Raw genomic sequence first — 72,089 nt, 5'->3', positions numbered from 1 at the left:
CTTTAAAATAGTCATTTTTTAAAAGTTGCTCATCTGCAGAGCTTCCTTGGAAATTATGCCAAATAAGACCCAGAGGTGGGAAGAGGAGGAGGGCTAGAGGTAAAGTGGTGGTTTTCCCGCAGGAAATCCATCTTGCAGCTTGTAGTGAAACTGACTTCAAAGGCACGTTAATGAGATTACAGTTTGCTAAGCATCCTGACACCCATCATTTACCATTTCTAAACAAGATGGCAGTTATCAGGCAGCTTCATCTTACAACACCAAAACTGCTTAGGTCCATCTCTCAATGCTGATATTGCAAATTATCTAAATATAGAAAAATGAAAAGTTTCAAAAAGTCATTATATTAGTCTGCTATGATTAGCAGCATAAAACTCCTTCTCATTCTGGTAAAAGCCATGCAAATGTTTTCACTGCATTCATTACAGATGAAATCATCAGGAAAATACCCTCCCTCAAATTGTACCTGCCATGTGTTTCAACAAATCTTTAATAGAATACCATGTGAAAGTCTCTGAGTTATGTAGCTTGAGAGCTATAAAGACAAACAGGCTAGGGCACAACAAGTTATGGCTCTAGACGTAAGAGAATTGATTAAATGGTTTGGAATGGTAGATAGAGGAATAGTCATACAGTCAAGGTAGGAAAATCATGTCTTTGTTCTTTCTCCATTTTTTAATGGACCTCTATCTTTAACTCTCAGATATTTTGTCTAACTTCACAAAGCCCTAGTGATTGCGTTGTCCAGAACCCTCCACTTCAGAGTGACATCTAAGCCCCAAATCATCAAGCTCCAAAAAGTCCTCCTTAGACTGCTTCTCCCTCCATAGTTGACCAGTCTCTCACAATCACTAGAAGTGCCAGCTACTTTATCTCTTCTTACAGAATACTTAAGTCTATCTAAACATGATTAGCTGATCTGCAGAGCAGTTTCCACTTGGGCTGGTGAGAACAATGTTGACTTTTTAAATCTTGGGGTTAGTAGCAAGTCTGGCTGAGTTGGTTCTCAGGGTGTAGGGTAGTGAGTTGAGAAATCTCAGAAAGGTATCCCTTTAACTTCTGAAATCTCTTAGTTATATTAAGATAATAACAGTTACACTTCTGATAAATGGTCAATTCTGTTAAGTCATGTCTTGCCCCATGCTTCCAGATATTGTATCCCATAAATATTTGTCGAATGAATGAATAAATAAATAAATAAATAAATAAATAAATAAATAAATAAATAAATGTGTGAATGAATGAATGAATACCATGAGCAATTTGACTACCTCTAAGAGGTGTGGTCATAGAACTGGTTATTCTCTCATGCATTCTAGGTTGTTTTTAAAGGAGAATACTATATTTACTATGGGAAATTCATATTAGAGATAAAGCTAAATGACTGAATGTCATTGGATATCATGATTATTTTTTAAAATCAACAAATATTTGGTAAGAATTTACTATATGCAGCCACTTCCCGGGTATTGGTCAACTATGGAGGGAGGAACAGTCTAGGAGGACTTTTTGGATCTTGATGATATTTGGCTTAGATGTCGCTGAAGCAGTGCTGAAGAAGATAGATCAGGGCCTGACTTCTGGAGCTCAGAATCTTATGGAGGAAAATAGACAATAAACAAAAACTTGAGCAAGAAAGTTTCTATTTCTATTTTAAGATGCTATCCAGAAAACAGTGAGCTATAACTAGGTATAGTATACTGTGAAAAATGTGTTCCCTACTTTATTTAAAGTTACGAAAGGAAGGTATAGACAAATGCAAAGGCCAGAGGGAATAAAGAGTTTATCTTAATTACGAAGGGGAAAGGATGCTTTAAAGGAGTGATTGGCCAACTTTTGTCCTAAGAGGCTTGGTGTTAATAGTTTAGTCTTTGTGGGCCAAGTGTTCTCTGTTGCAACTACTCTACTTTGCTATTATAGCACAAAAGCAGCCACAGATGGTATATAAGTCAATAAATGTGGCTATATCATGATAAAATTTTAATTGAAAAAACAAATGATAGGGTGGATTTAGTTCACCAACTCTTGTTCTAGAGTACAGAGCAAAAGAAAAAGCATTAAGTGTTAAGATTGGTTACTGTGTAAGGTCCAGACCATATGGGGCCTTAAGGGATAGTAAGTAATTGGGATTTTATTTTTAGGGCAATGTAAGCCTATTAAGCAAAGGAGTGATTTGATTTGATTTAATTTTAATGTATTCTGGAGGTTATGTGGGGAAAGGATCATAAAATCCATCAATGTAGAAAAGAAGCAAAGAAGCTATTTGCAGTGCTCTGGACAAGAAATGGTGATGTTTGTCCTGGAGGGGGCAGCAGAGAGGCATTCTAAATGCATTGGTCCCTGTGTGTCTTCTGAATATGGGCGAAAGATGCCTGAGTAGCAAAATGGGCTCCACCTTTCTTTTGAACTAGTAATGATAGCACTATTATCAAGATGTAGAAGCCAGAGATGTCATCAAAAGTTGAGTTTCTGAAAGTTTTTGACAGTTCTGTGAGACATCCTGTATCACCTTGATGGAGAACACCTAAATAAATAATTACAAGTAAAAATGAACGACATTTTTAAAGAAGCAGGTGAAAGATTGAAGCAAATACCAAAACCTCTCTTAACTGATCATGATATATAGAGATGCCAGGCTGTGAAGCTACATATCAAATGCAACTCAGGACTTTGTTAAAGTGTCCACAACCATCAGTTTCTGTGTCAGAATAGATCTCCTTCTTCGGTGTAGGAAGTAGACATTTCCACCCTGTGTCTCTGTTTCTGCACTGTCAATAAGCAAATTGGCACAGCAGTAAAGGGGGTTTGATTGCAGATAAAAATAACTGGTGTGAGAGACACAGGATGTTACTTGTGACCAGCAAACAATGCTGCAAACATACTGCTATACCTGTTTCTCTGTTGGGTTTTGACCACATCCTAAAACACAGCTCAATGTGTCAATATTGCAGATTTAGTTTGCTTGCTTAACTACTAATCTTTCTTTGGCATAAGAAAAGAGTAACAATATTTTGTTGTTTTTTATTAAATTCAATTTAAACAGGATGCTCCTAGAAACACTGATTCAGCAATCTCAGAAATAGAAAATCAGTTAATAAACTATGAATTAGGAAACATGTTAAATAATGTTTCCCACTCCGTTCCATGTTAGTAGGTGAAGTTGAAAAAAGTATCTGTTGGTCAAATATATTTAAGAAACATATTTTTTCTGAAGCACACTCTTTGTTTAAATCAGTTTATGTATGGCAGAACATCTGAATGGTAATCACTAACACCACTAATAAAATGAAGCAATATGAATGTGTAGCTTTTGGTGCTTATGAACTTACTGAAAACACATCACAATAATAAACACACAAGCATACACACACACACACACACACACACACACACCCATAAACACTACATATAGATTACATATTTTAGCAAAATCTTCTAATGAGTTATCATCCCAATTTATAATTATAGAATCAGTATGGATTATGCTTTTCTGAAAGTAACAGAATCCCCAATTTTACCTAGTTAAACCATTTGGGCTTATTTTCTTAAAGAGTAAGAACCCCAGAGTTACGTTTATTGCTTCATTTAATAGCTCAGTAATGGCAGAACAAAATCAAAATTTCTCTTGACCCTTCCCCTTGTTTGCAAGAAGTCTGCTGCAGCTACAGGTATTCAAGAATCAGGACGAGGGAATCAGGATAGGTAAGATATTGCCATCTACATTTGCTCCTTTCAGTAAGAAAAACAAAGTATTTTTTTTTCAGCATCCCTATTACAAACATATCCTTGGGTTGTATTGTCTGGAATTAGGTTATATGACCATATATAACTACAGCAAACAGTGAGAGGGTAGGGAAGGCTCTAGAAAATCAGAGAATAGGATTCTAATAATTGGCTTGGACACTTTTTCAGTGGAGCCGGGTACATCATTGCTTCAAATAAATGTGACCATAGGGAGTAGCTGGATCTTGGGTAGGCAAATAATGGCCTCTGCTTTGAAGACCCCACACCAGGCAAGCTGAGTATACCTCATTTGTTATTTCTCAAATTGTACTGGACACTGGCAAGTACTATCCAGACCCCCTTTCAGGAATAAAAGACTGATTACCCAGTTGCTAAAAGATGGGTTGCTTAAAAATAGGTCTCAAGCTCCAGGGATTGCCTCAATGGAAGAGAATCACCTTACCAAGAACACACCCCTTTCCAGTGCCACCAGCATGGAAATTGGTCCCTCTCTTCTCTTTCACACTCTTCCCATCTTTTATTCCCTCTCCCCTCGCTCCTTGCTCTTCAGAGCTGTTTTACCCATGTTCAGCGCTGGGGGTCTCCCTCTGCCCAATCCGACTTTTCCTTTGCTTGTAAAAACTGTTGATCCCTATAGCACCCCTTTATCCAACCTCCTGCAGCCTGATATCCATCTCAGAGTCTCCTTCTGGAGAATCCACTGGCTTCAGAAATAGAATAGGAACTTAAATGTTCTCAAAACATGTTCCTCTATCTATTTTAGTTTTCAAGTTTATTTGGGATCTCAAAGTAAATTTTTTAAGAAATTAAAAGTTATTAAAGTTAAGATGGAATTTTTAGAGACTGGAAATTCCAGTGAAGTTCTGTGTCACTCAGCATTGGCAAGTGTGATAAATATTTGCCATCTGCACCAACTGTTCATTTCCTCAACTGAGTAAACAGTTGATTTTGTTTATAAAGATTTATTTTGGGAAGTAAATTTATTTTTCAGAATGCAAAATTAATTCCCACTCATTGTACAAAAAGAAATAAAAGTTTAAATAAGAAAATCACTAATAATCTGAATACCTGCTCATTATTAACCTTTGGGTAATGTCTGTCCAGACTTTTAGAAAGAGCTAACAGCTGTCTCTTTGGCTTTTCAGTTAGTCTTGGGAGAACCTGAGGATTTCACCAATATTCAATCCTATTTATAATGCTACTGGAAGGAATTTTTATGAATTTTACTAGAGCAGAGGCACATACAAAAAGAATCTGGCTAAAGAGCAGATATAGAAACAACTACCACACCTCATTGTGGAGACATAGTAATGAATAACTATTATTAATGAGATGCAGCTGCCCCCAGAGGATTGGGGCTAGTCACAAGCAGCTGGGAGAGCAGTGTGACCAGTGAAGAGACATGTAGGAGCCCTGAGTTGAGATGGTCTGCACATTTTCATTTTCGTTTCTTTTGATTGTGCATGCTCTATAATCAGCATGGTGGAGAAATGATATATTTCCCTCTAAGCATTGCTTGAGCTGTGTCCCATAAGTTTTGATCTTCTATTTTCACTTTCTTCTAGCTTAAAGTATTTTGCAATTTCCCTTGTGATTTCTTCTTTGTTATTTAGAAGTCTGCCATTGAACTTTAAAATATTCGGAGATTTTCCCAAAATCTTCCTGTTATTTATTTCTAATTTAATGTCATTATTATTTTTAAAAGACTATTATTTTAATTCCTTTAATTTTTAAAAACTTTCTTTATGGACTGCCTTGCAGTCTGTACTGATGATTATTCTATGTGCACCTGAAAATAATGAGTATTCTGCTGCTGCTATGTGGAGTACTATTTGAATGTCAAATAGGTCCTGGAATTTAATAGTTTTATTCAAGACTATTACATTTCTTACTGATTTTTCTCTCTATGCCTACTAACTACTGAGAATAAGACTTCCTAAATCGCCAATTATAACCACTGTATTTTCTATTTTTCTTTAAATTCTGTCAGTTTTTGTTTCATTTTTGGTGCTATAAATGTTATAGGCATGTATATTAGTAATTGTATCTTTCTGATGTATTCAGCTTTTTATAATTAGGAAATATTAACAAAATTTATTCTCAAGTGATATCTTTGTCTTGAAGTCTATTTCATCTCATATTAACATAGTCATTCCAACTCTTTTGTCACTGTATGCATGCATATCATTTTTGATGTTTTTACCCTTACCTATTTGGGTCTAATGAAGACAAATAGTGAGGTCTTGGTTGTTTATCCATTTTACCTCTGCCTTTTGATTAGGATATTCAGTCCATTTACATTCAACATAATTATTGATATGGTTGAGTCTGTATCTGCCCTTTTGCTATTTGTTTTCTGTATATTTAATTTCTCTTTTGTTCTTCTATTTCTCCATTTCTGTATTCTTTTGTTTTTAACAAGTACTTACTGAATGCTGTTTTCATTCCTCTGTTAGTATTTTGGCTAATTTTAAAGATGTTTTTTAAAGATAGATTAAAACATCTCTCTAACTTTCATGATTTGGTTAATGTTAATAGTAACTTAACTCCAGGGAAATATAGCAAATTTGTACCAGTAAAACTTCATTTCATCTTTCCATTTCTCTGTTTTTATTTTATGCAATAATAAGGTCATGGCAGAAGAATGTGGCAGAAGAGCACTATACCATTGGCAGAAGCCAGAAAGCAGAGAGAAAGAGAAAGAGGAGGGTAAGAGAGGAGAGGTATGGAGGGGCCACAGGAAAGGCAAACCGTTCCGGGGCACACCTTCAGTGATCTATCCTTTCCAGCCACATTCCAACTCCCTATAGTTAGTTCATTCAAACTAGAATGGACCAATTAGGTTACACTTGTTGTCATCTAATCATTTTACCTCCAAATATTCCTGCATTAACACAGAAACTTAGGACCTTTTAGGGGATGCCTCGTATCCAAACCATAGCATACACAGACAGAGTCTTTTCCCTTACGTAGTTTTTTGTGATCTCCATTTCTTCCAGTAGATCTGAGATACAATCTGATGGTGCTTTCATCAGTCTGAAGCTCTTTCCCTTGTTATTTCTTGTAACTAAAGTCTGCTAGCAATGAATTCTCTCACTTTTTGTTAATCTGGGAATGTTTTTATTTTGCCTTTTTTTTTTTTAGGTATATTTTCCCCATGGTATCAAAACCTTGTTTTACTGGGTTCTCTCTTTCAGCTTTTTGACTATGGCATTACTCTGGTTTATGACATGCATTGTTTGGGGTGAGAAGTCACCCATTGACCATATGTTTGCTTCCTTGTATACGATGAGCTGTTTTATTCTTGTCACTTTCATGATTTTCCCTTTTGTTTGGCTCTTAGATGTTTGAGTAGGGTATGCCTATGTTCTTCTTCCTTTGTGTGTATGTTCATTAAGTTCATTAGGTCTGGAACTATACCAAAATGCAAGTTTTCAGTGATTATATTTTGAAATTATTTTCTGCCCCTTTCTTCCCCTCTTCCATGACTCTCTAATAAACATGTGCTAGAATTTTTGAAATTGTGTCATAGTTCTTTGAGGTCACATTTTTTTCTTTTGAATCATTTTTGTCCCTATTCATTGAATTAGACAATTTCTATTGGTTTATCTTTTAAGTCACCAAATCTTCTACTATCTCAAATGTGCTGTTGAGTTTACTTTGTGAATCTTTATTTTTGTTCTTATTCCTTTCAACTCTCTTGGAATTTCCATTCAACTCTTTTCTATAGTTTCTATTTTTGTGTTGAGACTTTCATTAGTTAACTCATTGATTTCACATTGCTCAATTCTTTGGATATATTTTCTTTTAATTTTTTCAACATATTCATATAGCTGCTTTGGATTGTCTGCTAAATTCAATATTTGGGTTCCTCAGAGTTGGTTTCTGTTGGTTGCTAACTATCCCCACCTCATCCCCCCCCCCACACTATGATGGGTCATAGTCTTCTGTTTCTTTGCATGTCCACATAATGTGTATGTGAAAGCAAAAATTTGAGGGGAATATATTTTTATACCTCTGAATTCTATTTTATTTTTCTAAAGCTCAATTCTTGTTATTGTTTGTTTGCTTAGTAAGTTGCTTGGACTTAACTACATAATCTATGTTCCCCACAGTGTGAATCCAATGATTTTAAAAAACTCATTTAAAAAACTCAGTCCTGCTTCTTTAGTGCCATCCCTATGTCTGTATAATTTAGTGAGTGGCATCGCAATTACCTCTGACATCCCCAGCCACATCCTACTGAGCTGTATGTGGACTGAAGAACACATTCTCAGCCAGTTCTCAAGTCTACCTTAGTTTCCAATGAACCCTGTTGGATTCCTACCACAACAGGCATAGTTTAGCACACAGGTAAGGATGTGTGTGTGGAGAACTTATGTCAGCTCTACTTTGTCACTTACTTTTACATTCGTGTCTAGTGGTCCATTCCTCCCAAACCAGACTGGCACTTTGAACTTGCAAAATTGTAGTCCTTACCTATTATTGTGGATTAAAACTAATTTTAACCAGCAACATGTAGGTTTTCATAAGTTACCTCCATCAGACTTCAAATCAAATATACAAAGCAATGAAGGGTGAAGGAGAAAGAACAGAAGGATGGCTAGAGTAGGGCAGATCAGAAGGCCATGGACTCTGTATTCTTACTCCAAGCCATAGCAATTTTCAAAGAATAAACATTTATTTGAAGTTTTGCTTTGCTCAATGAGAGTTGTTTTAGACAAAACCTCTTCTCCTAAGCCAATCCCCAAATACCAAAGGCTGAATGTTTTCTCTGATAAGTGAATGCTAATCCATTATGGGGGTGGGGGCCATGGGACTAGTGGAGGAACTCTGGATTGGGCAAGGGGGAGGGAGCAGAGAGGAGAGGGGAGGGGGATAGGTAAGATGATGGAATGAGATGGACATCATTACCCTAAGTACATGTATGATTGCACAAATGGTATGAACCTACTTCATGTATAACCAGAGAAGTGAAAATTGTGCTCCATTTTTGTATAATGATTTGAAAAGCGATTCACTGTCATGTATAACTGATTAGAACAAATAAACAAAACAAGATAAAACCTCTTCTCCCCTAGTTTTATAATTATTTTCTACAAAGGGGAATTCTATGATCTTTTCATGCTACACTACCAGAATACCTCCTTCCTTTTGACTTTTAAAATAGTACATTTGTATAATTTTGAGAAAAGGCAAAATCAGCCAGGTGCCATGGCTCATACCTATTATACCAGCTATTGGATAGGTGGAGGCTAGAGGATTGCAAGTTTGAGGTCAGCCTGGGCAACTTAGTGAAAACTTGTCTCAAATAAAAAAGGGCTGTGGATAGATATCTATATCAGAAGATTTGGTGGTATTTCTTCAATATGATAGGATGGCTGGTTTTTTGTTGTTGTTTTTTTTTTACCTAACTATTCTCTCTGCAATCAAGAATCAACAAATGGGATGAACTCAAACTAAAAAGTTTCTTCTCAGCAAAAGAAACAATCTGTGAGGTGAATAGAGAGCCTACATCTTGGGAGAAAATCTTTACCTCTCACCATCATGTAGAGCACTAATCTCTAGGGTATATAAAGAACTCAAAAAGCTAAGCACCCAAAAAAACAAATAACCCAATCAATAAATGGGCCAAGGACCTGAACAGACACTTCTCAGAAGATGATATACAGTCAGTCAACAAATATATGAAAGAATGTTCATCATCACTAGCAATTAGAGAAATGCAAATCAAAACTATTCTAAGATTTCATTTTACTCCAGTCAGAATGACAGCTATTATGCATACAAACAACAATAAGTGTTGGTGAGGATGTGGGGAAAAAGGTACACTCATACACTGTTGGTGGGACTGCAAATTGGTGCAGCCAATATGGAAAGCAAAATGGAGATTCTTGGAAAATTGGGAATGGAACCACCATTTGACCCAGCTATCCCTCTCCTCGGTCTATACCCAAAGAACTTAAAAACACCATACTACAGAGACACAGCCACATCAATGTTTATAGCAGCACAATTCACAATTGCTAAACTGTGGAACCAACCTAGATGCCCTTCAATGGATTAATGGATTTTTTTTTAAATGTGGCATATATACACAATGGAATATTACTCATCAATAACAGAGAATAAAATCATGGCATTTGCAGGTAAATAGATGGAGTTAGAGCAGATAATGCTAAGTGAAGTTAGCCAATCCCAAAAAATCAAATACTGAATGTTTTCCTTGATATAAGGAGACTGATTCATAGTGGGATAGGGAGTAGGAGCATGGAAGGAATAGATGAACTCTAGATAGGGCAGAGGGGTTGGAGGAGAAGGGAGGGGGCATGGGGTTATAAATGATGGTGAAATGTGATGATCATTATTATCCAAAGTATATGTATGAAGACATGAATTGGTGTGAGTATACTTGGTATACAACCAGAGATATGAAAAATTGTGCTCTATGTGTGTAATAAGAATTGTAATGCATTCTGCTGTCATATATAAATAAAAAAATCTTTACCTAACTATAAACCTATACCTCCCCTCTATCTAAAGCCAAATTAGTATCATGCTCAATGTTGAAACACTAGAAACATTCACATTCAGTATTTCACAATTAAGGGTGATGTGAATTGAATGGAAGGTGTTTGTGGCTTTTTTTTTTTTTTTTGTAGGTACTCTTAATTATTTTGAGGAAGTTCCCATGTTTTCCTACTTTCCTCAGTTTTATTTATTTTTTTAAAGTCAGGATACATGTTGGTATTTTGCCAAATCCCTTTTCTGGCTCTATGAGATCATCATGTTTTTGTTTGTTTTCTTTTTGATTTTAAGTGTGTTAATCTGATAATTTGCATCATCTATTTTGGATTCTAAGCCATTTTTGTATTCCTGGAATAAACCCCACTTGGTCATGATATATTATTCCTTTAATATATTGCTGGATTACTTGTTAAAGTTTTGCTAGGAATTTTTTCTATTTTTATGAGAAACAATTTGCCTGTAGTTTTCTTCTCTTGTAATGCCAGGATCTGATTTTGTTATGAGGGTAATACTAACAACATCAATACCAAGTGCTTAATGAGCATTTCACATTTACCAGACTGTCCTAAGTAATTTGCATTTATTTTCGAATTTTTATTTTGACATGAGTTTTGACTTTATAAACAATTGCAAGAATAGTACAAAATATTCTTATATACGTTTAATTCAGTTGACTCAAATATTACCCATCAACCACATCCACCTATTATTTCCTCATTATCTCTCTGTCTCTGAGGTTTTTCATTTTAAAGATTCATATCTTTTTTTAAGCTCTGGGAAATTTTCATTTGTAGTTTACTATGTCTTTCTGTCCATCATTTTTATTACAATCTGCAGTTAAATTTTACCCTTGATTTTGTTCTTCTATGCAGACCAGTTAAACAGTATTTTGGACATCTTAGGTATTGCTTCAGGGTCAATAAAATCAACCTGATGAATTTAGTTTAAAAAATCTCAAAATAAATAACCTTTATTTACTCTGGAAGATGTCTATTTATAAAATTATGAAGTCCGTGTCTGGCAGGCAGGTAGTACCTATCTAAAATTAAGTTCATTCCCTGTGCCCCTTACTCATATGTTTATAACTTCATTCTCTGCGCTTGACCCCTCTTTGAGGTAAAGAAGGGTGACTTCTATTGACTATGTCATCAGCACTGTCTTTCCCTGAGGAACAGAGGAGGGCAGGACTGGGCTGGTTCCTTGCATGGCCACAGTATGGCAATGGCTATGATTTTTGATTACTTATTTCTTACTTAAAGCCATGCCTCCTGTCAGGCAGCCTCTTTATTTATTTATTTATTTATTTATTTTTTCTTTTTGTTCCTAATACTGGACATTGAAACCAGCACTGCTACATTCCCACTCCTTTTAATTTTTATTTTGAGACTGCGTGTCACTAAGTTTCTGAGTCTGGCCCTTGAACTTGAGATTGTCCTGCCTCAGACCCACAAGTATCAAGTATTTACAGGTGTGAGTTACCACACCTGGCGTCAGCCCCTTCTTATAGTTACGTATCTCCCTGGGTTCCAGTCACTGTTACTCCTCTGAAACTGTCAAGCCCGGGTGGTCATCAGCTCCCTCTGTGGTTAACCTGAAGTGCTTCACTCTCCCTTGTGCTCTGTCATGCTGCTTACACCTTTGTAAACAGCCCCTACATTTAATTCCTTCTACCACCTATTTGACCCTTTGCGTTGTTCCCAGCCAGGACCCGAAGTGGTGCATCAGTTCTCCATGGTGTTCCTAGTTCTAGCGGTTCTCCAGCTAGATTCTCTCTGATTTTGATCAAAATTTAATCAGCTACATGAATGAACAACTAGAAGTAGATTCACTCTGTGAGTTATTCTGAGACTTCTAATTGTTACCTGCCCTAGGGCATTTGAAGTATAAGGGCTCATTGCTTTTTAATCTTAAGAAAATAATTTCTAATGATGCAACTTAATTTTTAGGTGGTAAATTTGATATTGTTGTAGTATCTCTCCAATATGCCAGACCCTGCATGTAGGAGGAGGCCAGGAAGTAAGAGCTAGTTCAACAGGAAGAAAAACTTGTTTAATCTAGTGTTACAATACATACTTCACAACCGTAATCCTGCAAAAATCTTTACAAATAAAGGGAGGTTACTTTGAAGCAATATTTTTTTTGAAATGCTGCACTGTCTATATTCCTTTCCAGAAATTGAGTATTTAGCCAACTAAAGCTATGAGAAGTCTTACAGTAAATAAACTGATTTACTTTGTTTGAACCACTTATATTTCAGATAAGAGAAAAACTACCTAGGATACTTTAGCTTTATTGATAGTCCTTCCTCTAGGGCATTTCATAGAAATCTGCATAATGGGCCAAATTTTTGTTTTCCAGAAAACTTGGATGCTTATGCCTCTCATGTGTAGGAAAATAGACTATAGTTGCTATTAGAAATGTTCTGTACCGCTTCTGAATTTTTGTTATCTGTTCTTTTATTTTAATGTTTAATTTTCCAATAATTCTATTTCTGTAAGGCATAATAAATGTAGTAAAAATACCCAAGAATACTTTACCAAGTTCATGCATTTTCTATTGATTTTCAGTTGTTTTTTTCTTTTCCATCTGAATAATCATATTTTTCTGGAGGATCTTAGTCTAGACTCACTTGAAATGTGAATTATAAATACAGTCTAATCATATGCAATTGTATTCACTAATTTTGAATATTTTCACATTTTAAAACAGAATAATTGGAAGCACAGAGATTGCTCCCTTTCTTCTTCTCAAAAAGTTATTTGCTTACTTTGCAGTAGCTTCAGTATGATTAAAGAATGATTCATCAGGATGAAGAAAAATTACAGAGAGAAAAGTTCTGTTTCCATAAAATGAAGGTATTCTAAACAGCCTTTAAAATAAGGGAACATCTTTTATTCAATTATAGCAGTAGTATGTGTTATTGTAAACACTTTAAGCAACAAAAAAGTACAGTTATAAATACATTGTAATATGTACTCTTAACAGTTTGGAACACTTTGAGCCACATACAGAGAAAAACATAAATATACTACATTGATAAAGAATAATTATAAAAACGATAGATGGTCATAAAAAATGAGGTTTGAAAAACTGGGCGTCTTTCAACACTCTGTGACCCATTTTTTTGAGTGTGGAACTTTGAATGGCAGCTGCCTTGTTGATAGGTTTTTCATCTCCTTTTTGGCAACAAAAACTTCAATGTTGTTGACTTTAAAATTCTAATTTCTTGACAGGTACCCATTAAAACCTTCCCCTGCCAAATTTCCTTTATTTTCAACTGGTTCACATTTGTCAGAGCATTAGTCTAGCTATCTTTCAAACTTCATTTTAATAACCCATCTCATTAAAAAGTACTACAGTGGCCTCTAGTTTATTTATTATTTGAACATGGCTTATGAAACTATTATTCAAATCTCTGAGTGCACTCAATAATATATTCCACAACAAACATATATCCATAAGCCTTTTTATATTCTCCATGTGTGCATCCATCTATCTTTTAATGAAAAACTATCTATCTTTTCTCTGCCTTGGCAAATTTTAAACATCTGTGGAGCTATCTAATACTGAGGCACAGACTTTCTGTGTGACCTTAGACAGTCTTATTATATATCCTAATTACACATCTATGGAAAGTGGGCATATTGTAATGAAGATCACTTTTCAAAATTATAATAATAATTGACATCACAAAGTGGTTTGGATTTCTTAGACTAAATTTTACTATTTTGGAGACCTTGATTAACTTTTTAAAGCTAATAGGTAATTCCCTTATTGAGCTGAAGCAGGACACGCCCTTCCTTGGTCTCTGCCTGTCTATTCTGCTCTTGTCTTTGCAGATCCTTACAGACTTGTATATGTAAAATCACAAGCATTAGGCAGGGAAGCCTTGGGACAGTGGGCTTGGTCTGGGTCTCCAATGACTGGGCTGTTCTGAGAGATACACTTCCTGGGCCAGCCATAGAATTCTACCATTTTGTCTGTGTCACTCTTGGCTGAGTTTGACCTTCTCTACATTCAAGGCCAACTACTGAACACTGTTACTGTTTCTGGAATTGCACTTTATGAACCAGCCAAAATGTAAGCATCTTTCTCCATTCTCTGCAATGTTTGTGTGCTATCAAGGATGCTTACACCTGAATTTCTGGTCCTGACACCCTTTCTCTCTCCAGTGTTCTCTGCATGTTCCAGGTGATAAGTGATACCTTCTTCGCCCATGTTACAAATTCTTGCTTTGGTAATCTGTACAATCTCCTCTTGGGCTTCTACCCTCTTTTCCAGTTACCATCTTTTAGGATCAAAGCTCAACTCCTCAAGACCCCTACACAAATGGACCCTCTGCTTTTGAACTGATGTCCTAGTTATCCAAACCTGCCTGGATATTTGGAATTCAGCTCTTCAGCAGTCTCCATCTCCGTGTTCCTTCTAATTCTAGGATGGCAACTTCTGATTTTTGTTTTCCTCTGGTCCCTGCATGACTACTTTTCCCTTGAAGTCTTGATCTGTGGGCATTCAGGCCTGCTTCATTGAACCTGTTACCCTGCTAATAGATGGCTGCTGAACAAAGTTCTCTGGCTCCAATAAAAAGATTATTTAGTTTTCCTTTTTGCAGGATATAGCTTTTAAACACTAATATGCATCAATACAGGTGAAAATGATATAAATGATATAAAGTCTCTCTCTCTCTCTCTCTCTCTCTCTCTCTCTGTGTGTGTGTATATATATATATTGTACTAAGGATCAAACCCAGGAGCACTGTACTACTGAGCCACATCCCCAGCCCTTTTTGTCTTTTATTTTGAGACAAGGTCTCATTAGATTGCTTACAGCCTTGCTAGATTGCTAAGGCTGGCTTGGAACATGCGATCCTCCTACCTCAACCTCCTGAGCTGCTGGGATTATAAGTGTGTAGCACCGTGCCCAGCCAATATATTTGTTTTGTAAGCATTTGTTTTCTAAGAGTTTCTTAAAGTCCTATTATTTTTGAAAATGCTTTTTAAAGAAGATTAGATTAGAGAATCTCAGAGTCTCTTTCAGTTTTATAGACTGATTCTGTGATTCACAGGGAATATTCTTGAGAAAAGTGTAAGATCTGTTAGTGTTTAGCCAACTCCTCCAAAGACTGAAAAAGCACCACATATTCATTACCAGAATGTTGTTTTCTATAAAGGAGCAAAGAGAAAGCAGAAGACTTTGCTATTGGGTTTTTTTTTTTTTTTTTTTGGTATTAGTGTAAGATGTATACTATGTAATATTTTTCAGCCACTAAAAGAAATGAAATCCTGTTATTTATAGCAACATAGATGAAACTAGAGGGTATCATACTGAGTGAAATAAGCCAGGTACAGAAAGACTAATACCACATAATCTCACTCATTTATAGAGGCTAAAAAGTTTATTCTTTAGAAGAAAAGGTTAGGGTAGTGCTTACTACAGACCAGGAATTGGAAGAGGAAAGGGAAGAAAGAATAGAGGGAGGTTAGGTACCAAAATAGGTCTAGATAGGAAGAATTAATTTTAGTATTCTGTAGTCTATAACAAAGTTGGGTAACTATGTTCTATAACCATTTATGATATATTTTAAAGTAACTAAAAAAGAAGAGTCTAAACTTTCTCTACACATAGAAATTATATATGTTGGAGGAGATGGGAATGTTAATTACCCTAATTTGATAGCATATTACATACATATATTGAATTATGAATTATATTGTATCCCATGAACATATACAAATATTGCTTCAATTAAAATTTTATTAAAAGAGAGAATTATTAGAGAATAAAAATAAGAGATTGAAAAAAAGGCATTTGAAAGAAATCTGTCTGCTGGACATCATTACCAATGGCATACAAAAAATAATAAAATAAACAGGGGTGCTGGATAAAATGCATATTCCAGGGCTCTACTTTAAATATTCTGCTTCACTAGGGCCCAGAGTTTTAAACTATTGCCACATGACAGACTCATGCATTTTAAACTATTGTCCCATGACAGACTCATGCATACTAACATTTAAGAAATTGTAACATTGAGACTCAGAAATGGCAGTTGAGCTTGTTTAACAGGTGGCTCCAACTTAGAGAGACTTATGCTGGCTGATGTGAGACTGGCAGAAAATAAGTCTGGCACTTAGTCTTCCAGTGGGGTACTGTACAGTAGACATATGATGCATAATAAATACTCAAAGGTTTTAATTCTCTCCTCCATCATTGTCTCAAAGAAAACCCAACAAATAGCTGAGCACACCTGGGGCTGCTTACAATTCATCGCAGTTTTGCATTCTTTACTTTATTTTCATGTGAATTCCCTTGTGAGGAAATACCTGGATTCCAGAGATAAGAAAGAGTCCTCCTAGATTAACTCACACCTTGATTTAATTATTCATTTTAAAATTAGACTCAGGTATTGACAAAAATTCAAATACCAGAGTATAGAGGCCTGAGGGATTTTTTCTTCCCACGTTATTCAACAATTAAGTCTAGTGGTTTCAGATCTAAACTCTAGAAGCCTCCATCACCACATTTCCTGTTTGTAACTGAACAAAGTACACACAAAAGACTTTATGAAACAGAAGAGAAGAAAAATAACCTGAGACACTGATAAAGATAAGTTTTAGTGTCATGCTGCTTCTAACATAACTGATCAACATTACTTAGAAAAAAAAAGTTTGTGGGGAGCATTTTTAATCCATCCATTTGCTTTATGGCTACATCAGGCATTCTCTGAAAAAAGAAGCATGTTAGGTAAGTGGCATTTTCAATTCTTTTGTTCCTTTTCATGTCAAAATTTCACTTAATTTCCAAGTCCTCTCTAAAAGATTCTTAATATTTGGAAAGTAAACTAGTTAGCACAATTATTTTTAAAATGTGCATAAAACTTTATTATAGTTAGAAAATATTGTGAAATATATTACTGAGCATAAATTGATTATAAATTGACCATTGTCTCTTGAATGAAAAAACAGTGGGCAGTGTTTTATAATAAAAAGTTTGTTGTAGCTGTTCAATAAGTACTCATTGATAATCATGCCATCTGAAGTATTTATTATTTTTTAAGAAACTATTTTATTTTGAGCATGCATATTACTTTTTGGTTTAGATATAAAGCAGGAGAGGAGTAACTACATTCTAATTTTTTAGAAATCGGGCACTACAGTGTCTTCTTAGTAATCAATTCAATTGTCAACATTCAGAGAGACAATTTTAAAACAGTCAGTGAAAATTCAGTCTCTCGTGCAATGCATCATAAAGTCTGAATCAACGTAGATTTGATCCTTTGTTCCTTCTGCAGTCTTTATGTACATTTCATTTCTTTAACAAACATCTTTTTGCTGAAGAGAAAAAACATTGCTTACCATGTAAAGTTGAAAATTTGTGAAATATGTTTGTAAAAAAGAAAGTAAAAAATCTTAGATATTTTTCATCATCTTAAAAACTACCAATGTTATGTTGTATAGTTCCTTGTAATTTTTATTTTTATACATTCTATGTAATTTGCATTTTATAACTGAAATAATAATGTGCATAAAATCATGTATCCAGCTTTTTTCACTAACAAACCTAACTACTTCCTTTTTATTATAAGCCTAATCATTTTAAATGAATTCACAAGATACATGTATTTTGTTAATTACAATTTTCTTGTCATTCAATTATGTTTGGACATTTATGTTGTATCCAGTTCTTAAATATTTTAAAAGACAGAAAAATGACCAACTCAATAGTTTCTCCTATATTAAGGAACATTTTTTTAAGGAAAGATAAGTAGAATTGGAATTACTGAATAAGAGATTATGAGCATCTTAAGTCTCATTATTGCCAAATTGCTTCTCCAAGGATGATGCAAATCCCCTCTTATCCTAGCAGTGTTCCTCCTTAACAGGCTGGTCTCATTTAAAAATTTTTGTAAGTACGACATGCTAGACCATTATATTACTTTGATTATATGCATTACTTTGATTATAATGAGGTTGAACATTGGATATATAGCATGGATTTAGTTTCTATATTTTTAGTTGTAGATGGACACAATACCTTTATTTTATTTATTTATTTTTATGTGGTGCTGAGGATTGAATCCAGTGCCTCAAACATGCTAGGCAAGTGCTCTACCACTAAGCCACAACTGCAGCCCCTGCATAGATTTTTAACAGCTTATAATTTTGTCATCTGTGCATTGTCTGATTGTATCTTTTGCTTCACCGTTGTGCATAAGGGGCAGTCACAGAGTGAAGGTATCATATGTTTTAATTTCTGTGAATTTGCTTCCCAGTGTTTTGTTTGATGGATCTTAAAACCAATGGATTGGATAAATCACCCAGGGAACATAAACTAGCATGTGATTTTCACAGTTCTCTTCCTTCTCCTTCTTAGCTTAGCAAAGAACAAAAGCGATTGCTCCAATTTGCTAGTGCACTGTAAGAAATTGACAGAGCAGTAGCACTGTCACTGCCATGATTTGATGATGGGGAGCGTGGGAGGGTGAGAAGGCCAAAGGCTGAACATGACCTTTCACTATTTCCAGGACTAACGACTCTAAATGAAGAAGGAATATGATGAAGTTTCCTCCATAGCATTTTGTAGTTCAGAATGTCCCTTCAGGTGCATTAGGGAGCTCCTTCATGTCATTTGAGACCTTTCACAATTTTGTAGAAGAGATACAAATTTAGTATTTGCCCTGAAAGCCTCAGAGACCTTAAAAGCCAAAACAAAACAATATGAAAGAAAAGAACCAGACTTTTTCAAATTCAGATAAGCAAGATAAAGAATACATTCGAATACAGACGCAAAAACACAATTATTCTTAATTAAGTAAAAAAAAGGCTGAAATGAAAGATGCAAACTTTTTTCCTTTTCTTTGTAGTTATTACATCATCAATAAACGTACTGCTATCACAATTCATACTATACTTCTACATTCACACAAAAAAATCAGCATTAGCTGAATCAAATGGTAAAAACAGTTTGGTTATTGATAATTTAATTTAAACAATGATTTACAATTTAGTTTACACATTATTGTTTTTAAAATAGGATTCTCATTGTGTTTACTAATTTTCTTTCCATAAGCCTCAGTCACCTCTTTGAGAAGAACAAATTCTTTCTTTTAAAGACTAAGTAAGATTAACTTATGAATCACCATCTATATATGTATACACACACACACACACACACACACACACACACATATATATATAGATAGATAGATAGACACAATACCTTTGTTTTATTTATTTATTTTTATGTGGTGATGAGGATCGAACCCACTGCCTCACATGTGTTAGGCAAGGGCTCTACCACTGAGCTACAGACTCCGAATCTTTTTTTCTTTTTTTTTATTGGTTGTTCAAAACATTACAATGCTCTTAACATATCATATTTTATACATTTGATTCAAGTGGGTTATGAACTCTAATTTTTACCACATGTACAGATTGCAGAATCACGTTGGTTACACATACACATTTATACATACTGTAAATGCAGATGTTCTTAAACTAAAGATGGATCAAAAAGAAAGTTCCACCAGGTAATTTAAGTCATATTTGGCTGTGATGTTAAGAAAAGTCAATCCAGGAAAGATTGACACTTGAAGGCCATGACTCTGAGAAATGTGTGCAGAAATTGCTGGTGGGTAACAGATCTCATTTTTGTGTAATTCTCCAAACATTTAAAACTTCATGTAATTATCTTGGCATTCCTAAATTAAAAGTTAAAAAAAAATTAACAGGACTTACTTGAAACATTAAAAGAAACATAGTAGGTAAGTATTTTGTGGGATTAAAGGTTTCATGCAATCATGTCTTCAGAGTCTCTCCAAGGTATTTCTCTAATAAGAAAACAATAAGTACATATATAAAATGAAGTAGCTAACTACAGATAAAGAGAAGTTCATTGATAGCAGGGCTTTTGGCAGCTCTTTAAGCCCAACAGGATTTCTGCAGTTTACTAATCTCAATTAAAATTTAATTGTGAAAGCAGCAAGGACAACTAGCACTAGAGAAATCTTAACACACTCTCTTAAAATCTGCCCACTACCTCACTCCCATGTGTACACTTTCTTAATTAAATTCTGTAAGTACTGATAGAGAAGAATCATGATGTGTTAGAAAGGGGTGGCTTGATGTCACAAAGATGAAGACATGAATTCCTGTTTTATAGTCAGTTTAGTGAGCTTCAGTGATTGGCACACAACCAGTCATATGACTAGTGAATTTACCACCCTCATCTCTTTCTTATACTGTTGGAAGACATTTCACAGCCAGTATTTGCTATTTTTCCCTCCCCAGTACAGCCTACTCCACAACCCACCCCATGTACATCTCAAAAAATCCTCTGTTCATTAACAGACATTCATTAAACTTGGTGGGTTTCCAATCTTGCATTAAAAACAGTGTGTTATTTGCTTAAAAGACTCAAACTATTAGCCCCTGGCATTTGAAAGCTAGGTAGAAACTTAAATCATGATTTTCCTAGCTGTCATTTGTTACTAATAATTTTTCAAGGCCTTTGGCTTGTTAACAGTATAAATTGTTGAATTCAAATTGTGTGGATGTTCTTTTGAAATTGATAAAAGCTATATAATTAAAAGTAGCTACAGTTAATGAATAATGACTCTAAAGATTGCACTTGTTGGGCAAGAAGTTTTAAGTACTTTGTGCATACAGTGTTTTAAGAGGCACTGTTCCATCCCAAGTAGATTCCCACAGGCTAGGGGAGACATTAATTCTACATATGGAGAGTTCTTGAATAAGAGGAGTAGGGAGTGTGTGTTTGTGTGTGTGTATTTCTACAGACTTGTTGAAAATGTCCACCATTTAGCTACTCTATATCTGCTCTTGCGTGTTTTTATGCGTATTGTTTTGTTCTTCAAAATTGAAGTGTTTATTGTTGGTAATCAAAAATGTGTGGAAGGTATCAAAAATGTCATGAAATACAAAGCTTATAAATGAAAATCCTCCCATTGAAAACTCAGTTCACATTACTAATGAAAAAAAAAATCTTGGGAAACAGAAGTATTAGGAACTAAGGATTCCTAAAATCAAGGGAGAACTGGAGACCCTGCTGAGCTACCTTCTGACATGGCTAGTCACACTCTGCCTATTATGATTTAGCTTGGGTTTTAAAAGGCCTCCAATTAATTATGTGGAACAGATTTGCTGTTTCAATAAATGAAAAAACACAATCCTTAAGTACTACACACTGTGGTCCTAGTTCTTGATTTAATATTGTTGACATATTCCATGAAATTTATTAGAAAATTTCCTAAAATTTTTAGTGTAAAATGTAGGTTTATGATATTGATTTGGTTGTTTCTTTGTAACTGAGAGCAAAATTATCTCCTTGTAGCAATTAATGGACTGTTATGACTTTTCCAAGCTTCCCTTTAGTGGAAGACAGAAACTAAAACTTCTATTTGAAATATAATTTTGTCCAAGTGATAGGATGATTTATAGCTAGATTTAGTGTAATTTTAAAAATAAGATTAGGGCTTTCTGCTTACGTCCTTGAAGTATGACTTTTTATATTGGACTATATTTTATTTACCCAAACCATAACTATTTATTGAGAGTATGCAAAATACTAGATAAAATAGGAAATGGAAAAAAAAAACCCTAACTAGAAAAGAGATTGATTTTATCACTTTTCCCAAGGATCATAAGTGCTAAAGATTTGTTATTATTTTCTATGTATTTATTTTCTCCTCCCCTAGAAAGAGGGGTGTTAGAAATGGATAATAATAGTGTAAAAGATAACCAAATGAGTCAGGGTAAAGGGAAAATAAGGATCAAGAGACACAATTGGGCCATGAAAGTGAGAGTCATGTAATACTAGAGATTTACTTAAGGAAAACTGTAAAGTCAGAGATGGTGATCAATTAAAATATTCACATGGGCTCTAAACATAAAAATGTACCAGATCCTAAGGAGATACATGGGTCCTTAAACTTGAGACACCAAGTGATATATTAAGCGATGCCTTCTAGTCCTTAGTACACTATAATTAATGAATTTTATGGCAAGTTTCATAGGTTGCTTCTTTTTCTTAAAACATATATTATTTTCCCCTGATCACAAAGGTAGATAATATGGAAATTAAAAGAGTAAAGAGAGCAAAAAAGAGTTTTAGCTTCTATTTTCTGAATACAACCTGAAGTTCAACTCTCTGTTGCCACCTTGGGGTAGATTGTGTGCTTTAGTGATCTATCAGATGGATGTGGTGTTGATATCTTCCTCTTAAAGAAATTTTGGGAACATAACTGGAACATGTTGTAGAATAGGAAGCCATCAAAGCAAGCCCACTTAACTTCCTTTTGGGGGAAAGTTTAGATAGCTTCATTCAGGCAGGGTCAAAATTACTATCCAAAATCAATTCTACATCCTTTTCACACATGACAAGCAAAAGAGCATGTTCCCAAATTATATGCCGTAGGGATTTGATGTACCATTTCCATGCTAGATTATTTCCAAAGCAGAGTTACAAGTCCACATTGCCAAAGGTAAATTATTAATACATCAATTAAATGCTTAATTTTAAGCAATGTAGTGTTCTGCTCAACTTTATAATAAGTTAGTTGTGATATGTGTTATTAGGAAAGACATACTATACTATATATACTCAATAATCATCCTTATCCTACTTAATTGATAGATTTAAAATTTAAAAAAGAAAGATGGACATCTTCCAAAAAATAATTGGGATTTAATTGGTACTTTAATCCTTCTTTCTCTGACAATAGCAAGACAGAGTAAATATTTGGGAAGCTACTCTGGTTTATGAAGAAAGAACCATGTTACTAGCATATAGGACAACATTCTTGTTAGTAGGACGGTAGAATTTAACTAGTACAGGTAAACATTTCGGATCTTAAGATAAAAAATTGAGAAGAAAGTGAAAACATATGCCCATTTTATGCTTCTAAAATTATTATGTATTCTGGCAGAAGAATATTTCTGCTCACACTGACTCTTGTGATTGACATCCTGGTTTTACGCAGTCATGTATTTCCCAGGGTTCTCTCGCAGAGCTCACAGAGCCCAGTAGTAGTTTCCAAATAGCTTTTCCCACATAATTTAGTGGCACTAAGCAAACTCTCAAAAGAAAATAAATGTTTACATTTATAGTGATGGACGCCTCCTCTAGTCTAGTCTGATGGCCAGCTGTTAACACCAACTTCCTTATTTCAAGTTTCCTGGAAAAGAAATGAATAGCTTAAGTTTTCTTGGTAAATATAGATTCAGGGAAGACAGAATTAAGGCATTGTTGATAAGCACTTTTGCCAAAGCCACAGTGATATAATGAGTTACTCTTCTATTCACAAGCATGGATTTCCCAGCTGCTGGGGTTAGATCTTTTCTTCTCAATAATGCTGGAGGTAAGTGGAAGGGAATCTTCAAACACTCCTTTTCTGGGTTGTAGATATGACTAGAACATATCTGGTCGGAACCTTTCTGTTGGCCCTTACTCATTACATTACCCTTTTTTATTTCATCTTCATTTCTTCAGGGAGCTGACACATGTGTAGTGAGCAGTTACATTTTGTTGACTTTGTTGCAGATACAATAGTAGGAGTCTTACCAGTAAGTTAATAATCAAAGTTATTGATTATTAAGCATCTTACTAGTGAGCAACATTATTCTAAAAAATCTTATTACATCTTACTTCACTTGATCCCACAACAGGCACTATTATTATCACTATTTTTTTTCTTTTTACCAATGAGGAAATTGGGGCATGAAGACAAAGATGAATAGGCAGTTTCTTCCCTTTGCAGAGTTCACAGTTTACTAGGGGAGATTGAGTGATACACAAAATTATTACCTCAATATTTGTTTAAATGTAGAGGGGTCTGTGAGACGTCACCTGGTAGAGGACAGGCAGCACTGAGGGAAAGCTTCAAGGAGAAGGTAACCTTGTAGGATGCCTAGTTATGTTTTAGATGACTAAGAGGAAAGGCATTTTAAGCAAAGAAGTGAATACACAGAGACATAAGCACATGAAGTAGAAAGTACACATCTATTGAAAATTGCAAGTGCTTCAGAATAATAATAATGGGATATAATTGAGAGTTTGTGAAGTAAATCCCAAAAGATATGCTGGAAATCTGAAGTATCATTTTGTGGAAATAGTTTTTGATAAGGAATGAAAGAGGTGATGGTAGGAACAGGTACCTTTTCCTAAAGAATCTATGTCACAATCCACAAAAAAATTTTTAAAGGGAAAGTTTTCTCCAGAGTCCATTGGAGAGGGGAGTATAGGGATACAGTGTACAGGAAGACAGCTTGGTCAGGAGCGGTGGTTAATGTGGTGTGGATCATCGGAAAGAGCAAATAAGCATAAGCCCCATGACCTAATGGGAACAAGGTCAGACTGGCCTAAACAAGTCCACATACCGTGCTATTTTAAAAACTTGGATATCAAGATATAAAGTTCTTTAATTTAGGTATATACTGTGGTCCAAACATTCATCTTCAAAATTTTTTAACCTGAAATATGAAGCTATGTATATATTTTAGCTATAAAAACATTTGTCACAATTTGTTTATAACTAAAAAAAAAAAAAAAGAAGCAACTTAAGTGTTAAATGATAAAAATTGCTTAAATAAATTATGGAATATTCATAAAATGGAATATTAGGTTGCCCAAAGAAATGGAAGCATATTTTGTTCATAGGAAAAGAAAGACATAGTAAAATTATTTGGGGGGAAAAATAGATAACAATCTAGGGTTTAATGGAATCTTATGTCTGCATCCATAACAATTTCTACACAAAGAAAAATAGGTTTGGAAGCATAACTCTGAGGTTAGGTGCACCCCCTTACTCAGTTGAAAATTTGCATATAACTTTTGGCTCCCCTGAATGTAACTTATAGCTTGCTGTTGACCATGAGCCTTACCAATAACATGAAGAGTTGATGAAGACATTTTAAAAATATCGTATGTAATATTTATGGTGAAAAATATGTGAGAAGCTCACTGCCATTTGCAACTTGCTGGTGAGAAGAACAAATTTCTTATACAGGGATGATTAGAGTCATGGGATATTTTAAGCAGACACTTGAGCTCACAGCAATAGTAACTGGAGGTGGCTATGAAATAATTACAGTAGTATAGTATTACTATAATTAATTTCATGCAGTTATGATTTAATATTTCATCTTTATGTTTGCTAACTTTTTTCTCAATTGAGAATGGCTCTATGGATAGTCTATGTTTAGTGAATAAAGTTTTAATAAATTTCAACTCTTTGTAATAGAGTTGTGTATATATTTTATGGAAGCAGTTGGTAGAATAGACTATCACCTACATATATTTTATACATTTATGAAATTTCTTTTTTCTAATTTTTTTTCCAATATCTGGGCCATGGGGTTTATCTGTGAATTTTTTCTAATAGTTGCAAATCTCCAAAAAATGATATCCAGGTAAAGTGGACCTTGCAGTTCAAGGCTGTTGTTCAAGGGTCTATACAGTAATCAAAGTGTTCACAGTGATTGTCTCTTGATAATATGGATAAGCCTATTTTATCTTTTTGTTTTTGCTTATCTGGGCTTATTAATTTACTAATTATTTTTTGTTTTTGAACACGGATGATGTATGTAATACATTTGGCCTTTCTGTAGCAAGTAAAATTTGTTAAGTATCACCAATACAGAGACCATAGAGGGTGAACTTGACTGAATAATTTGAAATGATAGTTGTAATATAATTCAATAGAATATGTAGTGTGTGCCCTCAGATTTCTTTAACATGGGGGAAGGATTTAGAACTGCACCTAGACTATGGGTGCTTCAATGACATTTGCAAGAAGAGGAAAAGAGCAAGGGTCTTTAACAACAGAAATCACCCCCTTTACCCCTGCGTTGTGATAGGAAAGAGGGAAACTCAGACCTGTCTGGGAAACGAGACCACTAGCTGGCCTCCTTTGCATAGTTATAGTTGGATCAACCACCTGAAAATGATAGTCATCATTGTGGGGTGGGCCTGAAGGTGGAGGCAGGATGAGCAGGTGAGGAGCAATCTCTCTCTGAAAGCTTTCTTAATAATTCCAAAAGTACCCTTTGACCTAGCAATTCCATGTACAATAAGCTCACATATCCACAAAAATGTTCAACGGTGTTTTCTGCATTGTGTGTAAGAGAAAATGTTTTAAAAAATTAGAATGCCCATCTAATGGGAAATGCCCATTTAGGGAAATGACTAGACATTACAGCAACACTGAAAAATCTAGGCAGCCACTAAAAATAACATAAACACACTATAATAAGAAAGGCTAATTAGTATAATAGTCTCCATTTATGTTTTGGTAGAAGATCTCCCAGGTTACTCTATATTGCATTGCTGAAATTTTTAAAATTTATTATCACAGAGCACTTTTTTTAACAAATAGGTAAAACTGTAAAAAAATCAAATAAATAATTCTAGAAATACATACAATAGCATGCAATACCCAGAATTTCTGTATATTTAATGTAGTTAATTGTGTTGTCAAATCCTCATAAATACTTAATGAAGGCATGTTTATGAGAAATAAATTGGCCTCTTCTCTCCAGAAAAATCTGGTATTAATGAATTGGCAGGTCTCTTGCAGAGGCAAAAAGACTTTTTGAGTCTTTACATTTTCTTATAATTTATGAAATGTAAACATTCCCTTAAATGAAATAAAACCACACATTTTATCATCATCATTAGTTATTTTTTCTATTTATTAGTTATTCTTGAAAAATATTTTAAAGCACACACAATGGCATCACAGAATAAAAGATAGAATAGCCTAATTCTTAGTAAAGATCATTATATTTCCAACAATTAGAAATAACATGGTACTAAATTAAAGAGGCAGCTTGAGCAGGTGACAATTTTTCTGGCATTAAAAGAGATTTGAACTAATTTGAATGAAAACAATGTACATATGTACAAACAGGTGACATGTAAATTAGATGCATATATGTATAGACATATTTATATCATAATACGCATACCCATTTTCTGTATTTAATTACTCATATGCCTAACTATGCTCATTTAAAAATCAATGATGCCAACTCAAGTACACAATTCAAATGTCAAGAGTGAGATTCAGAAAATAAGGAGTATTGAGCAGCACAAAAGTTATTTTGGTTTAGAAAGTCTTTGCTGGATACTTTAAAAAGAGTAGGGAAGCAAAACTAATTTTCCCTCTGTTATGACTTTGTATAGTCTTTACTGGATTTATCATGGTAGTATTTTCATTTCTTTGAAGAGGTCTAAAACGGGCTCTGATTTTAGATGTCTCATAGCACAAGGTTTGGGACCATGAAGGAATATGATCTCTGTTTAGCTATATTCACCTTGTATTTCTAATTAAGTGTTTAATGTCTACATTCACAACTTAAGTGGAGGTTCTTGAGCACAAGCATTCTATTCATTTTTAAATCATGGATCCCTAGTATAGGACATAGTTCTTGCTACAGAAGTGATTTCTCATTGATATTTGTTGAATAAATATATATGTTGTAATGCAGAATTACAAGTTACTTTTCTGGGATCAGCAAATGATGTGGGCCATACAGGGATATGACTACTAAGATATGTCAAATTAGGTTAATCATCTGATGGTCCTTCATATAGGTGTAGAGATAGTCATAAACTATCAAGTGCATCTTACATAATATCCCATAAAATGTCTTTCATGACTCAGAAATGAAACAAAGAGAGTTTGTGCTTCTCTTCACAGAGGGGATAGGGTGGCATAATGAACTCTGCTGTTCATTCATGGGCTTCTAAATAGTATGAGGAGAGCTCCTTGGGGCCAGTCCTAACAGAACTGAGTTGCTTTGATTCCAGAATTATCGTTGTTTTTCAGTACCTGATGTCTGACACTGCAAGGCTTGATGGAAGAGAACCAGTGGTTTTCTGTAAGCAGGGAAAACACACATGATTTTAGTCTGAATATTAAAGAAAGGGAAAAGATGGCAAATTATGATTCTTGATCATTAGTATATTCTTGTTTTGAATGAAGGCTTTTATAATCAGTGACCACTAGTCACCTTTCAACAGCCAGACTAAAAATATCTTCCATGTCATCAACAGTAGGAATTTGGGAAATTTGTTTTCTTTTGCCCATGCTGAATTCAAGGACTTACTGCCTACACCCACTTTGAAATCTGTAATAAGCTTTTGGTCAATGATGATTAATTTCTTGTTGGAGGACTTTTCCTTTATTACAAATGAATGCAGCCATTTTCATTGTGAGACCAACCAGATCAAAAAAATGAGGAGTTAACTACTATATCATGGATGTATTTCCTTTTGTTTCCAGGGAACTCTGAATGCCCCTTTTTTCTCTGGGGACTTCTAGCCTTCTTGGGTTTGGCTCTGGTTATTTCGTTGATCTTCAATATCTCTCACTATGTAGAAAAGCAACGACAAGGTAAGACATTTTGACATATATGGTACCTGCTTGAATGGAGAGTGTAGTCACTGGAAAGCCTTCAGAAGTAGACAATTTCATGAAATGTCATCCAATAGAATATTTTATCTGTAGAAAATCTATTTTATTTTTTTAAAATTCCAAGTGTTTTCTTAATTTAACAATGCAATCATATTAGAAATGTGAAAAAAAAAACCCCACCAAATTTAGCTTTACCTTTGCCTTAGGGTATAGACTTGCAAGGGATTATCCTGGTAAAAAACTTTTTCCCCTCCAATTGGACAACTCATCAAAATACAGCCACAAAAGTTGTCTCTGATACCCGAAGAGAAGAGAGAGGAGTGTCTCTTTAAGGTTCAAGCCTATTCAAATCCTCTCGGGGTCAGCAGGCCCTCTGCAGATCCACAGAGTGAGGTAGCTTCAGAAGAGAAGTGAAAAGGGCATTGATTGAACCATGGGCTTATAATCAGCCCATCCCAGGGACTAGGAGAATAGACCAAGAGGATCTGCTACTGTCAGTGCTTCTTTTTCAACAAGGCTGGACAGCAGTTTTAACCAGGTGGTTTTTACCTGCATATACATGATTAAAGTAGTGTAAAGGTCAGTAACTAGCACAGCATGCTGTAGGCATTCAACACAGGCATGCTGAGTACATGGATTCATGGGATGAAAGAATGAAAGTTGAACCATTTCTGGGAGATATCAATATTCTAGGTCTAAGAGACTTTTGAGGGACAGACCCTACATGGGCCAAAAATAAAGACAAGATAAAATCATTGTTTTTTAACAGATGAAAAGAAATAAAACTAAGCTAACAAAGGTAAGGTAGACACATATGTCCAAGAAAACTTGAATCAATTGAGAGCAATGGTCACATTGCAGGGAGTGTCCTTGACCCTCTCAGGAGAAGCTTCTTAAGTGTTGGAAATGATGATGTGAAATATGGAGAAGAAGGCATTGTTATACAGATTCTAAAAAAAGATTAGAGACACTAGAAAATGAAGTGACATAGCTGAGGTCATGCATTGATTCAATAGCAAAATCTGAGTAATTGCCTCATTTTTCTAATTCTCTGTGCAAAATGTTTCTACCAGTACATATGCTTTTGTGTTGATGAAATGTCCTCATCTGGAAACCTAACATTCTTTTAGGACTTCTATACATCAGATCTGTGTCTAAGGTGAAATGCCAGGCAAGCAATGCTTTTTCACTTACAAGCTTTCCATAATTATTGTTAAAAACAAATGTATCTTCAAACAACCACATTTTATAAGGCAGATGTATAAATGACTCATCATCAGACATTTTTTTTTACAAAGTTTATTTCTTTTACAGAAAAATACAAGCTAAAAGTAGTAGAGGATAGTATAATTTCTTATTTGAGATCTTTTATGAAGGCAGATGATGATATTACCTGAATTAGAGAAAGACAGTTTGAGAGCCAGAGAGGTGAAGTAATTTAAGGTGGTAAGTATGACGAGAGCGATCATCTGAGCTAGTGCCTCACTTTTCTGTTGATCCAGGAATTCTTTTAAGATTTTTTGTGGGACAAGATAATCAGTGGACTGACATGTCTAACTCAAGCCCAGGTCTCCCTGGAGACTCCCCTCTGACCTGTTTGTCCTGCATAGACAGAAGAGATTCTGTCCTCTCAGTCAGGTTTTCTAAAACTTGGTCTGTAAATGCAATGCTCTTGCATCTGACCTCATGCAACTTTTTGTGTTTCATTTCTGTGCTACTCTTTGTGGCTAAGAAACTTGCAAGGTCTGACTCCACCTTGGCAAACAGTGGGTGAATAAGTTTTGCTGGTGTATTAAATAGCTTACAAAAGAAAATCTCCATCCTTGTGACAATATAATATCTACACATTCAATCAGATAGACAAGATAAGCCTTTCCTTGATGTTTTCTGTAGCAGCTGGGTAGAAGCTTTGAAACAGAGTTCTTTTTTCCTCCCCAAACAAATCTTTCATTTTTTATGTGATTCTTTGTCCAAATCTGTTCTTTTAGGAGGATTATATTTATTCATTTTCCTGATAGGAATGCATTAGCTTTTTCCTTCTTTAAATCCAAGGAACATTACTTCTCCAATTCTTTAGAGAAGGATAAACAAGTGCACAGTTTGCACATACATCAAAGTCCTGTCAGTGTATCTCCTCTTCTCTAGAAAATAATACACATTTTTCACATTTCTCATGGAAAATTAATCAGAAGGATTCTATTGTGGGGATTAAACCATGAGCTGTTGTTTCTTGTTGTAGTGCATAGTGCTTAGAAGGGTGTACCTTTTAAAGAAGAAAACATAAAAGCAAATACATTTGCTTCTCATCCTCTCTTCTGTGTACCCGACCGCAAGAGTCTGCATCTGAATCACAGGAGAGGATCGTGAAAACTCACCCAGGCTCTTCTCACACACCATCTTGCACCCTTCACCACTTTATCACAAAGCAGACACTTTGTAATTTTGTTAAATATGATTGAAATGACTAGGCAGCCTTTAAGTCATACCATCTATTTTTAAATAAACTCACCAGCTCTCATGCCAGAGCCAGCTCTTTTCAGAAGCCTGAGCTTGCTGACCTTCACACTTAGCTGTTACCCCTCCATTTTCCATTACTACTTCCCATTTAAAGAGATTATAGTTGTTCACCTTCCTCTAGGAAGGACTGTAAAACCAAAATCATCCAAATATTGATGGTCCAGCTCCAGATTACACATTTAAATTCTAAGAATAGCCCAGAATGTGGTGTCCTTGAACTCTCTCAGTGTGCTTCTTCAGTGTAGTTGATCTTGATGGATAATGGTTCCATCACTTATTTTCTTCTCTTTCACATTGATTCAGTCCCCTTTACTCTCATGGAAGCCTCACACATTTTTCTATTGTGTTCTTTATACAGCTACTTCTATGCCCTTTTCCCCACAAAGCTTTTTGCTCATACTTTCTTGTGGTGGATTTTGCTCCCCCGCTCCACCTCCTCCACCTTCTCTTTCTCCTTTTCCGCCTCCTCCTCCTTTTGTGCCTTTTACTCCTTATGATATATTTCCCTTTTACATGGTGACACAAGGGGACTCATTATATGAGTATACTTTCCAATATTCATACTCAAGTACTTCTCCTTGGAGAATTCATATTATCTTTTAAAAATATTAGTTTGGGGAAATACTTTTACTTACTCCACTATCTACCTATCTTTTTTTCCTATCCTTATTAAGCAAGGATATTATTTTATTTTCAAATATTTTTCATTCACATTTTATTTTCAAATTATTTATATATATACATATATATATGTATATGTATATATATATATTCTTTATTTTCTTTCATATTGATGTTCATCTGGTGACTGTCCTCTTATCAAAGTGGAGATTTCAACAATTTTATTGCAGGTCAAGCTTTACTTGTAAATGTTTTTAACTTCAATGTTGAAATACCATCTTAATAATATCAGCCTATTTTCAGCTAGCTCATTTAATAAGGAAATGTCCCAATTCAACTGAACACAATTAAATTGTGGCTTATTATGTGGTATGTATTTAGAATATGTAACATGAACAAATAACTTTGTCATTTTGTAAAATGTTTTCACAGAAATCATCTCATTTATTTGCTAAATATACTGCATGACACAGGAGTAGATTTATTCCTACCTTGTGAATAAGTTGAGAATTAGAATTTTTAAATAATTTGCATGTTGTCACATAACAAATGTATTGCTGAGCTAGTATCATATCCAGTATCTTCTGATTCCTAACCCTAAATTTGTTCTATGATACATCAGACAACAGTTTTACTAAGTTATTGTACATCATTTTAATCATAGGTAAATCTGAATAATAATTCATGGCATGAGTATGAACATTTCTTTCTCACAGAAAGAAATCAACACATACTATATATATTTTATTTTCCACATTACAATTTTATGGTCTATAATAACTAATTAGTTATTATTGTTAGTTATTATATAATTATTATCCTTCTAATAATATTGACATATTAATTTATATTTCTCAGGCTTCCTGATTTTGCTGGGTGCTCATTAACTTGTAACTACTGTGTAGCATCTTTCAGATCACCTTTGGCTTTCACTGGCATTTGTGTGTGTTTACACTCACAAGTCTAATCAGAAAATTGTTGAAAATAACTGCCTCTATTATACGCAGTTCATGGTAGGGCATTTCCTGTGGGCTGGAAGAAGTGTATTTTTGACAGGTCCCAATGGGTTACATTCATTATTTTGGATTCCATAGCAGCTTAGTATATATGCTGTGCAAAACCTTTCCTCCTTTGGTCCTTCACAGAATTCTTCCAAATGTATCACAATGTAACATGTCCATTTCATCTGGCAATTTGATCGTTTTCATATATTCTTCCCCCAATATTACCTTACCAGAATATAACTCCTCTGAAGCATAACAATATTGTTGCACTAAATCTAGTTAAAAATAATCTTCACAGCTGCTTGGTGACTTAACCAATTATTTGAAAATGTTATTGCTAGTTCTTTACCAACTCTCAGTGTTTTTCCTATATTAAAACTAAAAGATAAAGTTACTGTTGTCTCTGGGTCATTGTCATAGACTTAGATAATACCGGTCTCTATTTTTATAGAATAGCTACTGGAAGGGTTTAGCTTTTATTTAATGTCAGGTTAAAAAATAAGAAATTAAAATATAATAAATATCATGCTATATATCTAGTTCAAAATCAAAGAAAATTTATTGATGGATGGATAATGAAAATCACAATATTGATCTTAATTACCAAAAATGTTCCCTGAATATTTCTTAACATACTCCAACAATTCATTATTGATTGCCTTCACCAAATAAATTTCTTAAAACTGTATTTTCCAATATCTTTTGAATACATATTTAACTAGAAATTATTTACCTTTGATGTGCAAGTTTCAAGGTTCAACAGTGGGTTACTTCCTGAGATTTGGCACAAAATTGTTTTTATGGTTTTATTGTCCAGTATTATATACTTGGTCAGTCTTGTATTTTCAGACTAAAGAAAACTATTTCTTTTAGAAGCTATTTTACTGTTTTGATTAATTTTAGAGGTTAATTTTCACCTTTTCCCCAGTCTCTTCTCCCTAGAACTGTCACCTTTACTTACCACTATTTGCATGTAGATAAGAAGGATTTATGATTGGAACTACTTTCTTAGCATCACTTTTATGTTTTTGTTCAGATGCCAAGAAATGTTAACACTTTAAAAATAGATAGATAGATAGATAGATAGATAGATAGAAAAAGGACTTTCTCTTAGGATTATTATTATTTCTTTTTGAGGGGTAACAAATAAAAGCCTACTCAAACCAATATGACAAAGAAGGAAACTAACAGAAGGATGCAGAAGTGCTGATGGAATTCAAAGGCAGAAAATGTGTCCATGTTCCACAATGGACAGGAGCCACAAGGAAGGCAGGAATACAACCAGTTTTCTCTGCCTAGTGTTCCTCTGCATAAAATGGCTTCTGTATCATCTCATATTACCGTGATAGAATGTGATTGGCTCAAATAGAAGAATGTCTTCATCTCTTGTATTAGTCAGCTTCAATCACTACAATGAAATGCCTGAGGCAGCTAAATTTATACAGAAAACTGGTTTGTTTAGCTCATGGTCTTGATGATTCAAAATGCAAACAGCATAATGCAAGCTCTATATTGCTGCCCCTTGATCAAATCATCTCATTGCAGATAACAATGGCAGGAGCCTGGGTTGAAGTAGTCATTGCTGCTCCAGCCAGAAGGCAGAGAGGCAGTGACCAGTCTTACTCCTATTATATTTACTTTCTGCTGAAAACTACTTAGGGGTTCCTGAGAAAATACCTAATCCCTTTTGAGGGTAATATACTTAATGTCCAAGACCCCCCCCCCCCCAGGCACCAGTTCTTAAAGGTTCCACAGCACTTTCCAATACTGCCATTCTGGGGAACAAGCATTTAAAACATGGACCCTCGGGGGACAATCAAACCATATTCAAACCATAGCATCTTTAGTTCAATTAGTGGTGGCCTGAATGGCATGATCAAAGATGTTAAATTACATGGACGCTAACCTCCCTTCAGAATACTCTGTAGAAGATTTAGCAAATGTATGCCAAAGTTTCTTTTAATTTGTATATTTTGGATATTTTTCAGATAAAATGTACAGATGCTCTGATGACTTCATTCCCAGGTATGTTGAAATTGAATCATCTTTTATGATTCCCAATTATTGAGGGAAAGTAACAAAGGCTATATTGCTTATAGATTTGATTCAGGGATGTTGCACCTGGGTTAAAATAAAATGAAAGTGAATTTTAATTATTTTTACTCTCATCTGAAGATTAGATGCTCTGACATTATTATCCACTCTAGTTATTAACAAATCCTGAGTCAATCAAGCAGCCGAGTGAAGAATGAAATGAGACTCTAACCTTGCATCTATAGTTCTCATTAATTCCAAAAGAAGATATACTAGATTATGATTCAACTAAAATTTTAAAAGCACAGATGAATTTTATATAGAATTATGCTGCACTTCGGAATCTGGAGTAGAGAAAAATCTGGCAATATCTCATATACCAATAAGTCTAGTGGCACGCTGTTTGTTTATAAGGGTCATGTGAATCAATAGGTAAATGGAATGAATCAATTCTCTAATAGAGCATTCAGTTACAGTTATTCTTTAATATTTATTCCCTTTAATATTTATTGATCTAGTTACAGAGAAATTTGTATAGTTTAATACTTTTAAAAATGTTTATAGCATAAATCATAATAAAGAAATTTCATTTTTCAGACAGTATTTCTAACCCTAATGTGTCATTTTAGTGGAGATTCCATTTTAGGAGTAAAAAACAATCTAAATAAAGAGAATTTCTTAGAGGCCTTCAAGGCCTCTTCAAGGCTCTGAAATGGTGGACTGACAGGCCTTTGAAAAACAGAGAACTTTCTAACTGCATAGCATAAAATCATAAGCCTTTGGGGTTCTAATGGTTTTAGTTGTTCTCTATGTAAAATATCTAACAGATGGAAGATCTGGGCTATAGGCAGACCTACTCACACACAAAATTTTTAGTTTTATGACTATTTTTTTTTGCATTGGAGTTTCTATAAAGCATGAGATAATCTTCAAGTCCCTAGTTCATATCAGGAGTGATTTGCTCATTACTCTTTTGTTTATTACCAAAAATATAACAAAAATAATCCTATATAACCATGTATTAGAGACTAATCTCCTTGATGACTGATTGTCATCTGAAGGGTAATTAAGATGCAGTGTGACAGAAATCTATGACTAGATCATTTAACTAAAGAATGGCTTCTGAATTAGAACGGGAGGAGTTGGAAGGGAAATTTGATAAAATACCCATCTCCATGCAAACAGGCTCTTTGCTGCAGGGCAAATGTGAAAAAGAAGCTGGTTTTGATTGTTTGTTTGTGGTGGTACTGGGGATTGAACTCAGGGTTATATTACCACTGATCTATGTTTCCAGGCTTTTTTACTTTTTATTTTGAATCAGAATTTCACTAAGATGCCCAGGCTGACCTCAAATTTGTGATCCTCCTGCTTCAGCCTTCTGAGTAGCTGGGATTACAGGCATGCCCCATAGTGCTTGGTTCTTTATAACATTCATTCAGTCCATAAATATTCACCCAACAAATAAGTACTGTTTTAGAAAATTACAAAACCAGCTTACTAATGACCAAACCCAAGGGAAAATCCACACTGCCTGGAGGAAAACAAAGATCATCACTATGGCAACCATAGTTCTATCACTTCAGCCTGCTGCATCTTTGGCTGCATGGTTTATACTTGCTTGTGTCTTGTGTGACAAGACACACAACACACATAATGAGCTAAATGTAGAAGATCTATTACATACAGATATGAAGCAATGGAAAACAAAAGCCTAGAACTCATTGAGAGCTAGTTTTTCAGTGCTCAGGAAAATTGTCCAGGAATACTATCTCATTTGTATGTGACTCCCTTGCACTGGAATTAAGAGACCTCAGAAAGCAGCCCACCTTGTTATTTTTGGTACCAGGGATTGAACCCAGGGGCACTTAACCACTGAGTCACATCTCCAGCCCTTTTTAAATTATTTATTTATTTTTTCCTTTAGAGACAGGTCTCACTGAGTTGCGTAGGGCCTTGCTAAATTGCTGAGGCTGGGTTTGAATAAGATCCTCCTGCCTTAGCCTCCTGAGCTGGCTCCACATTGGGTTTTATACCTTGGAGCAAAATGCTGTGGTGGGCTAATGATGAAGGACCTCTTGTTTCTATGGGGGACCAGAGTCTGTTCTGCTGAAGCCAGTTACTCTTCATCCCTGGAGGTTGTTGTTTAGAACATTTTTACTTGTTCTTGAGAATTACAAATGACAGAGGAAGAGAACTTGATTGTTTCAAGGCCACCTGGAGAACTGTCTTGCAACAATAGAAATACAAAGATGAAAAGACACAGATCCTTCCTTCAAGGATTCAATCATCTCTTGTCTTGTGTAATAAATCTCCACTTAGGGAAAATCTGAATATGCAATGCAGAAGTTATCTATAGAAAAGCATGCTAATTCACAGCGTCCAGGTATAAACTTCATAACTTCTCTTGATTATGTAGTTTGAAAACAAAATCACTTTTGTATGGGAGCTTTAAAGCTCCAGGAAAAAAAAAATCTACAGCCACTAAAATCAAACATGTTAAAAAAGAGTAAATGGAAACAAGACTATCTTTTAAAGGTAAATCTAGAATTAGTTATGCCTTTTCAGTTCCAAAGTGGCTTATAGCAATAAAGAAGGTAGTTAGCTTCCATCACACTGGGTTTTCCATTATGCTTCTTCCCTGCCCCCAACAGCATCTGTCTAGGTGGGAAGCTAGGCCAAAAGGGGAAAAGTTTTTCTTCTTTCACCTTCATTGTCCTGCTTCCCCAAATCCCTGCTCTTCCTGTACTTGTAGGTCAGAAACATGATCAATTTAAGAACAGCCTAAATCTAACAGAAAGTCAAATACTCACTTTCTGGTATTTACCCTGGGGCCACTTTGTTTTTCATTTAAACTGTAATTCTACACAATTCTTGGCTTTTTATTTGTGTAAGAAAGTTAGTGTAGTGGGAATACCATGGGTCTAGGATCCAGACTACTCTGAATTTTAATCAAATTCTCTCAGTGGTAGTTTTGTAGTGTTGGGAAAATAAGCATTGGTGAATTTTACAGAGGTTAGTTGAAAAAAAAAAAAAGGTGCTACTTTATTGGATGAGAATTAAAATCTAAGACTACTCATACCCATTTGAAGCTTGTTCAGCCTACTCTAGGAAAGCAGTCCTGGATTACAATTACTTCAAGTTTATCATGACTCCTCAGTTTTCAGTTTCTCTCAGAAAGCTTGGGACATGTTCCCACCAGCATTACAAAACATCTCTGCTCAGCTACTCTTCAACCTTAGGGCTATTTCCTGGATGGTTAGAGCTCTGCAGGTTGGGACCCTTTTAATTTCCCCTCTGTGCTAAATACACTCATCAAATATAACTAGTGCCCTAAATATAACTAGTCTCCATTGTCTTCTTGACCTTTTCTCAAGGTTGAGAATGCTGAAGACAGTGGAACTCCTGGATTGTGTTTTCCTGATATAACACACTCCCAGTGGGGTGTGCAAATGAGCCCCTTCTCTGACTGCTGCTCAAGTGTCTCCGAGCTTTCCAGCCTCCTGCTTTAATGTACAAATAACCATAACCCCAGCCTTACCTGTATGTAACTGCATAAGTCTAGTCCCCTTCGTAAGTATTTTTTTTGCAGTTCTAATGATGACATTTTATGATGATAGAAATGACTTAATTGATGATAATATATCAACCCATAAAGTAAGTGGATAAAGGATATAAAAAGTTTTCCAGCTGAAGATAGTATAAAAACATTTTAATTGTTTAGGATTTTTTTCAAGAGTAAACCTTTATGATTCTTATTCTTGCAAAATGGTGCAAATTTCTTTTTTTCCCATGTTTTTAGAATTTGAATTTGTTATATATGACAGCAGAATGCATTACAATTCATATTACACATATTTTTTGAGTTCTTTATATACCCTAGAGATTAGGGCTCTATCTGAAGTGCATGCGGTAAAAATTGGCTCCCCGAACATAGGCTCTTTATGCACCTCATTGATCATTTCTTTAGCTGAGAAGAAGCTTTTTAGTTTGAATCCATCCTATTTATTTATTTTTGGCTTTAATTCTTGCACTATAAGAGTCTTATTAAGGAAGTCAGGGTCTAATCTGACAAGATGAAGATTTAGGCCTACTTTTTCTTCTATTAGATGCAGAGTCTCTGGTTTAATTCCTAGGTCCTTGATCCACTTTGAGTTGAGTTTTGTGCATGGTGAGAAATAGGGGCTTAATTTCACTTTGTTGCCTATGGATTTCCCAGCACCATTTGTTGAGGAGGCTATCTTTTCTCCAATGTATGTTTTTGGTGCCTTTGTTTAATATAAGATAACTGTAATTATGTGGGTTTGTTTCTGTGTCCTCTGTTCTGTACCATTGGTCTACAAGTCTATTTTGATTCCAATACCATGCTGTTTTTGTTACTATTACTCTGTAGTATAGTTTAAGGTCTGGTATAGTGATGCCACCTGCTTCACTCTTCTTGCTGAGGATTGCTTTAGCTATTCTGGGCCTCTTATTTTTCCAGGTGAATTTCATGACTGCTCTTTCTATTTCCATGAGGAATGCCAATGGTTATTGTAAATGTGGTAATTTTCCTTGTTTCCCTTTCAGAGGTTTTGTCACTGATATACAGAAATGCCTTTGATTTATGTGTGTTGATTTTGTATCCTGCTACTTTGCTGAATTCATTTACTAGTTCTAGAAGTTTTCTGGTGGAATTTTTTTGGGTCTTCTAGGTATAGAATCTTGTTGTCAGCAAATAGTGCTAATTTGAGTTCTTCTTTTCCTATCTGTATCCCTTTAATTTCTTTCATCTATCTAATTGCTCTGGTCAATGTTTCAAAAACTATGTTAAATAGAAGTGGCAAAAGAGGGCATCCCTGTCTTGTTCCAGTTTTTAGAGGGAATGCCTTCATTTTTTTTCTCCATTTAGAATGATGTTGGCCTGGGGCTTAGAATAGATAGCTTTTAAATGTTGAGATATGTTCCTGTTATCCCTAGTTTTTTGAACATGAAAGGGTGCTGTATTTTGTCAGATGCTTTTTATGCATCTAATGAGATGATCATATGATTCTTATCTTTAAGTCTATTGATGTGATAAATTACATTTATTGATTTTTGTATGTTGAACCAACCTTGCATTCCTCAGATGAATCCCACTTGATCGTGGAGCATGATCTTTTTGATATGTTTTTGTATTTGATTTGCCAGAATTTTATTGAGAATTTTTGAATCTATGTTCATTAGAGATATTGGTCTGATTTTTTTTTTTTTGATATGTCTTTAACTTGCTTGGAAATCAGGGTGATATTGGCCTCATAGAATGTGTATGGAAGTCCTCCCTCTTTTTCTATTTCCTGGAATAAATTGAAGAGTATTGGTATTAGTTCTTCTTTAAAGGTTTTGTAGAACTTGGCTGTGTATCTATCTGGTCCTGGGCTTTTCTTGGTTGGTAGGTTTCTGATGGCATCTTCTATTTCATTGCTTGAAATTGATCTGTTTAAATCATGATTCAATTTGTGCAAATCATATGACTCTAAAAATTTGTCAATGCCTTTGATATTTTCTATTTTATTGGAGTACAAGTTTTCAAAATAATTTCTAATTATCTTCTGTACTTTTGTAGTGTCTGTTGTGATATTTACTTTTTCTTCATGTATGTTAGCAGTTTGAGTTTTCTCCTTTCTTCTCTTCATTAGCACAACTAAGGATTTATGAATTTTATTTTATTTTTTCAAAGAAACACTTTTTTCAATTATTTCTTGTTTCAATTTCATTGATTTCAGCTCTGATTTTAATATTTCCTGTCTTCTACTAATTTTGGTGTTGTTTTGTTCTTCTTTTTCTAGGGCTTTGAGATGTAATGTTAGGTCATTTATTTGTTGGCTTTTTCTTCTTTTAAGGAATGAATTCCATGCAATGAACTTTCCTTTTAGAACTGCTTTCATATTGTCCCAGAGATTTCGATATGTTGTATCTGTGTTCTCATTCACCTCTAAAATTTTTTAAATCTCCTCCTTGATGTCTTCTGCAACTCATTGTTCATTCAGTAGCATATTATTTAATCTCCATGTATTGGAGTAATTTTTTTAAATTTTATCATTGATTTCTAATTTTATTCCATTAGGATCTGATGGAATGCAGGATATCTCTCTACTTTTTTGTATTTGCTAAGAGTTGCTTTGCACAGTACTTGGTTTCACATATGTTGGGGATGTGAGGACAGAAGAATAGAGAGGGAGAAGGAAACAAATAAAAACTCGAAGGAAAAAACACGGATTGTTTTGGTTGGTGATCTGCATCTTTTTAGCTTCGCTTCTCATCTAATAGGTGGAGTTGTCGGTTCTTAGCTGATATCTCCACCCTCAGAATGGTGGTTACCAGGGTGTGAGGGTTGACTTGGGGGGTGCAGGGCACCTGGAGGTGGGGTATGGCACTCACAGGTACCGATGGGAGACTGCACCTCAAGGATCTCCTTTGGGGCCCGCTTTTGTGATGTGGGTGCCTGGTCTTATCTCCTCATCTTGCCTGTAGACCTCACAGTTCCTGGTCTCTATGTTAATCTCTAAAATGTGTCTCATTCACCCTCTCCTTTCTTCTTCCTAATAAGGGACCTTGCTCTCTGGAGGTCTGGTGTATTGCCCTTTGACAGCTGTGCATCCTTTGTGGACAGCTGTTTTGTACTGGGCAGTCACGGTGCCAGGTTAGCAGCTGCTGGGGAGAGGGAGGTGTTAGAAACTATGGGTACCTGGCTATCCCGTTGCCCCAATTAAAGATGGAAATGTTGGCGACCCGAGATGGAGGCAGCTGCTTTCAGCAAAGGGGTGTCAGGTCAGGTGGGTGGGAGCAGCTTGATGGCATTGTGCGACCTGTTCAGAGATGGGCTCTGTGGCATGCAGAGTTGTGGCTGTTGGCTGTCTTCAGAGCCTTGGCGATGTCCGCAGGTGCAGACAGTCTACCATGTGCATAGGGGACTATGGCAGTAGCTGCCAAGTCCCAATATGGAGGTGATGAGGGGAGCCCCATGTTGGTAGATGGGAGTCCACGTGGGAGTGGCAGCTGGAGTTCCTGTGCGTGGGAGTGGCCAAGTGTCCTGCATGGGAGCGGCATCTGGGAATTTTGCACTGGTGCTGATGCTAGTGGTCCAGCTAAGGCACCCGCAAGACCTACATGGGCGAGTAGACTGGAGTCTGGAGCCCCACGTGGGCACTGGGGCTGTAGTTCCTGAGAGGGAGCAGCTGTTGAGGGGTCCTCAATCACTCTCAGAGAAGCAGTATTCCCACTAGTTGAGACCCAGGTCACGGAGCAACACAGAATGCCGCCTCCCTCTGGCCTGCCATCTTGGATCCCCCCCTTTATAAGTATTTTTGGAAATCCCTAAGAAGTCCTTATGTGCTCTAAAAAATATTATTCTGCCTTGTCCCTTTGCCATGCCCAGCTCCGTATCACTGCTCCAGGGTCTCTTTATAAGAATTCATTCTGGTAGTTCTTTTTAGTCTGCTTTCCCCACAGATCTCCCTTCTTTTCTAAGTATCCTAATGCACTAGCAAGCTCTTTTTTGTTGTTGTTTAAAAGACTTCCAAAGAATCAGCCATTTTGGAGAGGAACTTGAATCCTAATCAAGAGAATGAAAACTTGATATTAGATATGGAGGCTGAGAGTCCAGTGGTCTCTTCACAGGGGATTCACTTCTCAACCTCCAGCCAACACAAAACATTGCTGCAGTTGACACTGTTCTCCTGGATCAGGATTTCATCACTGGTGCCCTTTTACTCTAAATTCAAGATGCACATACCCATGGCACAGTTCCGGCCAGGGAAAACAAAACTTCAGTAGTCACGTGCTCAGGAACACATCACTCTAAACTCCTTTTCTCTCCTGCATCAATATTTTTTCTTTCCCTCTTGTATCATTCCCCTCAATATAGAAATGATTGTATTGTCCATACCTTAAGACAAACAGAAAATGCTCCCTCTATACTAGATTGTCCCACAGATACCTCTCCATTGGTTGGTACCATTTACATAAACCTTGAAGTTTCCATCTCCATTCTGTACACATTTTTCTAGTTCCTCCTCCTCTTTTCCTCTTCTGTCTTGAATTTACTCTATTCAATCTTTGGACCTCTCTAATCTACAGCCCCTGTCAAAGGACATCAATGAATTCCACTGTTAACAAATCTCATCTTACTGGATCCCTCAGGAGCATCTGGCACTCTAACATTCTCTTGAAACATTTGCTTTTCTAGATTTTGAGCCATTATACCCTATGCCCTCTGGATTTTCCTCTTCTCTTTCTGGCAGCTCCTTTTTCTTTTATGGTTCCTGGACCTTAAATAACAGAACATTCCCGAACTCCTCTAGTAAATGTCTTCCCTACCCATACTCATTCCATAAATGATTTCATACTCCAAGGCTTCCAATAACATATGCCAATAGAACCCAAACTTATAACTCTGCCTATTCAAAGAAATGTCTGTCAAGAAAATCAAGTTGACATTTGCCAAAATTTCTGATAGATTCTGAAGCTTGCTTTTTCCTCAATTTGACAATTTCTCAGTTCTTTAAAACAATTTTACTTAGGTTTTTTTTTTTTTTTTTTTTGTGTGTGTGTGTGGTGCTGAGGATTGAACCCAGGGCCTTATGCATGCAAGCACTCTACCAACTGAGCTATATCCCCAGCCCCAATTTTATTTAGTTTTGTAGAATTGTCTTTAATTTTTATTTGGATTTTGGAAGCCTATATTTATATAATAGAATTTGGGAACTGAAAAGAATAGAGATCAACTAGTATAATAATCTTGATTTATAAATAAGACAGTTGAAACTTAAGGAATTGAAGCCCAAGGGCGTTTAGAAAGAAGTAATGATCTTTTTAAAAAAAAATTGAATAAACTATTTAAATCCCCATAGATCATAAAGTATTTGACTAATTAAAAGATATTTCACAACAAAATTAAAAATAAGAATTTAAAAAACAAGATAAAGAGAAAAATCTGTTAAAACACAAAATTTGGGCTACAGTAAAAGATATAATTAATTCATCTTTAAATTTACGTGTGCGAGTAAATGTATTTATTGGTGAAATGGCCACTTGAGTCATTCTCAGAAAAATGGAGAGTCCCAAACTCAGACAGAGGTACACTAGCCTCTCCTCTATGGGATGATATATTAATTTATTTTAAAAAGTAATTACTGTAATCTGCCACATAAAATACTGCCAAACACATGTTGAAGTTTATTACATGTCTGCAATAAGCTGGAGTTAGTTGGCATTTCTAAGTAAAAATACATTTTTAAAATTTGTTCGTTAGGCACTGCTCCTGAATAATAGTGTATTTGAGATGATTAATCATTTGAGACCTGCCTGTAGACATAGGGCACCGCATTATAAATCACATCTTATTTTCATTCATAGGGAATGAAACAATATTCATTTTTTGGACATGATTTATCATTTGCAGGTTGTGTCTGCTATCTATATGGGCTAGGAAAATGGATGGGTCATCTTATTAAAAATTTGAAAAACCTGAGCAGAGACCACTCTGTATCCTAATATTAAGCTGTGTTGAATTACTGGCTGGAAAGAAAGGTTACAGATGAGTTCCTCTGTTATAAGCTAAGTGAAAGACATGCTAGCACCTGGACTGTGAAACCATTTCACGCAGGCATTCTTTGAACTGTTATTTTTTTAAAGATACTTACAATTTATACATACTGTGTCTTCTTTTAGAAGCATGGGGAGTAATGCAGGTGTCAGGCCTTAAGATAAGAGTTCCTTTTTCTTTTGATGCAATTCCTTCCAGCTCTCAGTGACATGTAATCTCCAAGTTAAAGCGCTTAGTACTATTTTATGAAATGCCACTTTCACCACCTGATACGTTCCTCTGTTCCCAGCCTGCCATTGTGAAAGCTGGTTACTAGGGGTGTTGTCAATCGGAGGATGTCATAGGTAGAGTGACAGTCTGATGACAATAGTAGGATGTCTATTGTAATAATATCACTCACATGAGGCTGGCAGGAAACTTAATCAAGGAACAAGAACAAATAGTCATGTGTTCTTGTCAATTTTCTTTACTAGAGGGGCACAAAGCTATGGTCCTGGTATGGCTTCCTAGACTGTTTTCCTATAGCTGTTTAGTAGTACCACCTTCTGCAAGTCTTCCTCATGATGTGGACAGAGAACAGGCTTTAGAATCAAATTTGCATTACTATCCTAGCACTGCCAGTTACTGTGTGTCTTTGAGAAATGTAACTACCCACTATGAGTTTCAAATTCCTTATATGTACAATAGAAGTAAATATATGCATATTGTAGGATTGTCCTGAGGATTGCATGAGCACTGGCATAGTGGAATGTTTTCATAATTGGTCATTGTTGATGACATTACACATAGGACTAAGGAAAACAAATTCATTTATTTGAATCTCAGGCTTCTCTTCAATAAGGTGGGGAATAATAACACTGTCTTTGCAGAATTTCCATAGGTTTTTAACATGATGTATGTAAAACATTTAACCTAGCATCTAGATGCAATAGCTAATCAATCATTTTATTACAGCTGCCAATTTAATTAGTCTGCAATACATACTGAGTAAACATAATCTTAAGGGACTGTTAAGAGTGATATTCAAGGTGAAAGAATATCATTAGACAGTATGGTTATACAGTTAGTACAGATAGGTTCTAATATCAACTCTTCTATTTATTAGACTTATGACCTTGAACAAGTTCTATAACCTCTGTGTGCCTAGGGTATCTTATCTGTAAAATGGGAAGGACACAGGTCTTATCTTTTGGACTTTTTGTGAGAATAAAATGAACAAAAAATAAAATGCACTTCAAGTAGCACCTGACACACAATGAATAGTAAATAATCATTCCCTAAAAGAAAGTCCCATTCTCAACTATTTAAATTTACATGCATACATTCATACATGGATGTGCTCACTCACAGATAAACACATCTACCTTGCTTGGTTGAGGCTGAATAAGAACATGTAGTATTTAACTCAGTACTGACTTTGGCTAAGTTAGGAACGTAAATAGTGAATTATTCATAAAATGTACTTTAATCATGTAATTTTTTCCTTGTTATAGGGTTGATGAATATTATATTGAAGACACACCAATTTACGGTAATTTAGATAATATAATCCCAGGTAAGCTTTATTCTTTCATAACCTGTCAATAAGTAGACCCACATCATTCTAAAAAGAATTTGACAAAACTCATTTTTCAAACACAATCACATTTAAAAAATCCTTGGAGTAACTATAAATTCAAATATATTTAGTATATCATTTAGGATATGCTTCCAATGGTGTACATTAAAAATTGCATTGATACTAAGAGTAAATCATCATCCTGCTTTTCTATATTCTCTTTCTTTCACTCTAGTAGTAATGAGAATACAGGAAGATCCTATTACCATGCATTTTGGCACACAGAGAATTCATGAAATAAAGTTATTTCTAGAAAAGAAAATGATTCACAGAAACAGTGCTTTGTGCTCTATAAACAAAAGCAAATCTGCTGTAAATAATATGGAACAATAAATACTTCCTCTGGATTCCTGTGTTCTAACTGCTTCTTTTAAAATAGAAGACCTGGGGCTGGATGAATGGTAGATAGGGAAAGAACAGCTAAATCATCACTAGGTGATTTACACATTTTTTGTTCTTATATAACAAGTCCTCTTCAGTTACCAGCATCCCTTATTCCTTGAATAACCACCTAAAAAACAAAGCACCCTAGATTCTTTGAAATAGAAAGCCTTGGTCTAGTCTCAGAACTGGTGAGAAAAGCTACTGCTCTTTCCCTATCCATCTCCACTCAATTCAAGAGAAAAGACTTGGGGTTATAACTCCTGTTCATCTCTAAGGACCAAACACAGAGATTTCCTGTAATGTACTAGATGTAGCTGAATATTATATTCAAAACAATATGTAATCCTCCAAAAATTAGAAATGTGAGGTTTTTATCAGATCCAAGAATTTTCTTAATTATATCTTTAATTGCAAAGTGTCCTCTAAGATTGAACTATAAGGAATCAGAAACTGTTTCTCCGAAATACATTTTTAAAAATAATTTGCCCTCTTGTCTCCCTTTGCAGAATTGTTGTGCCCACTAGTAATATTTGAGAATTTAAATTCTCATGTATTCTATTGGCCATACCTGTAATTTCCATACACAAGTGAGCTCAGGTGTCATTTCCCCAGAATCTGAGTTAAGTGTGTACTGGACTGGGTTTATGAACCTGCTATTTAACAACAGGTGATTCTGATGCAGATTTTTTATCGACTATGTTTTGAGAACCCTGGACTATTTGTCTGTGTTGCTTTTTCAGAAAGGGTTGAAAGATTATTAGGTATCTTTTAAAATAGTAATGTATCTTTTTAGTCTGAGGGCAAACTGGTGCAGTCCATATTTCTGTTAGGTAACTGTGCATCCTAAGTAGGGGTATAGTGACATATTTGGAAGAAGAAAGATATGGATTGATTCAAAAAACTCATCCTCATAGGATGAAATAAGTACAAGTCTGCTGGCTTTTAGACACTGAACAAAAGTCCCAAATATATAGGAACAGCATTGTATAGACTCGGACCTTTAGGTTGTGCCTGTGCTATCTTGTCACTGACTATTGAGATAAAAATCTTAATGTAAGGCTTCTTTTCAAAATCAGAATGTTTGATTGATGACTATGAATAAAAATTCTTACTTGTAGAATTATAAAATTGTAATTACTAATATATATATATGTGTGTGTGTGTATATATATATTATATATACATAAACTTGTATTTTATGCTATCATGTATCATTTGCAATCATATCTAAGTAACAAGGAATACAGGTAATCCTTTACACATGGGGTCTTTATAACATCTAAATGGTAGCTTAAGATGAGACTGTCATATCCTATAATGGTAAACATTTTTTATCCCAGGGACTTCTTTTTGTCTCATTATTAATGCTGTGCAGCAAAAGACTTCACTGTCACCCTGGCATGGTGGTGAACACGTGTCATCCCAGCAGCTTTGGAGGCTGAGGCAGGAGGATCACAAGTTTAAAGCCAGTGTCAGCAACTTGGCAAGGCCCTGAGCAACTTAGTGAGACCCTGTCTCAAAAAATAAAAAATAAAGAAAGGCAGGGGATATGGTTCAGTGGTTAAGCATCCCTAGGTTCAATCCCTAGTACAAAAAAATATATATATAAATAAAAATAAGTAAATAACAAGAAAAGAAAAAGACTTCACTATCTGACCTGCAGGTAGCAGTTTGTGTTTCCTTAACCTCTTTGCAATTCCACCAAAAAGATTGTTAAGTGATTCTTTGGGGTTTCTCATTTACATTTGAATGTTTTTTTTGGTCATGTATTTTTTTCTTTCTCTAGTGCATTATAGTTATACATAATAGTTGGGTTCATTTTAACAAAATCATACATGCATGAAATTTAATTTTCTCCATTTCAGTCCCTGGTGCCCCCCGCCCCTTTCTCTCCCCTCCTCTGTTTCCCCTTTCTTGACTCTACTGGTTTTCCTTTCATTTATTTATTTATTTTTAATGGAAGCTTTATAGGTATACACAAAGGTAGAATTCACTGTGATATAATTATACATAATATAATTTTGTCAAATTCATTTTGCATTTTCTCCCCTTTCCTGTCCCTCCTTCCTCCCTATCAATCTCCTTCTTCCACTTCACTGATTTTCCCTTTATCTTTATGATATCCAAACTCCCCATCTTTTCCACTTACTTTATTCTTACCTCTGCATATGAGAGAAAAATTTGATCTTTGCTTTTCTGAGTCTGGTTTATTTCATTTAGCATGATGTTCTCCTGAATAGTGTGTTTTTATTTGTGCTCACATTCTTTACTTCTTTTCCGTTGTACATCACAATCTTTTCAACTCTCAAGAAGAAATGGATGAAAATTGCTATGAACAAATGAAAGCCCGACCAGAGAGACCTGTAAATAATATGCAAGAAGCCGCTCCATCTGCACACGTGAGTTTTGTTTTTCTGTACCAAAAACCAAGTTCAGTCTAAGTCAAAGCACATGGGCATGTTTCAAGAGCATAAAAGCATTGCATTCTGATATGCACTGGAAGTAGCCTGCTGGCAATTTTGTAGCATGAATCAAATATCAAGTTCTGGGACCTGAGCTCTACAGAGCAATCAGAGGCAAGTAAACAAAATCTGAAGCACACTCAAAGAGTCAAACTTATGTATAGATACAAAGGCAAGATTTGAAGGTGAAAACTGGATTATTCCTAAAGAATGCATTAAGATTTTCCTTTCAGAATAAAAAGTTCATGTGCAGCACAAAGATAAATGTAAAAGCTGACATTCATACAAACTCACAAGAACCAGACCTCAGAAATCCATGAGAAAGAGAGAGAATAACATAAGCTATAGTATAACTTAGCTGGATATGAAACAGCATACCTCTATTTTAAAAGGCAATCGAGTGTACATTGTAATATAATTCTCTGACTTTACTTTGTGTGTGTGTGTGTGTGTGTGTGTGTGTGTGTGTGGTGCCAGGGATTGAACCCAGGGCCTTGTGCATGGGAGGCAAGCACTCTACCAACTGAGCTACATCCCCAGCCCTCTGACTGTACTCTTATGACATGAAATTGTGAAATATACACACAGTTTGTGTGGACAGGCAGGACAGAAACTTAAGCAGAAACAAAAACTCAGGAAAAATATATAGTTTCTCCTTTTCCTGCCACAATCAGTTCAACCTCATCAAACATAGCACTAACCCTTATTAAAAATCATTCAGAAGTCTTAGCCTTCATGTTTCCAAAGTGCCATAAATTTCAGTTAAAATAGTTCTCTTCAATTATATTATTTCTCCTTACTACCTTGAAATAGCATAAAGGACAGCATTTCCTAAGCAATGTTAGGTGTCAGGCCTGATATTCTGTGCTTTATATGTACTATCTCTTTAGATGACTATGAGAAAAGCAGCATGATTATTCCCACTTTACCAATGCTTGTGAAGGTGGAAATCTTGTCCTGGGGCACCCAGGTACTAAGGATGGAAACAGAATCCAACCTATGCTGTCTAAAGGAAAACATTCTGTCCCCCAAATGGGTCACGTCTCAGAAACTTCCCATTAAGGTAGAATTTCTCTCTTTTTTATTTATGTGAATTCCCTAAGAAACCAGACTTCTTGAAATTTTTATTAAGAAATCAAGATGTGATGAGGTTGGGCAAAAATATAAAAGCTTCAAATCTATCATCTGATGTTCAGTTAATTGTTAAATATATTTTTTAGATAAAATACCTGAAAACTGCCTGATATAATATGATCTGCTAAATCCATGATAATAAAAGGACACCTCTCATAGAAGGTTAAAATATAACCATCCCATCTGAAATTTAGGGATTTTGCAGGACTTTAGTTGTAAAGTACTGAGAATTATGAATAGATGCTATTACATAGGAATTATATAAATTAGGCTTTTTGAGCTACATCTGGTTTTCACTCAAGTGGAAATTACACAAAGCCATATAACATTTTTTAAGTGTGCTCTTTTATAAATTGTATATTTAAATATACCACTCACAAAATTAATCTCTATTCTATCACATTCCTCTTACAAATTTAGTTTCTCACATTAGAAGTAATATATTTATATTTGTTCAATTCCATTTTATTAGAAAAATCATGATATACTCAGCTTGCCATTATCATACTTTGTTACTTTGGTCAACCACAGAAGTATAAAAAGTCTTCAATTTTATATTGTAAAACTTGAGGGAGAATATTTCTTTGTTAGAAAAAAATGTAAATAATCTTTTTAGCCTTTGAAAGTGATGCATGTGGTTTAGAGATTATAATTCCAATACCTCAATCTCCAATAACTAGAAAGAGTTGATCAGGAAACTTAGTAATAACATGAATCCACAGGAGTCCCATATCATATAAAATTTGAGGGATACAAGTGTGAGCTTTTTCCTTTTGCCTTCATGTCCATCTCTAACCAATCTCTGCTTTCCTTCCTATGTCAGGCACCCTCTCTCCTTATCAAAGTCAATACTCATACTTATGCTCTTGACCATTTCTCATTTTTCTTTCAGGATTCTATACCTGCAAGTACTTAACTCTTCTCCATCTTACATTTTAAAAATAAATCATCACTAATTTTCTAGTAATATGCATGAATATTCTCAATATTTAAAATGAAAACAAACAGAACAACAAAACTTGTTTTAACCAGTTTTCTCTCTAATTTCTCAACTGGCTCTTAACATCCTCTTTTGTTTCCATTTTTCTCTGTAGGTACACATTCCCTTATCCCTGTCATCCACCCATGCACTCAACTGAAACAGTACTTATGGAAGCCTCAAGTGATTATTAAATATATAATTTTTGGTTCTTTCTCAGGACTCACATTCTATGAACTCTGCAGCATTTGATAAAGTTGACCAAGTGTTGACCAGACATGTATTATTTGAAATGCAGTTATTATTTGAAATTTGAAATTATTTGAAGTGCAGAAGCCAAATTCAAACCACTTTGGCATAAAAGGAATATCATTGCTTCCTATGAATGAGAGATCTAAGGGTGTATTTTGGTTTTGAGATGATTAAATATGGAGGTGACCTCCATGTCTCCTTATGAAGTTACTGGCTTCATTATCTTCTCCTATCAACAGACTCTTTGACTGAGGGTGAGCAAGTGATTGGAAAGTTCAGATTTGTTTTTCTAAACCCTAGGAAAAAGACATCTTTCAATCCTTGAATGTATATATCAATCCTAAAAATTTTATCTAATTGGATCTGGTGAAATCACATGCCCATCCTGAGATACCCTATATTGCTAGTGGGATCGGAGGCAACTGATGATTGGTCCAGCCTTGGTTACATGCTTAGTCTTTTGCTGAATTCGGGGTACAGCACTATAATTGACAGCCTGTCCAAAACTAGGTATGAAGACTTTACCAAAAGAAGAGGGAGAAAATTATCAAAGAAAGAACAATAGAACAAAGTGACAGACAAAAAAAAAAAAAAAAAAAAGATAGGCATCCTTTTGTGTTACCTAATATCTTTCAAACTTCACTGATAGCTTTTCTATCTGGGCAAAAACAAAGCAGATAACAGTACAAGGTATGGCAGGAAACTGTAAATTGTCCAGTTTTCCTGGAATACAAAATTTATGTTGGGGCATAGTGGGAATAGAAATAGAAAACCTTAAAGGGCAGGATATGAATTTCAGACTTTAGTCTTTATGCTAAGATTTTGGGGGATAGGATGATAAAATGAAAGTTGTGCCTTATAAAGATACTTTAAACAAAGTACATGGGATTAATGGCAGAAGGGAAAGATTAAAGCAAGGATACCACTTAGGCAGTTGTTGCAATTTTTTTTTTAGAAATTATTTATTTTAAGAATAGAAAGTTTGACAAAGAAACCAGAGAGTTTGTAAGCAGAACCATCTCTTCTGCCTGACAGAAAATATAAGACATCCTACTCTTAGCATGAAGATGAGTACCAATAGGAAAATATCTACTCAAGAATTAACATTTGTTAATCCAAATGTTACTTCCTCACTCCCGCATTCACAAATTGATATAATTTTGGCCTATTCTTAAAAGTAAACCCCAAATACAGAAATCTTTGGTTGGTTCAATGGATATCCTTAAGTTTTAGCCTGGATCTTCTAATAATTATGATATCATTATACTTTTGGACAATAATTACAGCTTCCATACATATTATCTTTATCTACTGATCATAACTGATAACTGTGAGGCAGACATTACTACTTTTATTTTTAAGGCAAGAAAGCTGAGGTTTTAAAACTGACTTTTTAAAAGTTGCTTGAGGTTCCATGACTAGTAGATTGTAGTGTTGAAATTCAATTCTAGGTTTTCTAACACCAAATTAAAGGTCCTGGCCTTCAGCTTTGTTGCTTCTCCAAGTTGCCCTAGCATCTTATCCTCTTTGTCATAGTTCTGACCTAGCTCTAGGCCAGAGAGACTACTAGACTGTCTTACATCTTAGATGTGAATGGACATCTCCAAGGCCAACTTAAAATGAACTCAAAGGGGATTTGGGCACAGATACACAAGAAGGAAATAACAGGGAAGGATGGGAAATTTAATTCTTTGTCAAGTATCAGTCACTTAAATGGATGTTGTTATCTTGATACTTATGAATCTTAAAGCGTAGGGAAAAAATGGGGACTTTTGTGGGTACCATTAAATGACCTTGTAAGCACATGTAAAGTAGAACTTGTCATATGTTTAATCCCTTTCTACCATGATTATTCCCAACAAACTGAGGTATTTTTGGTAAGAACAACGTAGGGTAAGAATCAACTGAGGTAAAGGTGGAGACAGGGACTGGTGAGAATCAATCTAAAACAGTTATGTCCACTTGGAGTGGACATAAGAAAGAAATAAAAATCCAGGGAAAAGATTCATCGAAACATTCTTCAAAACTTGACAGCTTTTATAAAAAGTATGAGTGCATAAAATATCAGTTTTCTTTTGGTGAATAGTTGTTAACTTCGCACCTTTTTCAACTCAAAAGCTTTGAGTTGGTTATTGATTTTTGTTCTCTTATCCTAATTGATGGGTTAGGTAGCTGAAGCCAAAACCAAGTTACTTGTTTTTCATAAGGCATACAAATTTCAGAATTTATGAAAGTGAATGAACAGATTAACAATGAAGAATCAACATACCGTTCTCTTTAGGTGCCTGCTGAAACACAGATGTGCTACGCCTCACTTGATCACAGCTTCAAGGGGAAGCGCAGGAAGCCCAAGAAACAGAATGCTCACTTGTCAGAGGAGGAGAAAGACAAGCAATTACATGCGGTGGATGCCAGCATTTCTACGACCAACTTGGCAGAGAGTTTCTCACCAGAAAGCCAGGCAATAGAGGAAAACATTCATGATGACCCCATCAGACTGTTTGGTCTGATTCGTGCCAAGAGAGAACCTATAAACCAGGCAGAGTATGATCCAAGTCAATGATAATGCTCCTGTTGGAGATGGTTTGGAAGAAAACAAGATCCCCACCTAGCACAGAATGACCTGTCAGAGTGACAGTCTGATCATTTGTTGATGGGATGGTGGTTTACGGCTTATTCAGAGACTATATCCATATGCACTAAATGTAGTGCCATTAAAATTAGTGATATGTCCATGTACATAGAATATGTCAAAATGCACTCTACTATCATGTATATCTAAAAAGAACAAATAGAGAAAAAATAAAGTGCAAATGTAAAATAAAAATTAGTGATATGAATTCACCTAAAAATTGCCTAAGTAGTAAAAGTAAAACAAAATTCAGCTTGTAAATTAAGCCTGATAGCAAAGTCAAAACTTTACAAAAATACCAAATAGAAAAATAAACAAAAAGGTTTTAAAGCATAAATGTGTTCTGAAACATGTTAAAAGAATCATAAAAACCAATAATTAAACAACAACAACAACAAAGTTTTCCTCATTCACCAAAGTGAAACACTCTGTAATTAGAAGAAATTTTTGATTGAAAGATGTAGGAGAAATTAAAATACATATATAAGAGAAGTAGGATAATCCTCTTAAGATTTATTTTCCCAAATGGAATAGCTTCATTAGTTTAAAATTATTATAAAATTAATGTATCTTTCTTGCAACAATAAACTAATACCAAAATAAATTTAGAAATTCCACTAACTAGAGAAAATTACTATGGAAAACAGTCTATATATCCTTCTAGATACTTTACTATTGAGCATACCCATGAAAGCACATCACTTGTTTCTTTATTCTTTTTCACTAAAAAAAAAGAAAAGAAGATTATTTTATATATATTATTTAAACTCTCTTCACTTAAGGATATATTGTGGATTTATTCACACTGCTATATTTAACTATATCAAAACACAGTTATATACCATAATTTTAATGTCTGCAGGTATTCTGTTGATGGCTAAATCAAATTTATTTAAATATTTTGAAGGATATTTAGCTTATTTTTTTTTCTTTTACAAATAACATTAGAATGAGAATCTTCTCTACATGTCTGGGTAATTGTCTACTTTCTTATTAGATTAAATACTTACAGAGGAATTGCTTTATTAATAAGGTGTTCATATTGCAAATCTCTGTAAGATAGATTTATGAAGGGTCAAGAGTTGGATCAAACTATGCATGCCATTAAAATTCTGAAAAATACTCCTAAATTGTCCTCTATACAGTTATTTAAAAAACAAAAACCTCCTGTTATCTTTACCCATTGAGAAAGGGGAATTTAACAGGCTTATAATAGACATCTTCAACTTATCCCAGTCTACATGCAAATGATGTGTCACTTTGGTATAGAACTGTAGAATAAGATACTTCAATTTCTTTCTTTCTGGCCATGTATTACAGATTTTATATTTTACACATTGTGATTTTCCCTCTATATGATTGATTATCATCTTAAAAATTATATAATAATAAAAAATGTTTTCATACTTATCCATGCTGTTTGAATTTCTGTAACTCTCCAGTTCTTTTTATAGATTTGGGATTCTGTTTAGTATCAGTATCTTTTAGCTTTAAGGACTATTTCTTGATTTATTTTTATTGTTGCATTATAATTATTCATAACAGTGGGATTCATGATACCAGATTTGTCCATGCACATAGCATAATTTGATCAAATATATTTTTTGTACATCAGGTGATGAAATACACCAATTTTTATATATCTGAAAAAGTATTTGTTTTCATTTTTGAAAGATATTTTCTCTGGGTTAAAAAAAATTCATGTTTTGGATGATGATTTTTCTTTTTACTTATCTGCAGATGCTGCTCTGCTATCTTCTCACTTGCATTGCTTCTGATGAAAAATCTATGATCACACTTGTCTCTGCCCCTCTGTGTTTTATGTACTGTTTGCTGGTGTTTGTTTTAAGATTTTTTTTATCACTGGTTCTAATTTGATTATAATATGCCTTGTTGTTTTTTTTTTTTTAATGTGCCTTACACAGGAATTTGGTGAGCATCTTCAAAATATGTGTTTACAATTTACATCAAACTTAGAAAAAAGTGACAGGTGGTTCTTTAAATATTTTTTTCTGTAACCACCCCCTTCTTTTTCAGGTTAGTCCATTATTTGCAAATTATCCCATATTGCACTGATGTATTCATTTTATTTCTGTCATTTTTCTAATTTTGAATGTCTTTTCTTGCTGTATCTTCAAGTTCATTAATCTTTTCTTGTAAAATATCTAATCTGCGATAGTTTCAGATAAGTTATATCTATGTAATTTCATATAATTGGTTTTTATCTTTGAAAACTCAGTTTGGGACTCACATCCTTACCTTTCAAGTCTTTTATAAAAAATGCTTAATCTTTCTTCTAACTTCTTAAATACATGGGATAGTTATGATAACTGTTTTAATCTTTTTATATATAAATTCTATCATTTCTGTCAGTCTGAGTCAACTGATTTTTCTATTATGAGTTGTATTTTTCTGCTTCCTTTAAATGTCATTTTTTATTAGGCAGAATATATTGTGAATTTTACTTTAGTGACAGCTAATTTTGCATTCTTATAAATATTTTTGAACTCTGCTTTGTAAAGTGTTGAATTAATTAGACACAATTTTATCTTTCAGAGTCTTGCTTTCAAACTCTGTCAGATAGGACTAGAGCAGCTTGTAGACCTAGTTAAATCTACTACTGAGATGAGAACTTCTTTAGTACTTAGTATCAACCCCAACCCCAATGAATGAGAAGGTTTTCCATTTCAGCTGTTGAAAAACAGATGCTATTCCCAGCCCTCTATGAGTAATGGACACTATTTTTCTCTCTCTCTCTCTCCCTCCCTCCTCTCTCTCTCTCTCTCTCTCTCTCTCTCTCTCTCTCTCTCTCTCTCTCTCTCTCTCTCTCTCTCTCATGGATCTTTCCCCAAGTTTGGATAGTATCACTAGCACACACTCAGTATTGAACTGAATGCTTGAAGGGGACCCTGTAGATATCTTGTTTTATTCTATATGCAAGCACTCTCCTCTACAGTACTCTTCTTGTTTTTTGACTTCTCTTCTCCTATAACTCCATTTTCTCCGTTCTGCAAACCTAGTTTCCCTTTACCTGTGCCAGGGCCTGCAAATTTTCTGCAGGCAATACGATAGGGCAAGGGGAGGATTCGTCTCATTTTTTATCTATCTTTCAGGAACCATTGATTGTCCTACATTGCTTGATGTTCAGTGTCTTGAGTTCTATTGTCTCATTTATTTTGTCTGAATTTTACTATCCAATATCCTGGATAGTAATCAGTAGGGGCAAATTCAAAGGGTAAGTCTAAGATGTTATTTCATCTTGACCAGAAGCAGAAGTCACTTTATTTACTCAGTCCACTTTATTGCAATTCTACAATATATTTTTAGTTGAATTTAGTATAACTTCATAAGCTAACCAGTACACTTTGAAATGTTAATAAGCTATGAATTACTGCTCATCATGTAATGATTAAGGGAATATGTATACTTCACCTGCAAACTCAGTTTGGATTCCAGAGCTTATGTTCCAGAAGGAGCATAAGCTTTTCCGTTTCAGCCGGAAAAAAAAAAATGTACAGAGAAAAATAAAATAGAAAATTTATGACTAGAAAAGAGATAAATTCCAAAATCTTGAGCTTTTCACTGAAAACATTAAAGTCCCCCAAATCTCAAGATATGAACAATAACTCACTTCCCTTTGATATGAAATGACTTGTTTCTGCTAAAGGCTCATGATCAGTCTGAATATATGCTTTAAATCTCTCTCTGAGCTTTTGTCTTCATCTGATTAACAATACAGGTAACTATATTAAGACAGAAAAGCAGAGAACATTAAAATTTAGAGAAGGGAGAAAGACTATAAATTCAACAAAGATATACTCCTCAGTTCTGTTTGTCATTGCTTTAACCTCTTCTGAGGGAAACCACCCCACCTACCCCCAAATCCTACTAACTAGCATCACAAGTGGTGCTATTAATAATTACTCAGAGGTGTATTGTCTTTAAATGCAAGCATATATTCCATCACACCAATCATCAAATATAAACAATTAATGCAAAAAGTGTTGGGTGTTCTGGGGCACCCAAACAATTTAATGCACACTAATTAAAAACTATAAGCAAATCACACAATCCTAGGGCAACCATGAGCCCCAAAATGCCTCCGATGCCACGAGACTTCTCTTAGCCAATGAGCTGATGTTGTCCTTATCTGGTGGTTCTCTCCAGGGATGGTTGGATGTCAGGGATTGATGGAGTCAGTCCAGGGATGGACAGCAAGATGGCCAGTCTCACGGATGTCTTTGGAGCATTGATGATTGGTTACACCCAGTGAAAGTCAATGTCCACTGGTTATGTCCAGTGAGGTGATGTAATTGCAACTGGGCATGTTTTCTGCACATGTCCATGGAGCTGTGCTCCCTATCTGTTGTAACCAGTCATTGCTAAGCATGCCTGTGGCTCTTGCCTCTTACAGCTCTTTATCAATTGCAAGCAGACATGACTAAGCAGTTCAATGGCTGCTGTTCCTTATGACCAGCAACTTAGTGAGTCCCAGAATGTCCCTGCATGTCTGTGGCAGATGCTTCTTACACTAGAAATTCATGGATGATGGGATCAGGAATGAGTATCTGAATCAAGACAGTAGATTCATCTCATGAGCTCATCTATACACAATATTCTGGATAGTAATCAGAGGGGGCAAATTCAAACAGATGCCATAAGATAGAATCTGGGCCTTCAAAAGCAAGGCACACCTACAAGGGTTAGAAAATAAGAATAAGCATAAGATGGTAGAGAGTCAGTTGAAGACTCCATAACTAATCAGACTAAGCAGAATACAACCATAACAAGAACAACTTATATTTATTAAGAATTTGCTAAGTGCAAGACACTATAGTAAATGCTTACCTGCATACCAAATTCAATAGCATATCACCCTAAAACATAGATATTGTTATGATCTTACAGATGAAGAAACCAAGTGAATTAAGATGAACCTGCTTAATATCACACAAACATTAGTAGGCAGCAGAACTGAGATCCTTTCTTGTATTTCTCTTCCATGACACTCAGAATTTTTTCATACATTAAAAACAAAAGGCAATCTTTGTTTCTTTTTCTTTTTTCTTTTGTATCAGGGATTGAATTCAGGGATGCTTAACCACTGAGCAACATCCTTAATCCGTTTTTATTTTTTATTTTAAGACAGAGTCTCACTAAGTTGCTTGGGGTCTTGCTAAATCACTGAGGCTGACTTTGTATTTATGATCCTCCTGCCTCAGCCTCCTGAGCCACTGGGATTACAGGCATGCAACACCATATCCAGCAAAAAAAGAAAGAAAGAAAGAAAAAAGGCAGTTTTGATAAAATAAATATTAAAATGTCTCACAAATGTATAATTTTTTTTCTCTATTAAAAATTAGATTTTTTATGTATAACAGTGAAAACTAAATTTGTATACAGTTATTATTATATTCACAAGTTCAGAGGAAATCCAATCAAAAAGATAAAATTGTACTTTAGGAAAATCACTTAGAAGAAAATATTGGATAAGACATTTACAGATTTTAAATAAATATCTATTTTAAAGCCCTTTTTTTAAAAGACCAACAATTAATCGCTTAGTTATTAACACTTCATCTAGTCTCTCAATCTTACATCAAAGTGTTGAGGACAATATCACTCACTGAACGTTCACCAAGCTGTTACTGATTCAAACTAATTTGATCAATCCCAGCAGGCCCTGGAAGACATGGTTCCAGCGAAGATGAAAATCATATGACCCATAGAGGTCAACTCTGAGCACACGTTAGAGAAAAGAAACAATGAGCCGGCTGCAAGGTGCATGGCTGTGATCCTAGTGGCTTTAGGCTAAGGCAGGAGGATTGTGACTTCAAAGCCATCCTCAGCAGTTTAGCAAGGGCCTAAGCAACTCAGTGAGACCTTGTCTCTAATAAAATATATATATATATAAAAAATAGCTGGGGATGTGGCTCAGTGGTCGAGCACCCCAGGGTTCAATCCTCAGTACCAAAATAAAAACTCAAAAAAAAAAAGAAAAAAATGAAGAGGTGAGACAGTGAGACTTTAACTGGGAGGCAGGAGTTGCAGCCTCTTGTTTAGGGGACTTGGAGAAGAGGGAAAATTGCTCTTTTGCCAGGGGCACTTCATTGTCACCATTCTCTAAGTCTTTAAACCTTCGAATACCTTAAGAAAGAAATACTTTCACCTGTGCTTGTTGACTTTTCTTTTGGCAATTTTGACACTTTGGGGACAATAACACATTCCTCATTTGCAAAATCAGATTGATGCTATATGTCCCTTCTTTCACGGCTAATAAATAAAATTCTATTCATGTCTTATTTCATTTCTGCAAATAAAAATGAGTCTTAGGTTGGCTTTTTACTTTTTATGTCAAGTAATGGAGTTCCTGAATCTGGCCTTAAAGAAAATGAAAGTCTTCACAATTAACAAAAGGAGTCTAAAAGAGATGAAGAGATGTCCCCTCTCTTCCTGAAGTACAAGATAGAAACAGCTTTCTGCATCATAAAACAAATTCAAATAGTCTGATTTGATAAGGTATTAAATTGAGAACATTCACAAGAATATCAATCTTGTTTCCTGTGCAACAGGGAGACCTGTGTGAATATTCATAACTGTTAGCAGCTTGTTCTGTTCTCTCTGTTAATATAAATTTGTCCTTGGAAGTGTCATTGCCAGAAAAGATTTTCCTAAGACTTTGAAGACTTTAAAGATTGTTGCCATGCCCTATGATAATAACAAGGAAAATTCACAATTCTGGTTGCATCTTACTTGACCTGGTGTTGTTATAATCAATATCCCAGGGCTTTACAACAATATAAATATGTGTGAGATTATTAGCTCATATCAGAAAGACTCACTGGCACTGTTTTCTTCTCTCCCAAGTCTGATGAAAAAAGTTAAAGACTATGACTGCAACTTTTCTTGTTTAAATAAAGAGGTTGAGAGTCTAGCTAATTATCAAGAACTGGGGATTGAACTCAGGGGCACTTGACCACTGAGACACATTCTCAGCCCTATTTTGTATTTTATTTAGAGACAGGGTCTCACTGAGTTGTTTAGCACCTTGCTTTTGCTGAGGCTGGCTTTGAACTTGCAAACCTCCTGCCTCACCCTTCTGAGCCACTGGGATTACAGGCGTGTACCACCATGCCTGGCTCTTACAGAGCTATTATAAGGAACAAACTAAGCAATAAAGTGTAAAGGTAAACACTATTCAAAAGTGAAGAGCTGATATTAAAAACAAACAAACAAACAAAAAAACCTTAGAAGACATTCTCCTACAAGTATTTCTGTAAGTCTACTCTGCATTCATGATTCTATTGTAATGGCCAACCAGGGCACCCATTTTACCTTCTTACTTTCTATCAATGACTATACACTGAATTTGCTTCTGCACCTACTCCATGGCTTCATTCAGCCATGTACCTGAGTTTTTTCCAGAAGAAAGAAAATCAGGGAAGGACATAATCGATTCAGGAGTATTATAATATAGCCACTGGAAGAAAGGATTTATCTTCCTCTTTCTCAGACTTTTGCTTCTGACGTGATACTCAAAATGGCTACAGTCATCTTAGTACTAGTTTAAGGATGAATCCAACACAGACTGTGAGAATGGAGAAGAAGAAAACAACATAAAATACTTGGGCAGTTACAAATCCCTCTTTCTCATCCTGCATCATTGGCACTTACCCAGTTAAAGGACCATGCCCTGTGGATTCTATTTCCATATCTCATATTTTCTTTCTCTGCATATCTGAGCTTGCAGTGTCTTTCAAAAGCTTTGTAAGTGATCTTTCTTCCTCAAGTCTTTTGCTTGTTATCAGGAATGTGTCTAAAACAGCTCAGATTGGACCATTACTCTTTTCAAAGACTAATTCTCATTGCATAGATTAATTGTCAAACTTCAACTCTAGCAATTAGAGAAATGCAAATCAAAACCACTCTAAAATTTTATCTCACTACAATCAGAATGGCAATTATTAAGAATTCCACCACCAATAAGTGCTGGTGAGGATGTGGGGAAAAGATACACTGATTCATTGTTGGTGGGATTGCAAGTGGTGCAAGCACTTTGGAAAGCAGTATGGAGACTCCTTAGAAAACTTGGAGTGAAACCACCATTTGACCTAGCTATCCCACTCCTCAATGGAAATTGCCGCAGTCTGGCTGCAGCAAAATAACCGGGGGGTGACGAACAACTTGTGTAGATTGATACAGCAGGAGTAGGAGCTGTTTATTGTAGGACAACAGAGGTATTTATATATTCCACATAGCTTATCTTAATTAACATAAATAGATACAGCAATCAACCAATAAGGAATCTCCACACTTAATGGCTCACTGGCGTTACTTCACAAACCACTCCCTCTGGCAAAATACCAGGCACCATCCTGACTTGTTTACAGACTCTAACAGGAAATCGTAATCTAGAGCCAATATACATCATCTTTCTATATCCAAAGGACTAAAAATCAGCATACTACAGTGATGCAGCCACCTCAATGTGTATACCAGTTTAATTAACAATAGATAAACTATGGAACCAACATAGATGCCCTTCAATAGATAAATGGATAAAGAAACTGTGGTATATATACACAATGGAATATTATTCGGCCTTAATGAAGAATGAAATTATGGCATTGCAGGTAAATGGATGGAGTTGGAGAATATCATGCTAAGTGAAGTAAGCCAATCCCCCAAAAGCAAAGGCTGAATGTTTTCTCTGTTAATCTAATGCTGGTCCATAATGGAGGTTGGGCAAGGGAATAATGGAGGAACTTTGGATTGGGCAGAGAAGAGAAAAGAGAGGGGAGGAAAGAGAGGAGAGGGAGTGTGCAGAGGGGAAGATGGTGGAATGAGATGAACATTATTACCCTATGTACAGGTATGATTGCATGAATGGTATTACTCTACATCACATACAACCAGAGAAATGAAAAGTTGTGCTCCATTTGTGTAAAAAATTTTTTTAATTAATTAAAAAAACTTCAATGAGAATTAACAATCACCTAAAAATTTGATTAAGAATACAAATATAAGTCACATACTCCAATAATTCTGACAGTAGTTTTGTTTTTCTTTTATTAGAGTTTAGAAATCTTTACTAAGAACTCTGGTGATTCTTATATACTATGGTTCTTGAATGATCATTTCACAAGCACTTATTTAGATGTAAAGAGCCGAACTACTTCTCCAAGCATCTTGTGGGTTCCTTGCCCTGATCTCAAACACCTTTCAAATTCTACTAATTCACAATGTCTCCCACACACCCACCACCCAGGACTACTGGTCTTCCCCAAGCATGCAATATGTTTTCAAGACCCTGTGACTTAACTTCCTCTGCCTAACGTGGTCAGTCATTCCCATCCTTGAGATTTAGTTTAAACATCATGGTTGTCATGAGATCTCCTTTGATCTGCTCTTCAATAGCATTTTGTGAATTCTTTGTCCTCCCTATATATTACAAAATCACATTAACTGGTTCTCAACTTTGTATACTTTATTAGTCATAATCATTTTTGCATCTCCAGTATATTATAAACATTGAACAGATGAAGTTTTATTTTATTCATTATTTTAAATTCGGTACAGACCTAACAAGATATAATTATAAGGTGCAAGTGTAACTATTTGATTTTTTCAAATAAAAGAAGGTATCAAAAATATGAAGAGAGGAGAATATATTAGCAAAATTAACCAAGTTTAAAAAATATATTTTATAACATAAATATATAGATACTAAATTAAAAATTAAATTAAATAAGTATATGTAATGTTTGAGATTAAACAAGTTAGAGTAGCTAATTGCTAACAGAAACTGAAGAAATTACATGTGATGTGCAGTATAAAGAGACAAAGATAAAAAATGGGAAAAAATGTTAAAGAGACCTGGAGGACAGAGTAATAATTTTTATGCAGATCTAACTTAAGTTCTTAAAGAAGAGAATACAAATAATGGGAGAATTGCAACATTCAAAATATCTGAGAATTTTCCAAAAATGGGATAAACCAACACATGGGTTCAGTCCAGTAAATCCAAACCTAGATATCTTATCACTAAACTGTAGAATGCCAAAGACCAAGAGGAAAGCTTAGAAGTAGCCAGATAAAAAAGTCATATCATTCTAAAGAAATTACTAGTTTGACAGTTGACTCCTCAAAGGCAGCAACAAAAGCCAGAAGGTAATTGAATAAAATCCTGCAAATGCTGACAAGTTAGAATTTTCTACCTAGCTAAACTGTCTTCAAAAATAAAGTTAAAGTCATTTAAAAATATTTAGTCTTATTTTATTTATAGAGTTTACAACTATTAGAACTACTAAAATGAACATTTAAGAAGAAATTCTAGGAAGAAGAAATTTGATTCAAGAAAGGTCTGAGTGGTGGTAAAAAAAATTACCAAAGAAAATTGTAAATTTATGCATAAATTGAAAATAAGCATTGAATAAAACTATAAAAATTAAAATTTTTTCAGGATTAAAGAAAATGCAGACCAAAATAACATATGTATCAGGAAGGGATAATCAAAGTGTTTAAAAATCTTTATATTATTCAAGAGAAGTAAAAATAGACTTTTTATTTTTAGACTAATTAAAATATGATTGTTAAATACCTAGGAAAATCATTGTAAGAAATAGGGTAACAACTTCCAAATAAGGAGGAGAAAAGGAGAGGAAGGGATATAAAAGAATTTTAAAAAGTGATAAAAATTGAAAACAATACAGTAGAATTTGCTTCAGATATTTCAATAACCTCAGCAAATGTAAATCAACTAAGTTCTCAACTTAAAAGATAAATATTTTGAAAGTAGAGGGAAAAAACTGTCAACATGCTACCTATAAACAATATACCCAAAACATAAAGATACAAAAGTTGAAAAAAATATGCTAACCAAATGCCCTTAAATAAGATTTACAGAGCTATATTAATGTTAACCAAAATCATGCTTTAACACAACTCTTTTTAAAACCAATAGATAAATATACAAAGAAATCACTAAGAGAAAGATTCAGAAAGTACAGTTAATAATCTTGACTATGCAAAATTGATAAGTTGTTGTGCTCTGGCAAACTATTATACTGTGAAAGGATTAAAAGTCTGTCTGTCCCTTCATCATATGAACAGATAAAGATAGGCAAGCTGTCTTTAGCCTCATCATTAAAGACTCATCTGACTTTAACCCATTAAGTTCCAAGTTGTCAATTCTGGGAATATTTAGATGAAATTTACACAGGTGCATTAAAATACACTGGAAAACATAATCTAGAGCCAATATACATCATTACATATAGATTTAATGTACTAACACACATGAATACAAGGTAGTAGTCAAAGGGGAAAAAGAGGTAAATTAGCACTAAAGCCTGGAAAAGAAAAGGAAATTAGAGGGTATGGCCAGCAATTTCCTGAACTAAGTCCAGTTTCTAAGACTACTATTTCCTTCTTATTGAAACTGATTCATAAGGCTAAGAAAGGCAAGGGATTTACTTTGATCTAGCCTCAAGCTCATCATTTGGTCTCCTGGGTGGATTGTCTAAGGGAGAGAATTTACTGTCAGGTTCAAGTAAGTATCTGATCCAGTTACCATTTATATTTCCAATTTTAAATTAATGGTAGACATTTTGACTTCTTAATTAGAATCTGGCGGTCTTCTTTAGCAGATTCAGCATCCAAGTCCTAACTGCACAGACAATAGCTAATCTCCAAGTCATGGTGAAGTAACAATGAAGTTCATGCTGCAATGAGAGTCTTCTTCATGGTTGAACAACTGAACTCCATTGGTGCAACCCTCACCAAGAAATGTTTCCCATCTAAAGCCTCAACAGTAACAGCATCTTATATGCATACATCATTTATTAAATGTTTAGCTGTTGCTACTGTGGTGAGATTCAGGTATTTTTACTCCCTTATCCTAAAATCCAGTCAAGCACTTCTCTTCTGAATCTGAATAATGGTATTTGTTGCCACAACCTGGATGGCCATTAATTCAGATACCAAACAGGGCAATGAGGAGATAGAGAAAAGACAAACAGACACACAAACAGAGAAAAAGCTGGGTCCTGGTGATTTACTACAACCCTGGTAGGGAGGTAGTGACACACAACAAGCTCAGCACATGTACTTTATAGATTTAAATGTCAAAAGGATTTATTGTGAGAAAGTTTCTTCAATGTAAGCAGAACATTCAGTATGAGCAGCCCAATTATGATTATCAGCTTGTGCCTATAACTTGCTAGCCTTGAGCAACTGGTGTTTGAACCCAAGGTTAAGAACTGATTAGCTCCATGGCTGGCACAGAACCTCCTGTTGGACAGGGAGTCACCATAGCAACCGGGCAGTCTTAAATCCATGCCTTCACACCAAAGAGTTCATAAAACAGTTCAAGACTCGTAATTCAGTCCCCACTTCTGACAATTTGTTCCTCAAAATAGAAAATTAAAAATTTCAAGTTCCTTCTCTCCTACCCCCAGAATATCCCTTGTCTCCATTGTTTCTTTGGGAGTTGAATTAAATGTGGTAAAGAGGAAGCTGGTGCTGGGAGTTGAAAAAAGCAAATCTTGATAGTGGGAGGTATTGGGAGATATGGAGAGAGCAAGCACACTAGCTTTTTTTTTAAGTATGGGGAGTTAGTGAGTGTTAGATGGTGTCTATAAGGGGCAGGTAGTGTGCTCCACTTATATTTGGTGCTTCAAGTTAGATGTTGGCTTTGTAAACATTTCTTGATAGAAGGAAGATATCAAAGGGAAGGCTGAGTATTGCATATGTGGAGTGGGAAAGATAATTTATCCCCACATGTTTTCACCTTTGCCAAAATTTAATTGTTGGCTTACCATGTGGCAGGTACAGTTCTAGGCACTAAAGTTATGAAGAGGAAATGGTCACAGTCTCTGCCCTCAAGAAGCTTTGGGTTTAGTACAGACCCCTCAAATCTGCACTGCTGCATGTGTCAGAGAAGTCTCAGGTCCTTCACTAGCAGCAGTTGACAGGGTTGCATTCTTCTGTGAGGCTTGCTGCTGGCCAACTTGGAGTTTCATTTCTCAGGAATTTATGACCCCGACGTATCATTAGAGTCAGAGAGAAGGGGAAAGTCAAGAACATGGGGCCTGACCTCATTTAAGCCTTTTGATTAATGATTCTGCCAGATTCACCCTGGCTCACACAGCTCTGAAGAAAGTACACAACACTTTAGCAAAGCAGTGTAATAATGTTGACATTGTGTCCTGATTATTTTACTTGGCTATTGTTTTATCCATATTAGCTGCACTAAAATGATGCAAATTTCTGTCTTGAAAACTTTATTGGCCTAATTTTCTATCCAGGAAAATTAGACAAGTAAGATAATTGGGCAAATGGAGATGAAAAAGGCCTGGTAATCGCTTGTCATTCTGTTCTCATCAGCAGATAATTCATGCTACTTTCAGACATGCTACTTTCTTTCAATTCGGGCAATGTCATTCTCTAATCAGGGGAATTAAAAAACTCACTCAATTATAAAGGAATGTTACACAAGGTAGAAGAACAGAAAAGGCTTCCCTATTTGTATGTGCATTTGCTTAATAGCACCTGCCTGTGTGTCACCAACCAAAGGCAAAGTCTTGGGCTCTACTCTCAGAAGTGTGCAATGAAAAGTAGAAAAAGGTTTCTTTAATAATCAATACTTTGTACTCCATGAGGGAAAGAGAATGATTCTGAAGAAAAATGAAAACCAAAGGGCTGGCTGAAATTTAAAATTGGTCCCATTTCTCTAAAATTAAATATACTCACATTAAATCATTCCACTGGTCTTTGGGCTTTAGTAATTTTATATGATTTGTTTATAATGACTTTTCCCTTTCATCTCTTGAGACGAGGGAAAAAGCTCACCAAACAACGTAATAACAAACAGCTGTTGGATGTGATAGAAATTTCCCAGGGAAGAAAATGGGCTTAATATTATTTTTTTCTCATCTTTTTTGTTATGTTTTGAAAGCTGCTTGTCACTGAATAGTTTGTTTATGATGTATTTGTCTTGTCATAGAAAAAGCGTGAGATTACACAATGAATTTAATTTTGCCCTGTATGTTGGAAACAGCTTTTCCCTGAGTAGGGCCAGGAAAATAATTCCTTCCAAAAATCCAAAATCCACACTGATTCTGAACTGCTGTCTTTTACCTGTCATGCCGGGCAGCAGTTGGTCTGACATTTTTCTTTTGTTTTTATAAACTTCCAAGAAAACTCAAAAAAGCACTGTAGTGGAGCCTTAAGATCTGAGGCAGAATCCCCCCACCTGCTAGGACTCTCAAGGGTCTCGTGGGGTCCCTCCAGGATATGCTTCAAAGCAAAGGGTTTTGTCATTTTTCTGACAACCAGTTAAACCCAAGAGGAAAGCCCTTCTACTTGTTCTATATTGAAATTCAGTTTTATTTAAAAAATGAAAGTTGAGTTAAATCAAACTGTTTGCTGAGAAAACTTACTACATAAATTCTTAACTTCTTCAAGGACCTAAGTCCTTTCCTGGCCAAAATGTCTGAGAGGACAAGGATCCTGTATGGTAAGTGTTGAGCCAGGATTCTGTTTCTGTTTTCTAAGGCGTGAGCTCAGTAGCTTCTCGTTTGAGTAGATGTAACTGTCAAAGGAAATATTTGAAGATTTTATTTTTTAAATCTATAATTTCTTTTTCTTTTTACAGATCTACAACGAGTCTAGTATATTAGAAGAGAATCTATTCCTCTCTGATCTTCTGCCTTGTTCACCAGCTGCGGCGTAGAGGTTCATGTTAGGCAATTTTTCTAGCAAAGGTGACTATATAGCACCTGACCCATGACTGAACCAAGGGTGCTCCATGACTACTAGCCTATGGCATAATTGGTTTTAAGAATTTTGTCAAGACAAGCCCTGATGATAAGACACTGCACTGATCAGATTCTCCTTTAAAAAAATCTGGAAATTCTGGGAAAAATACTTATAGTTGGTAGCAGTTTGAGAACAAGAAAGACAGAAGGAAGTGGAGGAAGAAAGAATATCTAAGTAATAGAGTGGTATACCATTAGAACAGGGATCTACGTACAAATGCTTCAAAAGGAACACATAACAGGTTCATCTTGTGTTCCTAGCGTTGCTGTCATCAGACCACTAGAGCTACTAGTATGCCATGAAATATTTCTTCCTTGATGGACCCTGGATACGTAGGTCATTTATTCATTTAGCAAATATATGCTGAGCACTTACTGTAGGTTGGGCATTGTTCTTGATGTGGTCAATAGAGTATTGAAATAGTACTCAAATAAAGTATGGGCTTATATTTTAATGGGGAGAGACAGAAAACAAACAAAATTAATTAGTTAATTTTATAGTATATTAGAAGGGGAAATTGCTATGGAGAAAATAAAGTAAGAAGAGGACCATTGAGGGAAAGGGAATAACGGAGGGTTGCAGTATTAAATATGGCAGTTGGGGAAAGCCTGAGAAAGTAATACTTGAGCAAAGATCTATAGGATGTAAAGGAGCTGTCTATGAGAATTACTGGATTGAGAGGGTTCCAGACCAAGAAAAGAGCAAGTGCAATGGTTCTGAGGTGAGGATGGGCCTAACATGTGACAGGAACATGATGGATGCATTAGAGGAAATGAGGGGTAGAATAGGAAGAAATAAGAGGCAAGGACATGAATAATATGTAAGGCCCTGTAAGCCACTGTACAGATTTCTGCTTTTACTCTGAAGGTCATGGGAGCCCTTGGAAGATTTTCAGCAGTCATCAGATAAATGTTTGAATAAGAGGATTCTGGATATATATTTTGAGTGTGTCCATGTTTCTTTCTGAGCTATTTGGGGTTGCTTATTTATTAATCAAAATACATTAATCAGAAAACCTTGTTGACTGAGTTCTACTTCCAAGAAGACTGAGTAAAAGTACTTGTCCTTATTTCCTTTGCTTGATACAAATAAAACACTGGATATTACATAAGAAGGAGACTTGACAGGTGGGGAGAAGACGACAAGCTAGGGACCTAGAAACTCAAGAAACAACGAAGTAGTGAGTCCCCTAGGCTTCCTTTTTTGCATCGTATATTCCATATTTGGAACTGAAGAGGCTCGCAAATGGAAAATATCAACTGGCACAGACAGGACCAGGGAAGAGGAAGCCTCATAGACAGAAAAATTCAGACTTTTCTACTCTATGAAATATCGCAGAGAAAACTATGGCCCCACTTCCACCCATGCAAACAAGGTCATTGTGGAAGCATAAATATATGCACTCACTGAACTATGGTGAGTCATTCCCCGTGTCCCCACCAGGGTATCAACAAAAGTCAAGCAGTGAGGCAGGACTTTTCATCCTGCCATCACCCCAGCAAGTAATGAAGTTCCACCATCATCCCTGGTGGTGTCAGTGGAAATCAGATGGGGAACCTAGATTTCTATTTCTTACTAGCCACAATGGAGCACCCCTTTCTCTTACACTTGGAATGGATCCGAGGAAGTGTAGTGAAGAGTCAGAACACACAAAATGACAGCGAGACACCCTCAACCTAGTGTCAGTGGAGAAACTCTCAATCCGGCAGTAATAAGGATTTCCCACCCACACTCAGGGGTAAATGGAGGCTGAATGGGGAACTTCTATATCCACCTAAACAGTATCAAGGCAGGACCTCTCCTGCCCTTATCAGGGAGATAGAGAAGAGAGGGGGTGAGGGAGAGGAAGAGAGAAACACAAGAAAACTAGTTAAAATAAAATCCAGAATCTCAATGCAAAAATGTCCCGCTCTTAATAAAAATTCAACATCATACCAAGAGCCAGAATGATTTCAACTGAATGAAAGAAAACAATCAATAAATGCCAACACTAAGATGATAACAAATATAGCACCAATTTGAAAAAGATTTTAAAGGAACCATGATAACAATGCTTAGATGGAAATTACAAATATGTTGAAGCAAGTGAAAAAATGTAAATAAATAGAAAGATAAGAAAAGTAGAGAAAAGGGAACAGGGGGAGAGAGGAGGAGAAGGGGAAGAATGGGGGACTAAATTGGAGCAAATTATATGACATGCATTTGTAATTATGTGAAAATGAATCCTAATATTATGTATAACTATTATGAACCAACAACAAAAAAAAAAAAAGAAAAAAGGAGAAAGCCTCAGCCAAGAAATAAAATATATAAAGAACAACCAAAAGTAAATTTTAGAATTGAAAGATACAACCACCAAAATGGAAAACTGAGTAAATAGGCCTTGTAATACATTGAAGAGGATAGGAGAACAGTGAACTGGAAGATTGAACAATAAAAATGACCCAATGTGAACAAAAGAGAGAAAGTAGACTGAAAAAAAATGAACAGAATCTCAGGAACCTGTGGGGTTATAACAAAAGATCTAACACTTTGATCCCTGCCATTTACAAAGGAGAGGGGAAAAAGTGAAATGAAAAAATCCTTAAAGAAGTAATAGCAAGAAACTTCCCCATTTGGCAAGGAACGTAAACCTGCGTATTCAAAAAACTGACCATACCACAAACAGGATAAACTCAAAATGATCCATGCCTTAATTATGTATTGAATTTTGTCAGATACCTTCTTGGCAAGGATTGATATGATGATTTAATTTTTCTTCTTTGGTTTTTAATATGTTATAATGATTGATTTTCAAATACTGAATCAAATTTTCATTCTTGGAATAAACCACACTTGGTGGTGGTATATGTAGCTGAATTCTATTTATATTTCTGAAGTTTTTATATTCATATCCATGAGGGGAATAAATATTTCTGTTAAGATTTTATTTTAGACATAGACAAGTTTATTCTAAAATTTATGTGAAAAAGGCAAAGTAGTTAAATATAGCTGAATGGTTTTGGAAAATATAAATAAGGTAAGAATAATCAGCTCACCCAATTTCTATACTTAGTATGTAGCTAAGGTAATCAAGATGGTGTAGTAGTGTCAGAAGGATGAACATGTATCAATGGAACAGAATAGCAAACCTGGAAATAAACTCACCAAAAACATGCCCAATTCATGTTTGACAAAGTTGCAAAAGTAATTCAATAAACAAAAGACCACTTTCTTAACTAAAAATTCTGGAACTACTTACTAGACATCTTCAGGTTAAAAAAAAAAAAAACTACGAAAGATTGAGAAAAATACATAGAAAATCTTTGGGATCTAGGACTAATCAAAGATTTCTTAAATTTGATACCAAAAGCACTATCCATAAA

General features: G+C 35.1%; 1 protein-coding gene across 1 annotated transcript; it reads left to right on the top strand.

The window, feature by feature from the left end:
* The first annotated feature begins 16,953 nt into the window (after window positions 1-16,953).
* Window positions 16,954-53,835, top strand: Trat1 (T cell receptor associated transmembrane adaptor 1). Its single transcript, XM_076867027.1, has 6 exons — window positions 16,954-17,016; window positions 28,574-28,684; window positions 34,836-34,872; window positions 45,937-45,998; window positions 48,756-48,844; window positions 53,554-53,835. The coding sequence occupies exons 1-6, from the start codon at window positions 17,010-17,012 to the stop codon at window positions 53,833-53,835; spliced, it is 588 nt and encodes a 195-aa protein (XP_076723142.1). The 5' UTR covers window positions 16,954-17,009.
* Window positions 53,836-72,089: the final 18,254 nt, after the last annotated feature.

The sequence above is a fragment of the Callospermophilus lateralis genome, chromosome 10 (assembly GCF_048772815.1).
Source record: "Callospermophilus lateralis isolate mCalLat2 chromosome 10, mCalLat2.hap1, whole genome shotgun sequence".
NCBI lineage: Eukaryota > Metazoa > Chordata > Mammalia > Rodentia > Sciuridae > Callospermophilus > Callospermophilus lateralis.
The sequence above is the reverse complement of the archived record's forward strand: the minus strand, read 5'-3'. Positions and strand labels throughout refer to the sequence as shown.

Excerpts from the sequence above, each read along its gene's own strand:
- Trat1 (XM_076867027.1), top strand. Across the intron at positions 34,873-45,936 it reads TCTGATGACTTCATTCCCAG|GGTTGATGAATATTATATTG; the intron begins GTATGTTGAAAT and ends TCCTTGTTATAG. Across the intron at positions 48,845-53,553 it reads AAGCCGCTCCATCTGCACAC|GTGCCTGCTGAAACACAGAT; the intron begins GTGAGTTTTGTT and ends CGTTCTCTTTAG.